Source organism: Rissa tridactyla, chromosome 12, assembly GCF_028500815.1.
Source record: "Rissa tridactyla isolate bRisTri1 chromosome 12, bRisTri1.patW.cur.20221130, whole genome shotgun sequence".
NCBI classification, from domain to species: Eukaryota; Metazoa; Chordata; class Aves; order Charadriiformes; family Laridae; genus Rissa; species Rissa tridactyla.
The window spans coordinates 18795769-18865329 of record NC_071477.1 but is presented as its reverse complement, the minus strand read 5'-3'; the positions used below and the strand labels follow the sequence as shown (position 1 = coordinate 18865329).

The 69561-nt window shown below is 49.0% G+C and overlaps 3 protein-coding genes across 3 annotated transcripts; 2 read left to right on the top strand and 1 right to left on the bottom strand.

Moving 5' to 3' along the window:
• The first annotated feature begins 10423 nt into the window (after window positions 1-10423).
• On the top strand, window positions 10424-18384 carry LOC128916564 (centrosome-associated protein CEP250-like). Its single transcript, XM_054218457.1, has 8 exons — window positions 10424-10527; window positions 11491-11547; window positions 12206-12285; window positions 12861-13026; window positions 13923-14029; window positions 15363-15507; window positions 15768-15998; window positions 16232-18384. The coding sequence occupies exons 1-8, from the start codon at window positions 10429-10431 to the stop codon at window positions 16427-16429; spliced, it is 1083 nt and encodes a 360-aa protein (XP_054074432.1). The 5' UTR covers window positions 10424-10428; the 3' UTR covers window positions 16430-18384.
• A 474-nt stretch (window positions 18385-18858) lies between these two features.
• Window positions 18859-53000, bottom strand: CEP250 (centrosomal protein 250). The gene is made up of 31 exons (XM_054218464.1): window positions 52870-53000; window positions 51836-51892; window positions 51098-51177; window positions 50357-50522; window positions 49353-49459; window positions 47509-47736; window positions 46840-46936; window positions 46251-46349; window positions 45530-45691; window positions 45046-45224; window positions 44414-44596; window positions 43349-43493; window positions 42950-43096; window positions 42554-42784; window positions 40410-40603; window positions 39235-39362; window positions 38868-39037; window positions 37449-37628; window positions 32243-32377; window positions 31774-31917; window positions 31022-31323; window positions 29685-29760; window positions 29018-29330; window positions 28457-28584; window positions 28091-28211; window positions 26265-26419; window positions 21888-24710; window positions 21032-21187; window positions 20495-20608; window positions 20283-20333; window positions 18859-19536 (listed from the first exon to the last, which is right to left on the bottom strand). The coding sequence occupies exons 1-31, from the start codon at window positions 52981-52983 to the stop codon at window positions 19249-19251; spliced, it is 7473 nt and encodes a 2490-aa protein (XP_054074439.1). The 5' UTR covers window positions 52984-53000; the 3' UTR covers window positions 18859-19248.
• Window positions 53001-59727: 6727 nt separating this feature from the next.
• Window positions 59728-62853, top strand: GDF5 (growth differentiation factor 5). Its single transcript, XM_054218455.1, has 2 exons — window positions 59728-60361; window positions 61985-62853. Exons 1-2 carry the CDS (start codon window positions 59728-59730, stop codon window positions 62851-62853), a joined length of 1503 nt encoding a protein of 500 aa, XP_054074430.1.
• The last annotated feature ends 6708 nt before the right edge of the window (window positions 62854-69561 follow it).

Sequence of the window (69561 nt, the reverse complement as noted above, 5' to 3'; positions counted from 1 at the left end):
ACAGCACCGGAATTAGATAGACCTCCGGCTGCATGTACGAGAAGTAGAACTGCCACATCTGGGGGAGCTTCTCTATATCCCTTACGAGAAGTACCCCTCGGAGGCAATCAGGGAGGCATCAGGTTTGTGGCAGTTCCATTAAATACCACAGATGTAAGGAATTTCAAGAAAGAAATGGGGACCCTATTAGATGATCCCCTTGGAGTAGCAGAAAAACTAGACCAATTTTTAGGACCTAATACTTATACCTAGGAAGAAATACAATCCATGTTGGGGATCTTATTTACTGCTGAGGAAAAGGGACAAAAATTTTTGTAGCAGCAGTAAAAGAAAGTCAGAAAAATCAGAATCCGTTTAGAGAGAAAAGGGAAAAAAGAATAGAGCAGACACCCAGAGGACAGCCTCATAGGGAGAGATTCACAATTCCTGTCTGTTACTACTGTAACAAGAGGGGACATGTTCAGAGGAACTGTTGTAAGCGAGAACAAGATGAGAAAATGTTCAAAGAAGAATAGGGGTGTCAGGGGCTATATCTTTTGGGGACTTCAACATCAACAGAGCCCTTGATAAAATTATTAATAGGTCCCCATAAGGAGGAGGTTTTATTTTTAGTGGATATAGAAGCTGAAAAATCAACCATTCAGAAACTTACAAAAGGAGTAGAGATAGGGAAGAATTATATATCAGTAGTCGGGGCAAAAGGAGAACCTTTTAAAGTCCCTATCTTGAAAGACGTAGAAGTAGAAACAGAAAAGAAAATTTGTCTTAATGATTTACTTTTGCTCCCTGAAGCGGAATACAATTTACTAGGAAGAGATCTGATTTTGAAGTTAAACTTGAGCATTCAGAGTCAGGGGAACAAACTGCAGATCAAATTATATACTTTAACACAGGAGGATCAAGAAGCTATTAACCCCTCGGTGTGGTATAAAGAAGGGGAAACTGGAAAAATAAAAATGGACCCCATAAGCATTCAAATAATAGATCCACATCGTTCGATTAGAATCAAGCAATACCCTATACCCATGGAGGGTCAAAAAGGATTAAAACCTGTAGTTGACAGACTTTTGGAAAAAGGAACCTTAGAACCATGTATGTCACCTCATAATACACCCATCCTCCCTGTAAAGAAACTGGACGGGTCATACAGAATGGTACAGGATTTAAGAGCTGTAAATCAGCGAACGATTACTGAATTCCCTGTAGTGGCAAATCCCTATACTTTATTAAGTCATATTTCTCCCAGACATACTTGGTATAGTGTGATAGATTTGAAAGATGCTTTTTGGGCCTGTCCTCTGGACGAGGGATCTAGAGATTATTTTGCTTTCGAGTGGGAGGACCCCAAAACGGGACGGAAACAGCAATTAAGATGGACGGTATTACCACAGGGGTTTATGGAGTCACCACATTTATTTGGGCAAACTTTAGAGAAAATCTTACAGGATTTTACATTACCCCAGGAGATAAAATTATTGCAATATGTAGATGATTTATTAGTAGCAGGAGAAACTGAAGAGGGGACCCGAGAAGCTACTATTAAATTGGTAAATTTTCTAGGGGAGAAGGGATTGAAAGTGTCCCGATCAAAACTACAGTTTGTAGAACAGGAAGTAAAATACTTAGGACATTGGCTAAGTAAGGGAAAGAAGAAACCAGATTCTGATAGGATATCTGGGATTCTATCTTTAAGACCCCCACAAACTAAAAAGGAGGCTTGGCAAATATTGGGATTATTAGGATATTGTAGATCATGGCTTGAAAATTATAGTGACAAGGTAAAATCTCTATATGAAAAATTAACTAGTAACCAACTTAAGTGGTTTACAGAAGATGACCAGAAATTCGAGGAAATAAAAAAAGCATTAATACAAGCACCTGTATTGAGCCTCCCAGATTTAGAAAAACCTTTCCATCTTTTTGTGAATACATCAAATCAGACAGCATATGGAGTTCTTACTCAAGACTGGGCAGGAATAAAAAAACCTGTGGGGTACTGTTCTAAATTACTTGATCCAGTAAGTAGAGGATGGCCTGCTTGTCTCCAAGCTTTGGTAGCTACCGCATTATTAATAGAGGAAGTTCGGAAAATTACCTTTAGTGGTCCTTTAAAAGTGTATACCCCACACAATGTCAGCAGTGTTTTACAACAAAAGGCAGAAAAATGGTTAACGGACAGCCGGATCTTGAAATATGAAGCAATATTAATAGACTCCCCCGATTTAGAACTAAGGGTGACTTCTGCTCAGAGTCCAGCACAGTTTTTGTTTGGAGAGCCATCAAAGGAAGTACAACATAATTGTTTAGAGGTAATTGAGACCCAGACTAAGGTGAGGCCAGACTTAAGAGATACTGAGTTAGAAAATGCAGAAGTGTAACTTGTAGATGGCTCCTCCCGTGTGGTGGAAGGGAGGAGAAAATCAGGATATGCCATAATTAATAAAAATTTAGAACTTATAGAATCAGGACTTCTGAGTCCATCATGGTCAGCTCAAGCTTGTGAGCTGTATGCCCTTTGTAGACCCCTGGAATTATTACAAGGAAAAAGCGGGACCACATTTACGGATTCTAAATATGCGTATGGAGTAGTCCACACTTTTGGAAAAATTTGGGAGGAAAGAGGTTTAATTAATACCCAAGGAAGGAATCTAATACATCAAGAACTAATAGTGAAAATTTTAAAGGCGTTAAGAAAACCAAAGGAGGTAGCAGTGGTACATGTGAGAGGACACCAAAAGGGATTAGATTATCGAACCAGAGGGAATAACCTAGCCGATAGAGAGGCCCAGGAAGCAGCCCTGAGGACTCAGGTCGCTAAAATTAACGTAGTACAAGTACAAGGAGACATTAGTGAAAAAGAACTAGAGGAGAAAGAAAAGAAATTTACCCCTGAGGAACAGGCAAAATTAGAGAAAATAGGAGCTAAGTTAGAACAGGGAAAATGGATGCTGCCCGACGGGCGAGAGATGTTGCCAAAAGCTTATGCCAGGCAAATATTAGAACGATTACACACACAAACACATTGGGGTACAAAGGCGATAAGTGATCATTTCCTTAAACAATTTGGCTGTATTGGGATTTTTGAAATAGCAGAGCAAATCACGCGAGGATGTTTAACTTGTCAAAAAGTAAACAAGAAAGTGTTTCGACAAGCAGCCACGGGAGGAAGGAAAACAGCTTATAGACCTTTTGAAAGAATACAAGTCGATTTTACTGAATTGCCTAAGGTAGGGAGAATAAAATATTTACTAGTAATAGTAGATCATTTAACACAATGGGTAGAAGCTTACCCTGTAGCACGAGCTACGGCACAGATGGTAGTAAAAATCTTATTAGAACACTTAATACCTAGATATGGGATAATCCAGTATATTGATTCTGATCAGGGCACACATTTTACTTCTAAAATAATAAAATTATTATGTCAATCATTAGGTATTCAATGGGAATACCACACTCCGTGGCACCCACAAAGCTCAGGGAAAGTAGAAAGAATGAATCAAACAATAAAACAGCAATTGGCTAAATTAATGATTGAGACACAGATGTCCCGGACGAAATGCCTACCATTGGCACTATTAAACATAAGAACTAAGCCACACAGTGAGACTGGATTATCGCCATATGAAATGTTATATGGAATGCCTTACTCCCAAGGGATGCCCCTGGGGAATAATGTAGTTGAAGATTATAGTATCCAAAAATATATAATATCCATTGGAAAAAGGTTAAAAGAACTACGAGAGATTGGGATGATGGCTCAAACACCACCATTAGGATTTGACACATGTGTCGCGAGTGAAAGGTCCAGTGAAGGAGTGGAGAGTCACATCTGAGCCCGGAGAAGCCAAGCTAACCATCAGACGAACTTAAAGAGACCTTCATCAAGAAGCATAAGCTAAGTTGCTGTGGGAATTTCATTGTAACTACTCCTGTAGAATTAGTGGACAGGGATAAATACCTATTAGGAAAGGTAATTTAGTCCATTGTGTAAACGGTGTTGTTTATTTTTAAGGGCGAAGTGTTCTACATGTTTTAAAATATATCATTTTCCAAAAAAGAAGTCAAGGATCTAGGAAACAGTTTAGAATTTTTGTGCATTCGCTGTGGGGCCACCACTCCCCTATATAACCTACCATAGGTTAGGCTTTATTGTTGTCAATTTAATCAAAGAGCGTTTCTTGATTGAAGGTTACCCCTTAAAAGATTAAGGAAGAGGGCAAGACCGGAGGGGAACGAGTGGTGTGGCTTGAAAGGTCTGCCAAGGGCTGCAACCCCTTCGGGCTGTGACCGCCGATCACTATGGCCCTGACCGGACCTCTTCTGGTCCTATTTGGGGTAAGCTCCTTGACTCTGGTTATGGCAAACAACTGCAGCCAGTGCGTAGTAACTACTAGGAGGGGACGGGTAAGTTCCCAGACTTTGGTTTATAATATCGAAATAAAAGAAAGAATAAGGGAATCGGTACAGCACAGACTACTATTTAACTCATTTTATCATGAAATAGAAACAGGAGTGGAATATGAAATTCCCACAGTTGCTAAAAATCTATTTGTAAATCTTGCTGAAAACATTGCTAAGTCATTAAATGTAACTAATTGTTATGTTTGTGGTGGAACAAACCAAGGTGAACGATGGCCATGGGAGACTATGGAGAGCAACATTAGTAATCCTCAAATATGGAAAACAATGGGAAAGGGTAACAGGAAACAACAGTGGGTACTTCAAACGAGTATAATTGGAAGGAGTTGTTGGCAAAATTTAAAAGAGAATGGAAAACAAGTAGGTAATCTAGAGTGTGAAGGAGGTTACCTATGGAACGAAACTCAGAATAAATGGGATAAGTGGGGGAGTCCATGGGAAATGAGTGATCAATTTAAAAATTGGACCAATGGAACAAACATACCAAATGGATGGCCCACTCCTGAAGGACATTATTGGATTTGTGGTAAACTAGCTTATGCGTTTTTGCCACAAAATTGGATGGGATCCTGTGTATTGGGAATTATAAGGCCCAGTTTTTTCCTGTTACCTATAAATCGAGGAGAGCGATTGGGAGTCCAAGTGTATGCTGAAGCTGGTGAATTAAGAAAAAGGCACTATAAACGGAGTCTACAAATTGGACATTGGAAAGATAAAGATTGGCCTCCCGAAAGAGTCATTGCCTACTATGGTCCAGCCACATGGGCAGAAGATGGATCCTGGGGCTATAGAACTCCAATATATATGCTAAATAGAATAATTAGATTACAAGCTGTATTAGAAATAATTGTAAATACAACTGGAGATGCCCTTGGATGAATTGCGAGACAAAATACCAAGATGAGAACTGCTTTGTATCAAAATCGCTTAGCCTTGGATTATTTGCTGGCACAAGAGGGAGGTGTTTGTGGGAAGTTTAACCTTAGTAATTGTTGTTTAGAAATTGATGATGAAGGGGAAGCTGTAAATGAACTTGTAAAAGAAATGAAGAAAATTGCACATGTCCCAGTTCAGACTTGGACTGGAGTCGACCTAGAAGGATTCTGGGAAAACTTTACGGGAGGTGATTGGCTTACTAAAATCGGGATTGTTATATTGGGGGCATTTGCAGGATTGTTAATAATTCCATGTTTTATACCTTGTTTTATTAGACTAATACACTCAGTTATACAAGGAATGCAGATAGCTACAGTACCTGTTGATTCAGAACCAGGGAAAGAGAAAACTCTTTCCCTGATGATACTAAAGACAAAAGAAGATTCAAAACTAATACCAATTCGGCAAGTATTAACTCGGTTGGAAAAAAAACACGAACCAATGCCATAGAAAAAGAAAATGGGGGATTGTGAAATGTGCTTAACTGATTCGTGTCAGTGTGGAACAGTGTTAGGGCCACAGGGTGAAGTGTGACCTTTGATTGTTTTGTCTGTATGGCTGCAGACGAGACGGTGTGTCTGTCATGTCTGTGTTTTGCAGGAGCCACCTGGCGAACATTCTAGAATACCAACTTAAACCGGTCCTGTTCTAAGAGGGGGGATACACCCATTTTTGGCAAGGGCCAACCATTTTAGAGGCAGTTATGAATATGTATTAGTATAGGAGATATAAACCAAAAATGGGGTCTGTAAGGTGTGTGTCTTGGTTGGGCAGAGACTCCCGGCACACCCAGTGCTGTTTGCTTGCCTTTATTCCTTTAATAAATTATAAATTCTAATTGGAATCCTGTTTGTGATTAAATCATTTATCACACTACCCTTTCACACTTGGTGTCGCGCCAGCCTCCAAAATTTCCATATGTCTGGAGATTGCTCCAACGCCCAAAGAGCCAGGAGGGAAAACTGTGGCTTGTTCTAAAGCTCTTTGCGAACCACTTGGGTGGCCCCAGAGACCTTGGGGCTGCCGGCTTTCCTGCTGCCTTCACCCTCAAAACCACACTTTCCCACTTGGCCCCGCGCCAGCCTCCAAAATTTCCATATGTCTGGAGATTGCTCCCACGCCCAAAGAGCCAGGAGGGAAAACTGTGGCTTGTTCTAAAGCTGTTTGGGAACTGCTTGCGTGGCCCCAAAGACCTTGGGGCTGAGGGCTTTCCTGCTACCTTCAGCCTCAAAACCACCCTTTCCCACTTGGCGCTACCCCAGACTCCAAAATTTCCATATCATTGCAGATTGCTCCCACGCCCAAAGAGCCAGGATGGCAAATTGTGCCTTGTTCTAAAGCTGTTTGGGAACCGCTTGCGTGGCCCCACAGAGCTTGGGGCTGTGGGCTTTCTTGTTGCCTTCAGCCTCAAAAACACCCTTTCCCACGCCACGCGGCACCAGCCTCCAAAATTTCCATATGTCTGGAGGTTGGTCCCACGCCCAAAGAACCAGGAGGGAAAACTGTGGCTTCTTCTGAAGCTCTTTCGGAACCGCTTGCGTGGCCCCACAGACCTTGGGGCTGCGGGCCTTCCTGCTGCCTTCAGCCTCAAAACCACCCTTTCCCACTTGGCCCCGCGCCAGCCTCCAAAATTTCCTTATCTCTGGAGACTGCTCCCATGCTCAGAGAGCCAGGAAGGAAAACTGTGGCTTGTTCTAAAGCTCTCTGGCAACCGCTTGCGTGGCCCAACAGATCGTGGGGCTGCGGTCTTTCCTGCTGCCTTCAGCGTCAAAACCACGCTTTCCCAACCCACGCCGCACCACCCTCCAAAATGTCCATATGTCTGGAGATTGCTCCCATGCCCAAAGAGCCAGGAGGGAAAACTGTGCCTTGTTCTAAAGCTCTTTGGGAACCGATTCCGTGGCCCCACAGACATTGGGCCTGTGGGCTTTGTAGTTGCCTTCAGCCTCAAAACCACCCTTTCCCACTTGGTACCGCGCCAGCCTCCAAAATTTCCATATGTCTGGAGATTGCTCCAACGCACAAAGAGCCAGGAGGGAAAACTGTGCCTTGTTCTAAAGCTCTTTGGGAACCGCTTGCGTAGCCCCACAGACCTGGGGGCTGCAGGCTTTCTTGCTGCCTTCAGCCTCAAAACCACCCTTTCCCACTTGGCCCCGCGCAGCCTCCAAAATTTCCATATGTCTGGAGATTGCTCTAATGCCCAAAGAGCCAGGAGGGAAAACTGTGACTTCTTCTAAAGCTCTAACCCTAACCATAACCCTAGCCCTTACCCTAACCCTAAAACCCTAACCCGAACCCGAACCCTAACACTAACCCGAACCCTACCCCTAAACCCTAACCCTAATCCTAACCATAACCCCTAGCCTTAACCCTAACCCTAACCCAAACCAAAACCCTAACCCTAACCCCAACCCTAACCCTAAAACCCTAACCCTAAATCCTAACCCTAACCCTAACCCTGTGTGCCCGCGGCTCCATGGGGCAGGGAGCAGGGCCGCTCACCCCTGCCCTCCCTTCTCCTCCAGATCCACAAGACCATGAGAAACATCACAGTGAAGATTCAGCAGTACCGGAGCCTCCAGCTGCAGGCGCTGGGGCGTCAGTGCTGGTGGGTGCTGATGTCCAAGGAGCTACCCAGGTGCTACCCGAAGCAGCTGCTGCCGCTGAGCCGGCTCGGGAAGCCCCAGCTCTGCTCGGCGAGGCGCTGCTCGTTAGCCAAACGGCCGTGCCGCTGGCTTTTCTTCCAGGGGCAGCAGACCAGTGGGAGTTCCAGACAACGTTCCGGAGCTACGAAGAGGAAGAGATGTATATAGTTATTATATTTCTACAGTTGTGTTTCTATAGTGTTGATATAGTTGTATGTATATAGTTGTATTTATAGTTGCGTTTTGAAGTTACTGGTGGTTTTGTCAGTAGTTGTAGGTAGTTGTGTTGTTGTTAATAAAGAGTTGTGTTCCTGTTTTTCACACCCAAGCTCTGTGTGCATTTCTTGGGAGCCGCGGCGTTTGCAGAGTTGTGGTTCCAGTGTGTCGGGGATGGCGGGGCTGGGGGCGGCTGGGGGTGGTGGCACGGCCGCCCCGGGGGCAGGGGGTCCCTGTGCACAGCCGGGGCCCCAGGTGGAGGGGGCAGCGCAGGCTGCGGGGGGGAGGCTGCGGGGGGCTTTGGGGAGAGGGAGCTGGTGCAGGGGTGCGGTGGGGCCCGTGGGCGCAGGGTGTCGGGGTGCGGGGAGCCGTGGGTGCCGGCAGAGTGGCGAGGGGGGGCGATGCCGTGCGGGCCGGGGGTGCGGGATGCGGGGAGCCGCGGGGGGCCGGGGCTGCGGGCACGGGGCTGCCGCCGGGCGCTCGGGAGCCGCGGCCCCGCCCGCTCCTTCATTAGCCGCGGCTCATTAGCGCCTCATTAGCGGCGGCCGGGGAGCGCTGCCGGCCGTGGGGGTGCGGGCAGCGGCAGCGGCAGCGCTGGAGTCTGATCCCGATCCCGATGGTGTCGGGCTGGGTCGGCGTCGGGACAGGGCCGTGCTGCTGCTGGCCCTGGGGGAGGCTGCCCGTGCGGGGGTCGGGCTGTGGGGTGCCGGGCTGGGGAGGGGCCGCTGCCTGGGGTGCGGAGGCGGGGGGCGATGCGGGGTCCCCTCTCTCTGGGGCTGGGTCGGGGCTGTGCGTGGGTGTCTGAGTTCGTTGCCTGAGTATAATTCTTGTTTATCTTATATTAATAAAGGCACGAATGCTGTTTCTTTAGGGTTATTCTCAATTATTTGGTCATATCCTATTAAATCTCTATTTCAACCCTTGTGTTTCCGTGCTTTCCCCAGTTCCCCTTCCCGGGTGGGGAGGGTCATCGGATTAAAGAATAATTGTCTAAACAACACTGAGTTGTTATGGGTTTTCTCAAACCATAGTAAGATTGTAAAGGGGACTCCTGACCTTTCCTTTCCAAAACGTGATCTCCGGACTGCCTTTTCTGGGAGAGAGCGTAGTTCTGTGTGTCAGCATAAACGGAATTTGTTGGTTTGTATCACTTGGATTCAACTTTTCTGGTGTGGAAGCTGAAAGGCTAAACAAAGGCAAGAGCTGAACGATGGGGAGGTACGAGGATTTCTCCCGTTGTCGCGGGAGTGTGGTGATAGTGCTCTCGCTGCGGTGTCCCTTGGCAGCCTTTCTCTATTCGCAGGTGGTGGCATTGAGATGCAACGTCTGGGGACAAGAAGTATTTAAAATGTTGTGTCCTGAATCACTCACAACCTACTGACTGGGTCTGCCTTAGACCCAGGACGCAGCAGCAGCCGGACCACTCAGGCTTTCGTGCTTCCCGGGGTGACCCAGGGGCCGCCCGCGCCGTGAGTGAAGGGGAAGGACGAGCACTCTCACTAGGGAGCCGCTTCTTTTTTGCGTGCTCGCAAGTGCACGAGTGAAGGGCTGTAAGTGACGAAAGCTCCTGACTTCTGAGCGGCGGAAAAGCGAATTCCCGGGACAGACGAGGCCGGGGGGCAAAGGGGAGCGAGCCCCGTTCGTCGCGTTCCCTCCCGAGCTCCTGAAATAGCGCTTTATTCCCGGAGCCCGCTGCCCTGGAACTCGGAAGCTTTCCCTCCCGCCCCGGCTTCCCCGTTCCCTGCTGGCGGCCCGGGCCCTTCGCGCCGCCCGTCGGGGAAGGCAAGGTCCGGGAGCTCCCCCCGGGCACGTCGGTGTTTCGCCCCGGGCCGGGCCCCCCGCTCCCGCGGCAGCCCGGGCCGAAGCCGCAGCCTCCGGCAGAGGCTCCGGCGCTGCCGCCGCCTTCCCCGGGCGACGGCCCGTCCCCGCGGCCCCGGCTCTCGCCCGCCGTCGCGGGCCCCCCCCGACACGCGGCTCGCGGGGACCGTTTCCCCCCGCTCCCGCCCCCAGCGTCGGCCGGGGCCGGTAACGGTCTCCGAGCGGAGCCGGCCGGAGCGAACCGCGGCCGGAGCGGCCTCTTCCCCCGCGGCAGCCCCGCAGCCCGCAGGAAAGCGCCGCCGCAGAGCGGCCCCGAGCGAGCCCGTCCCTCCCGCCCCGCGGCTCCCGGCGGCGCCCGTCAGGCGGCGGAGCCCGGCCGACGAGCGGGGGCATGGCGGCGCCGGGCCCGGCCTCCCTGCAGCGCCGGCTGCAGAGCTCGCAGGAGGCGCGGCACCGGCAAGCGGTGCTGGTGCGGAAGCTGCAGGCGAAGGTGAGGAGCGGGGGCGCCTGCCCGGGGCCGGGCCGCGCTGGCGGGGCCGCAGTGCCCGGGCCGCCCGCACCGCCCGCAGAGGGGACTCGGCGGCGGAGCCCTCGGGGGGCGAAGGCGCGTCCCCGGCGGGACCCTGCCCGGCGCTGCCGCGGGCGGGACGTTGCCGAGCCCGGAGCTCGGGGGAGGGAGGCCCCGGGAGCCGGGCCGGCCCGGCCGGGCCGCGGTCACCGCCGAGCCGCTCGCTGGGGTTTGGCCGGGCTCGGAGGAAGATGCCGGGCTCCACACGCCTCTGCTCGGCGCCGCAAGCAGGGGCTGTCCCCAGGCAGCAGTCGGGCCGGCGCGGGGCGGCCCCGGGCAGAGGCGGCAGCTCCGGGCTGGTCGGCCTCGGAGCACAGGAGTGCTGGCAGCGAGGAGGGTGCCCGAGCTGGGCGAGGGTCGTCAGGGCAGGCCGTGCCCAGCCCGGCCCAGTGCCCAGCGGCAGTCATGGCACTGCTGTACCGTCACCCTGCTTGTCTTGGCCCTGCAGACCAGAAATCCCCATTCTGCAGTGGCCGAGCAGGACTGCGGTCAGAACTAACTGTACTCGCGGAATATCAGCAAGCAGTGCTGAAAGCCCATTTCTCTAACTTCGGGGACCCGCTGGACTTTTAGCCTGTTGGAAATACTGATTTGGGGTACCTGGCGGCCATAGGCCGGGCCTGGCTGTCTAAGCTTGTCTCATCATTCTGCTTGCCATCCTAGGATGAGCAAAGAGCACTATGTGTAAAAGAAACCCTGTCTCGCTTTCCTTAGTATTAGATAAAGTGAAGCTTTCCTAAATCATAGTGACTTCTTGTTGCCTGTATCGGCAGCACTCTGACATGGACTGCGTTTGGTCTGTAAGACTGAGCAAAAAGCCAATGCAGGAGAAGCCAGGTCTGCCCCGACACCATTCGCTCATCTTCATCCCATGTCTCCACCCAGGTCCTGCAGTACCGGACTCGCTGTCAAGAGCTGGAGCAGCAGCTGGAAGCAGGAGGGGTGAGTGTGCACGGCACTAACTAAAAATAGTGTTCACAGCATTCGTTAGTGCTGTCAGGAAAAAGCTCCCCAAAGCAATGATAGAGGAAAACCAGATTTTGCTACCTGAGGGTTTAAAGCAGTGCTGCAAGTTTGCCCACCTGTGTTTTGCCCAGTTGCTGTTCTTAGAGCAGCCAGCAGTCCCAGAAATGCAGGATTGGAGTTTGGGGCAGGAGTGCTTTCTTGCCGGGGAACGTTTTGTCCCGGCTCTCGGGAGAGGGCTTTGCTGCCTGTTCCATTCTAGGGCTGTCTGTGAAATAGAATGGGGTGAAACACAGCGTTTTGGAAGGCAAGAATGCTGGCTCTGTGCTTTTTGTTCTGCTTCGCGGCTAAAGCAGAGCTAGGAAACAAAGGGTAGGAGCGTAGGAGAGCATTGCCGGGCTTCAGGTGGAAGCGAGCACTTGTGGTCATGAGCTGAGGATACAGGGGGAGACTGAGGAGAGCTGCTGGAATTGAGTAACACCCTTCCCCTCCCTTCCTCTCTGTACTCACAACGCTATTATGCCTGGAAGAAGCCACCAGCTCCTGAGATAACCAACCACTGGAGGGGAAAGCTATGGATGATATCAGCAGTGAAAGAAACACAAGAATTGGACTAAACATTTCCTTTTTTCTTCAGGGCTGCCTCCCAGGCAGGTGGGAAGAAGCCACAGAAGCCCTGGAGAAAGGCCTGCTTCAGGTGGAAGAGGAGCAGCAAAGGTACAAGGGAGAAGCGTTCCCCCCTACTCGGTGTCCTGGATGCTCACGGAAGGGAGGGAAAACTTGTCAGTGGTACCCAGTGTCCCCGAGGGAAGTGTCGGGGCAAGCCCTTTTGAAAGGAGAAAGGCCCACAACCTGTTCTGTGGGGCAGTAATAGCGGTGTGTGCTGAATGGCTCTGGTTTGAGCAGGGGGTTCCTCCGCGTGACCTCCAAGGGTCCCTTTCCAGCCTAAACGCTGCCCTGGTGCAGTAGGTGAGGGACTGGGGACAACGCTAGAGAAAGGTGATGCGTCCAGTGATGAGGCAGCACGAAGGGGAGGCAGCCGTCAACTGTGGGCATCGTCCGAGTTGCAGAGGAAGGGGAAACCCAAACCGTAGATGGAAACTGAAGGCTTAAAGCAAGGAGAAGCAAATGAGTTTGCCATCACCGAGAGATCTCAGTTCCTCCTAGAAAGCGCTTTTCCTGCCTCTCAGTTTGAGAACAAAGTCAGTGTCGGGGGAGCCAGGAAATCCCGGGGATGCTGCTTGTGGATCGGGGTTGTTCAGTGACCTCATGGCTGTTCCTCCCTTTCCAAGGTGTGAGGATCTGGCCGAAGTGAACAGTCTGCTGCGGGAGCACCTGGAGAAAGCGAATGAGGTGAATTCAGCCCTCAAAGAAGATGTTGGAAAGCTGACGGTGGATTGGATGAGGGCGCGGGAGGAGCTGGAAGCGAAGGAGCGAGAATGGCGCCAGGAACGTGAGGTGAGGCTCGGCTGCGGGAATATCCGGGGTGATGCCAGCGTGGCACGAGAAGGCATTTTGTTTCTGGCCCAGAGAACTTGCTGTGAGAAGGTTGTGGCTCTGTTGAGGATGTGTTGGTGTTGACGAGCAGGAGACAAGGGTTGTCGCGGTTGTCACCCGTAAGAGAGAAGCAGCAATATATTTATTGATAGAAAAGGATGATTTAAGCAAGTCGACAGTAGGTGTGACAGTTTTAAGTTGATTCAATGGCAAGGTACGCTTGGGCAGGGTTACGGGAGAGAAAGATCAAGTTGGTGCGTGGGAGGGGGAGCTCAGCGTGGCAGGGGTGGGAGATGGAGGAGTGTCAATAAAGGTGGTGATGGAAGAGGCCCACCTGCTGTGGCCGTGCTGCTGGGTCCTAAAGGCAAATGCTTGCTGCTGCTGGACGCTGTAGGGCAGCGACACGGGAGCGCTCGTCCTTTTGATAGTTCTTAAATCTCTGTCTAGAGCTGTGAGAGCAGAGAGGTCTGTGTGTTTGCAGATTGAGAGTAGCCAATGGAAGAACAAGACAGGCCTCCCTCACCGATAGCAAATGGGACGGTGGTCTTAGAAGGGCTTGTCTTTGTCTTCCTCCACCAAGACTGTGAGACGCCTCTGCAAGGCGAGGTGCTGACTCGGGGTCAGCTTGCTTTGCTGATGTCCCCTCCCGCAGGAAAAGGGTGGATGTTGCCTTCTTTGAAGGCAGGTGGCAGGTCTGCTGGGGCTGCTTCTGCGGTGCCTCTTCAGTCCTTGGTGCCCTGTCGGAATAGTTCTTAAAGGAGAGCTGGCGATGGTGGTTGTGCTCTCTGCCAGCTGAAAGACTCGTACAGTGATGGCGGAGGCTGAACTGGCATTTCTTTTTGTCTTTGCACCTTTAGCTCTATGACAACTACTTCAGGGGTGAACGTGACCGTCTGCTCGGGCTGTGGCGTCAGGTGGTCACCTTCCGCCGTCATTTCCTGGAAATGAAGACGGCCACGGACCGGTGAGTAGAAGTTGAGGCCAGATCTCTTGCAGAAAAAATGGAGCTTCCCTTCTACATCTGCTTTTTTGAGTCTCGATGTTAAGTTAGTTGCAGCTAAAGATATGATTTCTCCTTTGACAGTCTGACGCAATACCGTGAAGCATGCTTTGGGCTATTTTCAGAATCCTTTTATTTGATGCTCATTTTCAGATAAAACCGTGGGGCTCAGGCTATCAGCAGTGCAGAGGCCCTGAACAGATGACTTGACTATGGTGATATTTGGGCACATTAACACAGACACAGGCATATGTGGACACATTGGAAGAGACTCACCAAAGCTATGTATGTGGCATGTACGGCAGTCCCTTTTCTAAAATAATGAAAACCTGCCTTAAATCTCATTGAGTTTCTTTTCCCCATGCTCCTGTTGGAAAGATCATCCGTGAATATATTTTTTTTCCTTCTCATTTCCAGTTTACGTTTGTATCCACTTATTCCTGTACCAACATTGTTGAAAGAAGAGCTTCTCTACCCTGTTATTTATCCAATTTGTTTTGCTTAGTTTGATACCTCTTTTTATGATAGCTTTCTTGTTCTTGGGCTCTCTGAGGTTCCTTTCTCACAGTTGCCTCCTACACAAACAAAAATAGCACAGCCATGATAAGTAGCTGCTTCTGGTGTCAGCAAGCAATTTCAAACTGGGTTACTGTCAGCCATTTATCTTACTGGATTATAAACCTTCCTTAGTGTGTAGAGTGTGCCTGGCCTTCTATTTAATTCCTGTGTTTTTGTGCTTTTTTGTTAAAACATTTTAGGCTTAGTCTTACACCACCTTCCTGAAATGTTTACTATGTAGGTAGTGTCATGAGCCTCTGAGCAGTCCAAGCGTTGATGATAATAGGCTCCTTAAGGCTGATCCCCAGGTATAAAAGCTGGTGACCTTGGTAAAATGTCTTACATTTATTAAAAATAATTAAGAGTATGTTAATAGGGTAGAGCAGGAGCAACAATTAATAATAGTAATTAGAGGTCCTTGAAGCCTTCTGGCTGTGCCATACACTTCTTATCTCTGAGGGGAAAACAGACTCGGTCCTCAGCTACCCAGTGGGCTCTTTGCTCACTTGCCAAGGTGTGTCCCGATCCCAGAGTGTCGGAGGAATGATTCATCCCCAACAAAGATGTCATCTTTCATGCTTAAGTATGTGCTTCAGAAATGCTGGCATTCTCTAGGTGTAGGTCCAAAGCCGTTGGAAATCATTCCAGCTGCCATATCTGGGACACAATATGTACTCCTGGTTTTGGAAACGGGAACGTTTTTCCATTGCAAACTTGTTTGTCTTTCCCCTTCTCCTAGATTGAAGGACTTGGTGGCACTTGAAGAAAACCATTCCTTGTTACAGCATGAGTTGGCAGTTGCGAGAGAGACGCTGGAGGAATCGCACCTTGAGATGGATCTGCTGAAGCAAGAGAAACAGGAGCTTAAAGTGGCCCTGGAGAAGGTCTGGTCACCTTGTGATAGCAAGACCAGCAGAGATGCTTTTTTTCTGGCAGTAGACGCCAGGGAACGTGCTGCTCTCCTTCTTGGAAAACGGTGATGAGACCCCGCAGGCTCCTTGGGGTAGTTTGTCAGCACATGCTTCTTGGGAGCACTGAACTGGGAGGATGCCAGCGAGACGCAGGGGATGTGGAGGTGCTGCTCTCCTCTTCTTCAGAGTAAGTCTTGCTGTATTTAATTTCCTCTGTGCTTCTGTGATTGCAGCTGGAGCAAGAGAATGAAGCTCTGCTGGGTAAAGTGGAGGAGATGGAGAGAGCAAAGGTCTCTGCCCAGGAGAAGCTGAGCTTGTGTAGAAGAGCAAAGAGTGAGCTCTGTGCAGAGAAAGCCCACCTGGAGCAGCTGCTGAAGAAAGCAGAGGAGCAACAAGAGGAGCTGCGGGTAGAGCTGGGGGTCCTGGCAGAGGAGAAGGAAGAAGCCCAAGAGAAACTCCTTCAGGTGAGACCAAAGACCTGGTGCTTCTGGGTGGGCATGTGGCTGCTTGGCTGGGTGAAGCTGTCCGTGTTGGCCTCCTCTTTGGCTTCTGGTAAGTTGCAGAGAGAGGACTGCATCGGCGAATCTCCTCTTCTCGCCTGTGGCAAAAGAAGCAAACTGTAGCTCTGGATCCTTTGTCTGAGGCAAAGCCCAGGGCTGCACACAAGGACTTTCACTGCATTTTGTCCCGCTTCCAGGTTTCCCGCCAGCAAGAGTCGTCTCGCAGTGGCCTGGAGCAGTTGCGCCAGGAGTCCTCTCGCCAAGGGCACGCGCTGGCCGAGGTGTGCGCAGAGAAGGAGTTGCTGGTGCGGGAGAAGGCTGCCCTGGAGGTGCGACTGGCAGCCCTGGAGCGGGAGAGACAAGGCCTTTCGGAGCAGCTGGCAGAGGCCAGGTAAGGGCAGGGAGGAGACCCTGGGCAGGACATTCTTTAATGTCTGTAATGGTAAAGGTGACAGTGGTTACACGGGCATCAATGGCATCCTGCATGCTTTTCACATGTTTTCTCTTCCATGGACAGAAAATGGAAGAATTTCAAGGAAAAAAAAACTCTACCTTGATTTGAAGGTTATTTTTCTGACAGCTGAAGCTGGCAAAGCTCTCCTGAGCCTTGGGCTCATGTTTATGCCCCCTTACACGGTCCTCTGTGACGTCCACAGCAAGCCGAGTGGGCTCTGAATGGAGCCGTAATGAAACCACGCAGACGTTTCCCAGAACGTGAAGTTTCTCTCTGGTCTGGGATTCTTGTTCTGTGCATTTGAACATCGATCTTTCCTTGTCACGTAGTTTGAGATGGGATCTTCAGAATTCACGGCTATTGCTTATGGAGGTTGTGAGCAGGACGCTGCCCTTCAGGAGAAGCCAGAGGCTCCTGCAGAAAATGCGGAGGGCCTTCTGTTTGTAAGCTCACTCGTGTTAGTGTGGTGCAGGACCTGGAGTTGGTTACACCAGCAGCAGGGAAACCTCTCTTGAATTCTCGCCAGCCTTCAGGGGTTCCTGCCCATCGCTGATGTCTGTTACTATGGACATATTTACTTTGGACTGCCAGAGAGTGGCGTGATCAGAACTGTGTGCTTGTTCTCCTTCTTGAAGATACATCCTCCATTGTCTATCCAAGTTTTGCTTGCTGGCACGGACTCTGTGGGCGCAGCTGCCCGTGTGTCACGGATCAGACCCCAGCAAGTGAAGATTTGGCTATTGCAGTCCAATTCGGCTGGGCTTTCCGTGTGCTGCCAGGTGACAAGGGAAGCCTGGCCATTCCCTCGGAGGGGCCCGCATTGCTATTTTCAAGGGCAGGAATAGGCTTTCTGTGTACGACTTTCCATGCGAGCCTTTTTCCGTAGGCAGGGGTAGGGATCTTGCACCACTTCTTCCTGGAACAACTCCCTGTGGGCGTCAGGAGCAAGCAGCTCCTTTCTCTCTGTATTCACGCTTTGCAGGTCAGCAAAGGAGACCCTGGAATCCAGCTTGTTTGAGGCTCAGCAGCACTTATCTGCACTGGAGATCGCCAGGAGTCATCCTGAAATCCAGGGCCAGGCAGCAGAGCCAGTGGCTTGTCCTGGAAGGAGCGTGGAGACCCCCAGGACTCTGGTGGGACAGTAAATGCAGCCACAGGTTGCGTGTGGGCGTAAGAGGAGTTCAGCAGAAGGTTGGGTGGTCCCCACCCAAAGCATGGCAGCAAAGGGCTGGGATCTTCCCAGACTCCCGCCCGCCATGGAGTAGACTCCTAACGCTGCTGCCAGCTGCAGGCGGGGGAACTTTGTTCCTTCCTTTCTGTCCTTTGGCGGCTGACAGAGGTGTTGGAGCAGACGGAACAGGCCCCTTGTTCCTGGTACTTGAGTTCGTGGCCTGTCCTGTGAGGAGGGCATGAGGGTCTGGTCCTTTTCTGACCCTGCAGTCCATCTGCACCTTTTCCTTGACGAAAAGGGAGCCGAGCTTTGAAAATAGAGACTGTGAGCCTACACTGTTTTGAGGAGCTTGGCTGAGACTTCATCAAATGACTGAATGGTTTGGGTTGGAAGAGACCTTAAAAGATCCTCTAGTTCCAACCTCCATGCCAGTGGGACACCTCCCACCAGACCAGGTTGCTCCAAGCCCCGGTCCAACCTGGCCTTGAACACCTCCAGGGATGGGGCATCCCCAGCTTCTCTGGGCAACCTGGGCCAGTGTCTCAGCAACCTCACAGCAAAGAATTTCTTCCTAATATCACCTCTAAATCTCCCTTCTTTCAGTTTAAAACTGGTCCCCCTTGAGTCCCTTTAGGGATTGGAAGGGGCTCTAAGGTCTCCCTGGGGCCTTCTCTTCTCCAGACTGAACCCCCCCAATTCCCTCAGCCTGTCCTCACAGCAGAGGTGCTCCATCCCTCGTAGCATCTTCGTGGCCTCCTCTGGCCCCTCTCCAACAGGTCCGTGTCCTTCTGCTGTTGGTGCCCCAGAGCTGGAGGCAGCACTGCAGGGGTTCTCCCCAGAGCGGAGCAGAGGGGCAGAATCCCATCTCTCTCTGCTGGCCACGCTGCTGGGGATGCAGCCCAGGCTGCGGGGGGCTTTCTTAGCTGGAGTGCATATTGCCGGCTTGCCAAAGCTGGATGGGACCTTTCTGAGGCCACGTTCCCTACCTTGGGTCACTGAGCCAACACTGCATCTGCCCTTCGATAGTGACGGGGAGGGAGACCACGAGTAGCCCCCCTGGAGGTGCTGCTGAAGAAAGCAGAGAAGCAACAGGACATCACTGCAAGGAGTGCATGCCTGCCCCATGCTTTGGAGACATAAGTGTATTGGAAAAATAAAAGCAGACGAAAGGTCATGTCCCATGACATGCCTGTCCCATGTTTTGGAGAAATAAGTGTATTGGAAAAATAAAAGCAGACAGAAGGTCTTTGTACACAGTAGAGAAAACTGAGAGGAACCATCTCCTGTGGAGGGCTCTGTGGAGGCTGAGGAGCCATGCTGTGGTGGAGTGCTTTGGAAAAGGAGACATTTTACCTGCTCATCAGGTTCATCCTGCTTTTCCAGGCCTACACCTGACCCCATCCACACCAGCCAGCACCAGTGTTGTCCCACCACTGCTTCTGCTGGGGAACCTGCAGCAAACACTGTGCTCGGAGCTTTTATCTTACTTCAGGACTAAGGCCTTGAACCAAGCCCCTGCCACAGTTCACCTGCTACAGCAGGTCCCTGACTTGGCTCCTACTGAGGTCTTTTGCTGTGCACTGGTCCTGTTACCTCAGGTCATCACTCCTGGTGCATCTGTTTCTTGAATGCAACATCTGTCTCTCAGGAGACTGATGGTCCAGAGATATCGGTGCCAAGTTAAGGTTCAGAGACCGATCAAGCTTCTGGGTCTCTGCCTCCAGAACAGCAGCTTTGGGATCCCTGACCACAGCTGCTAAGGAGTCAGACAGCTCTTGGTGAAGGTCTTGAAGTTCCTGGCCAGTCTTTGCACAGCACTCAATATAGTCCTGCTTGTATTTTCGTTCTTGCACCAGCTGCGTCTGCAGAAGGGACACCTGAAAGAGGCCAAAGGCTGAGCTCAGACAAGCCCACGCTGGTAGGACCAGCCCTAGCTCCACAGTACCGGTTCTCGGGGAAGACGCACCCTCTAACGCCAGCCCCGACAAACACTTGCTCTTCGGGGAATGGAAGTCACAGGTTCCCAGAGTCACCCCGGCCTCAGCTCAGATTATCAACAAGTTGACTTTCTCTCTGGCATACCATTCACACGTACAACCCCGAGACACGACACGGATATGAGAGAGAGAGGTTCCTACAGGATTAAGTAACCCAACTCTCCTTTCCAAGAGAGAGACTGGGGCTACTGCCACCTTACTGCCACAGGCTTTTTCCTCAGCAGGAGGGCTACTGGTTACACAAGGCACTCAAGAACTGACCTGTTCTCATCTAACTTAAAAACTTGACAGCTAGCGCGTGAAAAGGGAAAATGGGAAGGGTCAAGGAGATGACTGGGGCCCAAGGGGAACGTCCTTAGACTATTCCCTATTTTCCATCCATTTCCTTTTCTGAGTTTCCTCCAATCCCTCTCCCACCCTGCCTGACCTGATGGCACCACAGAGACCAGACCTCGGGGAACGATGCTGTCTGGCCATGGCCAAGGGACACGTATGACTGGGTATTCCCACTGCCTGCTGGTCTCCCTTCCTGATGGCCAAACAAAACTCGGGCCATAGCATCGTGCAGAGCTGTGCCCATCAGCACAGCCACAGCGGCTTTTGATGAGAGCTTTCCTGCTCCTCACCCGGTTCTGCAACTCAGCCAGTCGACGACTGCAGCACGTGTGAGACTCCTCCTGGGAAGAAAAGGCAAGGATTTCCCTTTGGTCTCCAGTTTGGTCAGGGTCTATGTTTATGGTCTATACTCAACTTCTATAAGGTCTATGCTGGGGGGCTGCTGCCATCGTTCCTCCATCTGGCCAGAGCCTCCTCCCACCAAGTAAGATCCTGTTCTCACCTGCTGAGACGCCGGCATCTTGTTCTGGTCAGACGCGGAGAGAGAAAATCCGCCTGCATCTGGCAGCGCCCGAGCTCTGCAACATCTCCTCAGTCTCCTCCGTTCACGTTCCACCTGCACGTTGGGTAGGAGAAAGGGTCACAGAAACCTGACACCAAACAAGGAGCAAAAGGACCTCTGGGCATCATGGCAAGATGGCTGCTCACAGACTGTGAACTGCACCACAGAACGCTGGGGCCCAAAAGCACTCCAAGTAGCCCACGGAAGAGAGCGAGCAGGAGGAAAGACTTCCTGACGCCAGAGTGCCCGATGGGTGTGGATGGGGACACGGGGGCAAGAAGGCTGGTACCGCAGTGAATGTGCATTTGCGAAGGCAACGGGGTGCCAGAAGAGAGAGAAAAGACAAAAGTGTGTGGCCACAGGGGACAGTGGGAGAGGGAAGGAAACAAGCCGAGGACTCCACAGTGCTGCCTCTGGAAATGCGGTGTCTTCCAGAGGACCACAATGCTGTGCAGAGGCAGCGAAAACCTGGTCTACCTCCTCCAGAGTCCTCCTGAGCTCGGCATTGTATTGCTTCAGCTCCGTCTTCTCCTGGTCCAGCCTTGCAACTGCTCGCTGCAGACGTTCCAGCCGCTGCGACAGGAGTCTCTTCTCTGAGAGCCAGGACAGCCGCTGCCCTTCTGCAGTCGCCTGCTGGGCATTCAGAGCGGAGATGGTGGGAGTGGTGCCACATCAAGGAGAGAAGGGCCAGAATGGACACGGCGCGGAGAGTGACCATGGAGGAATGGACAGTGCTACGTCCCTTCTCCTCCTCCTCCCGGTCCACAGCCCAAAACAACACTCTCCCTTCCCAGGGGCCCTCCTCCACATCACCTTGGAAAAATCCACACAGGTTTGCCTGCATGCTTTTCGCCCTGTGGCACAAGAACATGCTGAAGGCGCAATGAAGCCTTCAACCTCACCAGCCAACGGTACCAATTCCATTCTCTCTAATACCCTGGAAAAGCTGGACCTCAGAAGTCTCCGCCTCTGAAAGCCTCCTCTAAGCACCGTCAGTGTCATTGCTGTTCAGCCATCCTTACAAAATTCTACTACGTTTAGTACACGCGTTTGGTCAACTGTGCCCTCTCCTTTCCATGCCAAATCCCAACCACGACACGTTGCTCAAGCTTGCCAGAAAACATTCTAGCAGGTAGACAGAAAACATTCTAGCAGGTAGATGGTCTCTGTCCAGAGCTATAGAGGCAGGCAAGCCTGGCTCGCTGCAACATGGTTTCTTTGGCCAAGTAGGACATGTATTTAAGGGAATATATATTCCCATATCTTTATGGGAAATATCTTTAGAATCCTCTATAGACATTTTAGTTGACAGATAATCGGTCACAGTGCCTACCTGAAGATGGAACCGGTCCTTGTCCCTCTCTGAAACCATACTCTGCAGGATGGCAATTTCTTCCCTTAGAGTCCCATTGGCCATTTCGCTCTTGCTGAGGGCAAGAGTCAGTGCTTGTACCTTCTCTTTCCATTCGTTTTCTCTGCTTTCAGTCTGCTTCAAAATAGCAATCACACGCTCCACTTCTTCCCCCTTTGCTTTCCGCTCATCTTCCAGTTGTTGGGTTAGCTCCTTGTGCCTTTGCAAGAGATGGTCTCTCTGATGGAGAACTTTCCTCTTCTCCTCCTCCTCTTCCTCCCATTTTTGGAGTTTCTGGATTTGTTTCTTGAGGGTCTCCGTGTCATCTTTCCATCGCAAAGCTGATGTTAATTGTTTGAGGAGTTCACTCTGCCTCCTGAGCTCTTGTTCTCTCCCTGTCAGAATCTTCTCTAAAGAGCTGACTCTGTCTCTCTGGAACTTGATCTCTTCATCCTTCTTTGTCAGAGTCTGCTGAACATGCTGGAGATCTTCCCGAAGGCCTCTTATTTCCTCTTCTATCTCTTTTTGCTCACCTTGAACCTCGGTCTCTTGTTCCCTATCAGTCAAGGCTTCTTCCAGTAGCTTCTCTTGCTCTCTGTGGTGGCTAACCTCTTCATTCTTCTCAGTTAGCCTAAGCTGGAGATTCTGCAAGGTCTTCAGTTCTTCTTCTTGGTGCTGGAGTTTTTGCAGAAGAGTTTCATTGTCTTCATCTCTCTTCCTCAGTGTTTCCTCAAGCAGATTCACTTGTTTCTGGCATGATGTTAGTTCTACTTTCATATCTTCGCCACGAAGCCAGAACATGTTCATTTGCTCTGTCTGCCTGAGGAACTCCAAACGGTTCTCCTTCACTATTTGGCTCATTTTGTCTAGATCCTGCTGTAGACTCTTGGCCTGCTTGCCTTCTAACTCCTTCTGCTCTCGAAGGTCCTGGACATGCTCTTGCAAAGACACTATCTCTTGATCTCTCGCTTCTAGAGAAGACTCAGCGTATTCTAGTTTTTGCAGTATGACTTTAGTCTGCATCTCCACCTCCTCCTTTTGCTGTTGAAGCCTAGAGATAGCCTCCTCCAGAACACCTATCTTTTCTTCTCTTTCTTTCAGAGTCAGTTTTGTTGCTTGAAGATTTGTCTGCTCAGCTTCATGCTTTTCCTCCTTTTCCTTGCATGCCTCACATTGCTTTCTAAGGGATACAATTTCTTGCTCTCGTTCCTTTAGTGCCACTTGAAGATGGTGCAGAATTTCCTTCTGCTGTTCAGAGTCTTGTTCTTGTTTTTGGAAGGTCTCAATCATTTCCTTCTGTGATTCAATCGTGAATTCCATTTCCTTCAGTATTGCCTTAGTGTATTCTAAGTCTCTATGTAAGACATTAATCCGTTCTGATTTTTCCTCATAGTTCCATGTTTGTTGCTTTTGGATGTCTATGAGCCTGTCCTTTTCTTTTAAGGTTTCTAAGGCCTGCTTCAATTGGTCACGGACAGTCTTTAACTGCATTTCCATGACTTCTTCAGCTTCCTGGATTTGCTGTTGTTGTGACTGAAGTTCTTGATCTTTTTTTGATAAAGAAAGTGTCATCTTTTCTACTTTACCACGAAGCTCTTGCAGGTGCCCCTCTTGCTGTTCCTTGGACTGTTGCAAGAGTCTTAACTGCGCCCTTTGAGAATCACACTCACTCTCTCTGTCCTTAAGAACTTCCCTCAGGTGTTCAAGGCTTGCCTGCAGAGATTTCACCTCTTCTCTTTCTTTTTCCAGTTCTTGGATCTGATGAGTCAGAGACATAAGCTCTAAGTGTTTCTCCTTCAAGTTTCCTTTCATATGATCAAGATCCATGAGCAGATTTCTGACTTGTGATGTACCGTGTTGTTCTAGAATCATTATTTTCCCCTCCTGGCATCTGATCTTCTGGTCTCTCTCCTCCAGCTCTTTGTTCATCTTGTTCACCGCAGTCCTCTGCAATTCTCGCTGCTTCTCCAGCTCCCGTATCAGTTCTTGCTGGGATCTGATCTCCTGGTCTCTCTCCTCCAGCTCTTTGCTTATCTTGTTGACAGCAGTCCTCTGTTTTTCTTGCTGCTTCTCCAGCTCCCGTATCTGTTCTTGCTGGGATCTGATCTCCTGGTCTCTCTCTTCTAGCTCTTTGCTCATCGCAGTCCTCTGCAATTCTTGCTGCTTCTCCATCTCCTGTATGTGTTCCTGATGGGATCTGATCTCCTGGTCTCTCTCCTCCAGCTCTTTGCTCATGTTGCTGACAGCAGTCCTCTGCAATTCTCGCTGCTTCTCCAGCTCCCGTATCAGTTCTTGCTGGGATCTGATCTCCTGGTCTCTCTCTTCCAGCTCTTCGTTCATTTTGCTTACAGCAGTCCTCTGTTTTTCTTGCTGCTTCTCCAGCTCCTGTATGTGTTCTTGCTGGGATTCTGTCTTCTCTTTTTTCTCTGTGATTTCCTTCATAACCTGATCAAGAGTAGTTTTATGTGTTTCTTTCTGCTTTTCCAGCATTCTCATCTTTTCCTGGTATAACTTCATTTCTCCCTCCCTCTCTGACAGGATGGCAGTCGTATGAGTGAGATTCTCCTGCAAAGCTTTCACCTCTGCTGCCTCTTTCTGGAGCATCTGAATTTTCTCCCACTGGGTTTCCATTTCCTCATTTTTCATTTTTAAGATGGACAGCGTAGTTTGGAGTTCTTGTGCAAGGGAGTGATTCATATCTGTTGCTGTATTTGCTCTGATTTCAGAGGCTGTGACTGATTCCTGAAGAAGTTTTATCTCCCATACCATTTTTTCTTCAACTGCTTGCAGTCTGTCCCGTTCGTGCTGCAAAACAGGGAGGAAAAGATTCAATAATTCCATATATATATATATATATGTTTGGGTTTCATACTAAATTTGAACTCTTGCTCTCTTGCTCCAGTGGCAGTCAAGGGCTGAAGTTTGAGCTTTTAGGAGAAAATTCAAGTTATTCGGTTGGTTTCCCTGTTCGATGTTGTCATGTTTTGGACCAGACTGGCCACTGAAATGAACCACAGATGCTCTCTTTTACTTCTCCAAAAAATGTGAATTTCCTCCTGTCACTGAATAAAGATTTGTGAACTGTACTGTATTTATCAAACTCTGTCTGTAACTGATTTTTGGAGTCAGTGTAAATGGAGAAGTGGGCAAATATGGATCATGAAAAACAGCTGCACTGGCTCAAATGTCTAGGCTGGTGTCCTGTATGTCACAGTGCCTATAAGTGTATACTCAGGGAAGAAAGGCGAAGAGTCGGGTAGACTTATCCAAAGCCCAGCACTATTCCAGCTTGTGAGAACTTTCGGTCTCCTCCTGAGCCCACACAGACCTACTGTATTTACAACACCCTTTCTCAGGGAGTTCACCAGGTCTGCTCTGCTGTAAGTGTACCACCTCCTGGCATCTGCTTGCAGCATGACACTCGCTGCCTTCATCAGATGGCTCTGGTTCCTCTCTTGGAAACGAGAGGGAACAACCACAGCCCCCTCTCTCCCTGCCTCTTGGGATGTTGTAGACCTTTCCTGCACCACCTTTTAGGTTACATCTTTCCCAGCTTACTCAGCCAGTCCCATCTTCCTTTTTGTCCTTCTCTGAACCTCTTCTAGCTCTAGTGTGTTGTTTGGGAGAGGAGCTGCCAGAACTGCAGCGAGGATTTGAAGACCAGACTAAGCATGATTAAGGCAGTGGCATGATAATGTTCTCTCTGTTAGGGAGGAAGGGAAGAGAAAGAACACTTTGGTTACCTTTTTATAAGGTAAATAAAAAGGCTATGCCATTTTATATATATATATACATATAAGGTTATACCACTGGTATAAGCAATATTCTTTTGCTCTTGTAGCACTCTGTGGTGTCTCCACATAGTCTGTGTTATTGGTCACGATCTCTCCTTTCTGGGCTGTCTTCTCTTATGGTTGTGACCCTGCTAATTCAGCTACAAGGCCTGGCAGGAAAGCAAAAGTCTGCGAATCAAGGAACGATGAGGGGAAGGAAGGGAAGACAGTGAGGGTGACAGAGCACTGGAAAAGGCTGCCCAGGGAGGTTGTGGAGTCCCCTTCTCTGGAGACTTTCAAGACCCGCCTGGATGCAGTCCTGAGTAATGTGCTCCAGGCAATCCTGCTTTGGCAGGGGAGTTGGACTAGATGATCTCTAGATGTCCCTTCCAACTCTGAAATTCCGTGAAAATGAGAGATGCTTAGCCAGCATTTGCATACACTGTATCTTCTCAGATTTGGACTGAACCTATACAAGACCACCCCAAATCAGCTCTCCGCTGGAAAAAAATTGCTCCTTAGAATTATTAACAGAAGGCCAAAAAATACGTAAGAAACGGCCCTTCCTGTAATCTGCCAGCCTCACCAGGACTTCCTTCCTTTGCTTCTCAGTGCTCTCAAGTTTCCTTTCCAAAGACGCCACCTCTTGATGTAGAGCCACAACCTCCTCCATTAGAGCAGCAGCCTCTTCCTGCAGGGCAGCTTGTCGAGAGTTCCTCTTGCACTCTGCCACCTGCATCTCTGCAGCAGAAAAGGTGAAGGAGAAGGTGAAAATCAAAGCAAAACCAAAGTGATTTGCATCCTACAGAGAAAATATCATTTTCTTATCTGATTGTGTTTCCCAGGCCCTAAGCCCGCAAGGACTGTCAAAGCAGACATAAATAAAGGAAACTTCCTGGCAGAGTAAAAAAGAAGAAAGAAAGTGGCAAGGTTCAGAAGAATATGAAAATGTGTTTGCTCTTCTGCTTGTTGAAAGGCCAGGGCTGAGGGCATGGCAGCACATCACCCACAGTGTTAGAAGCAGGGAGAACTGACATCAATGAACCAAAGACAGCGACAGCAGGTGAGAGTCAAATCTAGTGTCCTAAAGTAAACGGAAGAAATAGCAAAAGTGAAGACTGACTATGACACAGTTCATTGACCAGAAAGACTTAAGAGATGTTAGAGAGAAGAACAGGTGTCAAAGTTGTGCTTGAAGATGCACTTTGGCATTTGTCCAAAGGAATGCTAGGTGAATACATTGCGCACTAGCAGAAGAAGAAAGGAAATAATGATACCAGGACAACAACAAGGCAAGAACAATTGAGCATCACACCAGTACCAAGACCTGAAGCAAGAAGGACTACGGATAGCCAGGAACTAAAACTAAACCAATAGACTAGAATTGTAGACACGAACTAAAAGACAGAAAGAACTGACTAGTGGGAAAAGCAGGATCCATCCAGTGGCAGAATGTGAAGTATATAAGCTGTTATCGTGTGACATACGTAGTAAAAACTATGGATGTTCCAGAAAAAGCAATGATCTAAGGCCTGGAAAACTCTTCTGTAAAAAGTCTGAAAAACGATCAGCAGTTCCATCTCAGAGAGGGAACATGAAGAAATACCAAACCGGTAAAGGCACTGCATGAGTGCCAACAGCCTGTGGGGGAGGCAATGAGCAGCGCCCACACTTTGATCTTCCTGTAGTCCAAGACAAGGAAAATGAGACAATGAGATGAAAAAGCAATTCTGATGAAGAGAGTGGGAAAACAATGACAGAGAAAGGAGCAGAGATGCCAGAGAGACTAATAGCCCTGCAGGCTCTGGGATGGCCTGGAGCTTCGAGGAAGAGGTGACCAGTTACATGTGAAAAGCAGTTTATAGATAAACCCAATGTGAACACGTTACCAAGGGCCTAAGTAAGAACTGGCTAGGGAAGTTAGAAATTGTGTTTGCTAAGGCTGCGAGCTCAGACACCAGATCAGTATCAATAAGAAAGCTGGTATGAAGAATGCAGAAGGCACCAGAGAAGTAGGAAAAGCAGCAGAAGAAAGGATGCAGTAACACAGGAGCTTAACACTGAACTAATGCTCTGGGAATCTGCCATGTAAGAATAAAAGGAAGTCAATAAAGACTTTTGCAGATTGGTGCTTTTAAAGAGCATATGGAAAAGTATACTGTGAGACATCAAGCTACTCAGCAGTGACATATGACCTGAAAGGCACCACCAGCAGCACAGTCAGATGCACTGCCAGCCACTGGATTTTTCTCTTATCAAAGGCTTTCCCTGGTAGTTCTATAGCTAAATCTCATGCTTGTTGTTTTTCTCCTGTTCCCGCCTCCGGGCACTACGCTTTTCCTCTGCATGGTATCAGAGATTCCTGCTGGTGAGACAGTACGGAATCAGTGGGTTGGAAAGGAGAAGCTGTACCTTCCTGGCTTTGAGCCCACTGTTTCTGCAGTTCTTGATTGTGGGCACTGAAATGGTCCCTCTCAGCTTGCCTCTTGCTCAGCTCCAGCTCCAAGTCCTGTATCTTCTTCCTCGCATCATTCTGGAAGAGGTAAGAAGAGAAGTACCACCTCACAGAGCCACGGCTGGCAGGAGACAAAGAGGTACAAACACTAAGGCAGGAGGGGGCAGCTGGACAGTAGTGGTAGATGCGATCATGATTCTCCTTGCTCCCCATGGCAGGAAGCCAACCTGGTCTACAAGAATTTACACACATGCTGGCTTTGGCACTCTGCCTGTCAGTTCAGTCTAGCAGCACAGGACTTGTGCGTGCACTAGACACGTTACCTGATCTTGCTGAGTCTGCTTCAGGTGCTGACGCAGGTCTTGTAGGGCTGTTGTCACTCTGTCCACTGTGAACTCCACGGGGAGGTCCCCAGCCTCGGAAACAGTCAGGCCCCAGACATGACCTTGTTCTGAAGGGAGAAGCCATTCTGTTTCAAGCTTTAACTGAAGGGTCTCCAACAAACAAGGCCTCCTTATACACAGGAGAAAGTGGCAGTGCCTTTGATGTAATCCTAGAGCCCACAGGACAGCAAGACGGGTGTCACAGGCTAAGTTATTTTGATGACCACTAATGTCAGCGCCGCCCCAGGGAAGAACGCACATGCCCTATTGACTTGGCGTAACGTGGGCCCTGTTTCATTTTGATGCTGGTCATTTCTCCACGTACAGACATGGACTTGTCTCTCTACAGGGATGTCAGGCTTTCAAGACTTCCCAAGACTTGAGTCAGGCTAAACTAAAAGGATGAGTCTATCATATCGGGATTATAAAGAACCACACCTCCCTCCACCTGCTCTCCTGTATGTGCTCTGTAGCCTTGTTAACCCAGCCTCCCACACTTGCCTGAACTCCAAGGGACTAAGTCTCTGCTGTCACAGATCAGGTGATGGAGAACCAAGCGCAGTTTGTCCAGCTGGGATTGGGCTTCACAGTGGGCACTGTTAGCCTGCTGACACTCTGTGGCCAATGCCTTTGCTCTGTTCTCTGTGCTACAAAGCCTCAAACGCAGTTCAGACGTCTCAACCTCCAGCATGCGCAAAGAGTCCCTCAAGCACTGTTCCGCTGCTCGGGACTCCTCCAGATCCTGTAGCAGCTGTTTCTCTCGCGTTGCCAGGCCAGCCTCCTTCTCCAGCAAGGCCTCCTGCAGTGACTGTATCTAGAACACAGATACACACAGCCTCAGGGATGCTGCTGCTGCTGCGGCAGCGGAGCAGGAAGTAGAGGAAGGAATGAAGGAGGAGTTATTTCAAGCAAAAAACACACTGGAAACAGAAGGCACAAAGCCAAGGGTTCAAACTGAGCAAAATAAGCTAGAAACAGTTATCTGGAGGCTAAGGGGCCAAAAGGATGTTTCCCCATCCCCAAAGGAGAGGTCGAACTGTCAGGCTTTCATGCTTTCCAACCTCAGAAGTGAAGCTGTGTATGTGTGTGAGAGGGTGAGAGGTATTTCTCTTCTGCGCTCTCTATGGAGCTGCTGGGCCTGGTGAAGAGCAGAAAGAAGCTGAGACACCTCGTTGTGCTGGACAAGGTTGTCTTCTTCCAGGGTTCTGAGGCTCAGTTCCTTCTCTTCCAGAGACAGAGTCAGCCTGAAAGAGAGCATTGCAACTCATGGTATAACATTTAATAAACTCTCAGGACTTCCACCACCAAGGGGAAAATGGCTTTGTCTGCTGACGTTTGTCTAAACAACTAGGCTGCTTGTCCAGTCCTAAGCCAGGCTGGCCCATCACACCCAAGCATGTGCCCACTACACTTGTTTCCATAGAAGAAAGGTGAATTACTGGCTAAATACCCTATCTTTCTTGAGATGGGAATGTGAATTATAAACGTAACAAAGTCTTGAAATTAAGATATTGGGTAAGAGGAAAATTTTTCTTTTGACTAATGAGACTTCAAGGGACAACTTTTGTCAGTAACAAAGAGACATTGTCTTCCCCTAGGTTGTACATCCTGGTAGGAACAGCAGCAACAGACAGCAAGGTGATCTTTGGGCAGTTTTGTAAGACTTGCCAGCACCCCTATTTCAGCTAGAGAAGCAAAGGCTGATATCAAAAGTGGTAATGGAGGCTTGAAGGAAATACTCTGATCCTTATATAAGATGCAGGATCCCTCACAGGGGAAGCAAGAGTGCGCTGCCTTTTATATCTCCTCTTCAATTAAGATATGTGTTGAAGATTGGCAGGACTTTACCAGCTGAAGTAGCCTACCTGCCCTTCCTCTTCTCTCTTGCATTCCTCGGACAGTCAGTTACACCCGTAACCGTTGAGGCTGGCAGGTACGCTGCTCAAGCCTCTCTAGACACCTACTGGGATTTTTGAAGGAACAAAGCAACAGACGGCAATAAGAAACATTCTTGTTTCTTGGGTGCCTCAGAGGGGAATCTAGCTTAGTTCAAAATCATGGTTTTAAGATGGCTTCTGCCAACCAAAGGGATCAGCATGAAGGACTGAAACGGATCCCAAATGTTTAAAATTTATTGGACCCAAAGCAGAGCTGATGGATCTACCTAGCTCATTATACTGCAGCTCAACCTGCCTTCTTTAGTGTGTTTCAGGTTTGAAACTCCTGAAAGTTTCATTGAACAGTATTAATATGCCGACCTAACGAAATAACACCTCCTTTTAAAGAAAGGACTACTCTCCAAAAGCCATTAAAAAACCTGTAAGGAAAAAATCGAAGGATTGAGGAAATAAAATGAAACACAACATCAAGAGAATGAAACATAACTGCATGGATAGTTCAGAACTCTACTTTTCAGGAAACACTGCCAGAGCCGCTCATATATGCAAAGATCTGAAAGAGGGAACTCATTAAACAGGATGGAGAGTCTCACAGGCCTTCATTTACCTCGCTTTTTCACTCTCTAGGACCTTCAAAGCAGCCTGAAATTCTGTGTTGTGACACTCCACTTCTTCCCATCGACTTCTTTCCTCCTCCAAAGACTGCAGACACACTTGCAGCTCCTTGTTCTGATGTTCTGCCTTCTCCCATTGACTCCTCTTCTCCTCCAGGATGTTCTGGAGGTGCACCACCTCCAGCACCTTCTGCCTTGACAGTTCCTGTGCCTCACACAGATCTTTCTGAGCTCTGCGGCCAATCACTTGCTGGGACTCCTCGGAGGCTGCTAGCTGAGATGTCAACTCTTCCACCTCAAGTAAAACATAACAAAGCAGTCAAAGACTACAGCTGCTCACTGTCAGACATATCATACGCTGTGAGGACAGGGAAAGAATAACTTTAAATTTCACCCTATCATGAGAGTACCAGATTCACAATGAACGCAGCTGACTTAGATTTTTAAACAAGTAGTTCCCCACGTTCACCAGAAAAAAGCACCTTAAAAAACAAGACTAGCAGTAACAGGCCGTCAGAAATCCACTCTGACGATTTTGGGCAAACAAGCAAAAGGACTAGCCCATCTGTCCAGGGCAGCAGGTGAGATTCTGCTGCCCAGTAATCTCCTTCAGACCAGCTGCGATGGAGAGCACAGCAGGATGGCAGTCAGGGGATTACCCCCTCAGCCTGCTCTGCAGTGGAAAAGCAAGAAGGGGAGAGTGCACCTATTTGATGACTGGAGTAGCTACTGCTCTTTTAGTCACCTGTTTTTGTAGACCATCCCTCTGCTGAAGAAGGATATTCATTTCATCTTTGATGGTTTTGATTTCTTCCTTGTGCCTCTTCTCCACTGCCTTGATCTTACTCCGAGTTTCCTGCAGCTCTGCTTGCAGCTTTTCTGTGATGTTCTGTAAACACAAATGGAGAGCATGCGACAAGGACCTGCCATCAGGTTCAGCTTTTTCCTCCCTCTGTCTTAAAATCCCATTCCTTCAGCCACTTCTTTACTACCCAGCTCTGCTTCCACTTTAACCTTTCCTTCCTGTTGCTGATCTTTGGAGCTTACCAGGCTCTGTGGTTTCCACGCCTGCAGTAGTCCTCGCCTCCCAGGACTTACGTTTTATTGCCTTGTTACTGCCCTTCACACTGTTCCCTGGCTCTCCCAGCCTCTCTCAACTTACATCCAATGGCCAACTGCCTGTTCTTTCAACTTACCCTACTAGTCAGACTTACCTGCCCATTCTCTTGCTGCTCTTTCAGCTCCTGCCTGAGCTGCTCTAGCTGCTGGTAGGTGTCTCTTAGCTCTCCCTGAGTCTGGAGCAGCGTCTCTAATAAAGCATTCTTCTCACGCTCCTTTTCTAGCAGGATCTGCACAGAAATATAGAGAAGATGAGTTTAAACTTCCCATACAAAATTTGTGTGGCATGACTCATAGACGGATGGGCTCACACGTCCTCAAAGCACTACGCTGCTCGTCTCCTCGGTCATTATCTGCCCACTCAGACACACAGCTTCCTAAGTGAAACTGGCAGTATAAACACGGCCCATCTGTGACTGAATCTCCAACAAACTCAGTCATCTAACAGGAAAATGCATGGCATTTCTCAAGTGTATCGCCTTGCTGGTGAGGGTATCCCTCCTCTTCTGCTGTTTGTCTCTCAATAGCAACTTTTGCACCTCGTTAGCAGTAGAGAAAATGCGAGGCTGACAGAGGGCTGAAGCTAGCAGCTCCTTCAGAAAAGGCTGAAGAAGAAATAGACTGGTGGAGCCAGGCTCTGCCCTCCTTGCTACAGAAACAGAAGCACCTAGCAGAAAGCAACCAGGATCAAGAGGCCCCTGTACCCTGCTCCTATCAGGCAGAAGCCTAAATGAAGGGAGTGAATGGAGGCGAGTTCATGGTCAGGGCAGTGGGCGAACCCTCTCCTTGCCCCACCTGCCCCCTCCCAGCATGTCTGAACAACAGATATGAGGTACTGGACGAGGAAGGCCAGTCAAATGAGGGTGTGGATGATGGGCAATCTACACTAGAGACATCTCCACAGTCAGAAAGGCGTACTGCCCGTATCATCACCACACCCACAAGGAAGAAAAGAAGGGTTGTAGTCACTGGTGACTCCATCCTGAGGGGAACTGAGGGTCCAATACGCCGGGCAGACCCTCCTCACAGGGAAGTCTGCTGTCTCCCTGGAGCCCAGGTTAAGAACATAACTAGGAAACTCCCTAGTTTGATACAGTCCTTGGACTATTGCCCGTTACTGATTCTCCATGTAGGTGGAGATGAAGTTGCAACTTGCAGACCAAGAACAATCAAAGGGGACTTCAGGGCCTTGGGAAGGCTGGTAAAGGAGTCTGGGGCACAAGTTATTTTCTCCTCACTCCTTCCAGTTGCAGGCAGTGACATTGGAAGGAACAGACGCATCCAATCCATTAATCCATGGCTCCGTGGCTGGTGTCACCGCCACAATTTCGGGTTTTTTGACAACAGGATGGCCTACACGGCACCGGGCTTATAGGCATCTAATGGGAAACACCTTTCTCAAAGGGGAAAGAGGGTCTTTGCCCAAGAGGTTGCGGGGCTGATTGACAGGGCTTTAAACTAGATGCGAAGGGGGAGGGAGATGATAATATTAGGCTTCTCTGTGACAGGGTTAGAGGGATGGGGCGCTAGGAAGGGCCTTCAACCTGTTGCCCCGAGGCATGCTGGGGATGTTACATCACAAAGTCTTACGGAGATGAGCCAGGGACTCCTGACGTAGTCCAAGTCAGCAGGGAAACACCTGAGAAACACCCCAAGGGGTGCTCCTCTAAGAAGGCGTCACAGCCAACAGCCTGGCTGAAGTGCCTCTACACAAACGCATGCAGCATGGCCAACAAACGGGAGAAGTTGGAAGCTACCGTGCTGCTGGAAAGCTACAATAATATAGTGGCCATTACTGAAACCTGGTGGGATGAATCCTATGACTGGAATGTGGCTATCGATGGCTACAGGCTGTTCAGAAGGAACAGGCAAGGAGGGAGCAGCAGAGGTGTCGCCCTCTATGTTAAGCAAGAGATAGAGCGTGAAGAGACGTCCCTAAAGAACAGCCAAGAGAAGTTGAAAGCTTATGGGTAGGAATTAGAGACCGAGACAACATGGGGAACCTTGTGGTTGGTGTCTACTACAGGCCGCCTGATCAAGAGGAACCTACTGATGAAGCCTTCTTCCTCCAGCTACAGGAGGCATCGCGCTCGAAGGCTCTCATCCTGCCGGGGGATTTCAACAACCCCGACATCTGCTGGAAAAGTAACACGGTGAGCCGGAGACGATCCAGGAGGTTCTTGGAGTGCCTTGATGACAACTTCCTAAGACAGGAAATAGACAGCCCTACCCGAGGGGATGCCATACTGCACCTCATAGTCACCAACGCCAGTGAGCTCATCGGGGATGTCCAGATTGGAAGCAGCCTGGGCTGCAGTGACCACGCAGTGGCGGAGTTCACGGTCCTGAGGGATATGTGCCAGATGAGGAGCATAGTCAGGACCCTGAATTTCAGGAAAGCAAACCTCCGGCTCTTCAAGGAGTTAGTCAACAGGACCCCCTGGGAAACGGTCCTCAGGGACAAGGGGGCAGAACAGAGCTGGCAGATCTTCAAGGGTGCTTTCCATAGAGCACAAGAGCTCTCGATCCCCAGGTGTAAGAAATCAAGCAAGAAAGGGAAGAGACCAGCATGGCTGAGCTGGGACCTGCTGGTCAAACTAAAAGGCAAGAAGGAACTGCACAGGCAGTTCAAGCAGCATCAGGTGTCCTGGGGAGAGTATAGGGATGCTGCCTGGGTATGTAGGGATGAGGTCAGGAAGGCCAAGGCACAGCTGGAGCTGAACTTGGCCAGGGATGCTAAGAATAACAAGAAGGGCTTCTAAAGGTACGTCAACCAGAAAAGGAAGGTCAAGGGAAGCGCGTCCTCCCTGATGACTGAGAACGGCAAACTGGTAACGACAGATGAGGAGAAGGCTGAGGTTCTCAACAATTTTTTTTCCTCGGTCTTCACTGCCAGCCTCTCTCCTCACGCCTCCCGAGTTGAAGGACTGCAAGACGGGGACCTGCGGGACAAAGTCCCTCCTACTATAAGCGAAGACAAGGTTTGTGACCACCTGAGGAACCTGAATATACACAAGTCTATGGGACCTGATGAGATGCACCCCAGAGTCCTGAGGGAACTGGCTGATGTAGTTGCCAAGCCACTCTCCATGATATTTGAAAAGTCATGGCAGTCAGGGGAAGTCCCTGGCGACTGGAAAAAGGGAAACATCGCACCCATTTTTAAAAAGGGTAGAAAGGAGGACCCTGGGAACTGCCGCCCTGTCAGCCTCACCTCTCTGCCTGGGAAGATCATGGAACAGATCCTCCTAGAAGCTATGCTAAGGCACATGGAAGACCGGGAGGTGATTCGAGACAGACAGCATGGCTTCATCAGGGGCAAGTCCTGCCTGAGCAACCAAGTGGCTTTCTACAACGGAGTGACTGCATCAGTGGACAAAGGGAGAGCTATGGATATCATCTATCTGGACTTCTGCAAGGCCTTTGACACGGTCCCCCACAACAACCTTCTCTCTAAGTTGGAGAGATACGGATTTGATGGGTGGGCTGTTCGGTGGATAAGGAACTGGCTGGATGGTCACATCCACAGGGTGGTGCTCAATGGCTCGATGTCCAGATGGAGAGGGGTGACAAGTGGTGTCCCTCAGGGATCCATACTGGGACCAGTGCTGTTCAACATCTTCATCAATGACAAGGACAGTGGGATCAAGTGCACTCTCAGCAAGTTTGCCGACAACACTAAGCTGAGTGGTGCGGTCGATGTGCCAGAGGGACGGGATGTCATCCAGAGGGACCTGGACGAGCTAGAGAGGTGGCCCAAGCAAACCTCATGAAGTTCAACAAGGCCGAGTACAAGGTCCTACACTTGGGTCGGGACAACCCTCGTTATCAATACAGGGATGGTGTGATAGAGAGCAGCCCTGCGGAAAAGGACTTGGGGACACTGGTGGATGAAAAGCTGGACATGAGCCAACAATGTGCACTTGCAGCCCAGAAAGCCAACCGCATCCCGGGCTGCATCAAAAGAACCATGGCCGGCAGGTCCAGAGAGGGGATTCTGCCCCTCTCCTCTGCTCTCGTGAGACCCCACCTGCAGTACTGTGTCCAGCTCTGGAGCCCTCAGCACAAGGAGGACATGGACCTGTTGGAAGGGGTCCAGCAGAAGGCCACGAAGATGATCCAAGGGCTGGAGCGCCTCTGCTATGACGACAGGCTAAGAGAGTTTGGGTTGTTCAGCCTGGAGAAGAGAAGGCTCTGGGGAGACCTTAGAGCCCCTTCCAGTCCCTGAAGGGGCCTACAGGAAAGCTGGGGAGGGACTGTTGGCAAGGGCATGTAGCGACAGGACGAGGGACAATGGTTTAAACTCGAGCAGGGCAGGGTTAGATTAGACATTAGGATGAAGTTCTTCACACTGAGGGTGGTGAGACACTGGCCCAGATCGCCCAGAGAGGTGGCAGAGGCCCCATCCCTGGAGACATTCAAGGCCGGGCCTGATGAGGCCCTGAGCAACTTGATCGAGTTGAAAATGTCCCTGCTCACTGCAGGGGGGTTGGACTAGATGGCCTTTAAAGGTCCCTTCCATCCCAACACATTCTGTGATTCTATGAAAACTCTTGTATTCTAAGTGGGGTTTGGTGAAAATTACTTCCGTTTTAAGGTATTCAGTAGACTTGGGTAAAGTACCGACGTTACAGGGACACAGTGTCATCTCTGAGCGCTGTCCTGTCATTTCAATACCTGTAGACACAGTTGGGGGTGCTGCTGTCCCTCAGCAGTCTACATTAAGAGGACTTTGGCTAGGACACAAAGAGGACTTTCAGTGTATGACAGGGTTGCTTTGGCACAGGCGATATGGGCACAAAATAGCTTACCAGCAAGTGACTTAAAACACAGCCCACAAGACACCTCTGGCTAACTGCTCAGAAATATTTCAGAGGAGTCTTGATAAAATTTTTTCTCTTCTCAACAATCCTGCTGCACCCTTCCACCCCCCTCAAATAAAAATCCCATCCTTTTGGGGATTCAGCCCTACAAACTCATTTTGGTCTTCAAAGTAGTTAAGGCTTTCAAGTAAATATCAGTATTTCAAGTAATTATCAGTAAATATCAAGAGGGCCACTAAGAGAACTTTGAAAATACTCTGAGGTAAGTCTTAAAAAAAAAAAAAAAAAAAACGGAACACCATAGCAGCACAAAACTCTCAACTGAAAAGTGACGTTTCTGCCTGGCTTCCTATGAGAGGTCTCATTCCTAGTCCCTAGTAGAAAACACGTAGGGCATGCCCCACACAGCCCTATATCCAGCCATCTCCCTCAGCTCCAGCCTTGAAAAAAACCACACAAATTCTTTCATAGTCTTTACCTCTTGCTTGGCATTTTCAATTCTGGTTCGTTCCTCTTCTTGTTGAGCTTGCATGGTAGCAACTTTCTGCTTCATATCAAACAGTTGCTTCTCGTGCTCATCTTCTATCTCTGCCTTCTCTTTTTCCCATTGCTCCAGCATCTCCTGCAGCTCTGAATGATGCCCATCCTGCTCACTTGCCTGATGAGTGGAGGAAAAGACTTCAAGATGAAGTTTGCAGTCCAGAGAGCCAACAGCATTCTGGCTGGCATCAAAAGAAGCATGGCTAGCAGATCAAGGGAGGTGATTCTGCCTCTCTGCTCCGCTCTGGGGAAACACCCCCCCCACCCTCGCAGGGCTGCCTCCAGCTCTGGGGGCACCAACATCAGAAGCACATGGACCTCGTAGAGCAGGGCCAGAGGAGGCCACAGAGATGATCAGAGGGCTGGAGCCTCTCTGCTGTGAGGACAGGCTGAGAGAATTGGAGGGGGTTCAGCCTAGAGAAGAGAAGGCCCCAGGGAGACCTTAGAGCCCCTTCCAGTCCCTAAAGGGGCTCCAGGAGAGATGGGCAGGGACTCTGGATCAGGGAGGGGAGCCATAGGATGAGGGGGAACAGTTTTAAACTGGAAGAGGGAAAATTTAGAGGAGATATTAGGAAGAAATTTTTTGCTGTGAGAGTGGTGAGACACTGGCCCAGGTTGCCCAGAGAAGCTGGGGATGCCCCATCCCTGGAGGTGTTCAAGGCCAGGTTGGACAGGGCTTGGAGCAACCTGGTCTGGTGGGAGGTGTCCCACTGGCATGGGGGTAGGAACTAGAAGATCTTTTAAGGTCTCTTCCAACCCAAACCATTCAGTCATTTGATGAAGTCTCAGCCAAGCTCCTCAAAACAGCATAGGCTCACAGTCTCTATTTTCAAAGCTCGGCTCCCTTTTCATCAAGGAAAAGGTGCAGACGGACTGCAGGGCCAGAAAGGGACCAGACCCTCGTGCCCTCCTCACAAGACAGGCCACGAACTCAAGTACCAGGAACAAGGGGCCTGTTCCGTCTGCTCCGATACCTCTGTCAGCTGCCAAAGGACAGAAAGGAAGGAACAAAGTTCCCCCGCCTGCAGCTGGCAGCAGCGTTAGGAGTCTATTCCATGGCGGGCGGGAGTCTGGGAAGATCCCAGCCCTTTGCTGCCATGCTTTGGGTGGGGACCACCCAACCTTCTGCTGAACTCCTCTTACGCCCACACGCAACCCGTGGCTGCATTTACTGTCCCACCAGAGTCCTGGGGGTCTCCACGTGCCTTCAAGGACGAGCCACTGGCTCTGCTGCCTGGCCCGGCACCATGTCGCCCGTGACAGACGACTGCTGCCATTTCACACGCTCAGGCTGTTCTTCTCCTCAAGCCAGCCCACAAAGCTTGCTTGAAGGATTCAGAAGCATATTGTTTCCTACCACGTCTTGCAGGAGCTTGTTTATCTCCCCTTGGTGGTCGGCCTCCCGAAGTTTGAGGGTGTCCTTATGCTGCTGTTCTTTCTGCAGGAGCTCTTGCACCATGTCTTCCCGCTCCTGCTTCAGGAGAGACCTCTCTGCTTCCAGCTCCCACTGAAGGCACTTCACTTCCCCTGCAAACACGACAAATGGCAAGAGTCAGAGTCTGCACAAACCACGGTTCTGCCTTTACTGACCTTACGCCCTTTGAGTTTCCGTGGAGGAGGGGTCTGTCTCCAGCTCCTTCACTCCTCAGAAGCACTGCGGACAGAGAGCTGGTTTCATACCACCTTGCCTAGGCAGGGGATCACCAGAAACATGAGTCGCTCACCTTGGATCACCTCCTTGGCCTGCACCACTGTGTGAAGCTGGGTTTCAAGATGACTCCTGGCGATCTCCAGTGCAGATAAGTGCTGCTGAGCCTCAAACAAGCTGGATTCCAGGGTCTCCTTTGCTGACCTGCAAAGCGTGAATACAGAGAGAAAGGAGCTGCTTGCTCCTGACGCCCACAGGGAGTTGTTCCAGGAAGAAGCGGTGCAAGATCCCTACCCCTGCCTACGGAAAAAGGCTCGCATGGAAACTCGTACATAGAAAGGCTATTCCTGCCCTTGAAAATAGCAATGCGGGCCCCTCCGAGGGAATGGCCAGGCTTCCCTTGTCACCTGGCAGCACACGGAAAGCCCAGCCAAATTGGACTGCAACAGCCAAATCTTCACTTGCTGGGGTCTGATCCGTGACACACGGGCAGCTGTGCCCACAGAGTCCGTGCCAGCAAGCAAAACTTGGATAGACAATGGAGGATGTATCTTCAAGAAGGAGAACAAGCACACAGTTCTGATCACGCCACTCTCTGGCAGTCCAAAGTAAATATGTCCATAGTAACAGACATCAGTGATGGGCAGGAACCCCTGAAGGCTGGCGAGAATTCAAGAGAGGTTTCCCTGCTGCTGGTGTAACCAACTCCAGGTCCTGCACCACACTAACACGAGTGAGCTTACAAACAGAAGGCCCTCCGCATTTTCTGCAGGAGCCTCTGGCTTCTCCTGAAGGGCAGCGTCCTGCTCACAACCTCCATAAGCAATAGCCGTGAATTCTGAAGATCCCACCTCAAACTACGTGACAAGGAAAGATCGATGTTCAAATGCACAGAACAAGAATCCCAGACCAGAGAGAAACTTCACGTTCTGGGAAACGTCTGCGTGGTTTCATTACGGCTCCATTCAGAGCCCACACGGCTTGCTGTGGACGTCACAGAGGACCGTGTAAGGGGGCATAAACATGAGCCCAAGGCTCAGGAGAGCTTTGCCAGCTTCAGCTGTCAGAAAAATAACCTTCAAATCAAGGCAGACTTCTTTTTTTTCCTTGAAATTCTTCCATTTTCTGTCCATGGAAGTGAAAACATGTGAAAAGCACGCAGGATGCCATTGATGCCCGTGTAACCATTGTCACCTGTATTATTACAGACATTAAAGAACGTCCTGCCCAGGGTCTCCTCCCTGCCCTTACCTGGCCTCTGCCAGCTGCTCCAAAAGGCCTTGTCTCTCCCGCTCCAGGGCTGCCAGTCGCACCTCCAGGGCAGCCTTCTCCCGCACCAGCAACTCCTTCTCTGCGCACACCTCGGCCAGTGCGTGCCCTTGGCGAGAGGACTCCTGGCGCAACTGCTCCAGGCCACTGCGAGACGACTCTTGCTGGCGGGAAACCTGAAAGCGGGACAAAATGCAGTGAGAGTCTCTTCTCTGGAGCTCTGTCCATAGCCAGCCAGTGCCACTTCTCAATCATCTGGAGGAGAAAGAGCCCCTGTGCTGTGGGCGGAAAGCTTCAGAGCATCTGCTGTACGTGTTTTCATGCAAAAATATTGCATTTCCCAGAACTGCCACCTTGCAAACTAAAATTCCATCAGAATCTATTCCAGTGCTGGAAATATTCAGGAAAGGTTGAGCAAATGCAGCTTTCCTTGCTGAAGAAAGGGAAAATACATATGGTTTCTCCTTCTAGGAAAAAAAAAAAAAAAGATCAAAGTGTCACCTACTTCAGTGTGTAAAGCAGTTGGATGCAACAAGGTGACGCCTGGCAAGGAAACAGCCCTTGTGCTGAGCGGTGTCATTTGGCAATATGTGAAAGTCTGGCTGATGTGGCCAAAGAGATGTTAGACTGTTTGTACAGTAGTTCATGGCAACAATACTGTTTCTTCGTCTTACACAAAGAAGTTGTCCAATATACCTTGCTGGTGTTCAAGCTTGAAGCATGATCTTTTAGTTTTTTCTTCAGTATAACACCTCTGCTGTGTGTGTGCCAGACATGCCACCAACTCCAAAACTAAGACTATCTAACAGAGAACAGACCAAACAAATTTCTCAAAGTTATCCCATAACACCCCAGAGTGTACAATATGGAACTGACATTTAAATAATGACAAACTCCCTAGTGTCCTCCAGTGACATGACTCTCCCAAGCTCTTTTTCCAGGGAACCAAAATCTGTCAGTCCAGAGCGAAGAGTCTTGTGTGATCACCTATTTCTCATCTTCTTCCTCACAGCCTAAAGAGACTCTAACAATTCACAGAATACTACAATCATAGAATCATTTAAGTTGGAAAAGACACATAAGATCATTGAGTCCAACTGTAAACCTAATACTGTCAAGTCCAGCACTAAAGCATGTCCCCAGGTGCTACATATACACGTCTTTTAAATACCTCCAGGGATGGTGACTCCACCACTTCCCTGGGCAGCCTGCTACAATGCTTGATAAGCTTTTCGGTGAAATATTTCTGAATATCCAATCTGAACCTCCCCTGGTGCAACTTGAGGCTGTTTCCTCTCAGCCTATTGCCTGTTGCTTGTGAGAAGAGATCAACCCCCAACTCGCTGCACCCTCCTTTCAGGTAGTTGTAGAGAGCGAGAAGGTCTCCCCTCAGCCTCCTTTTCTCCAGGCTGAACGCCCCCAGCTCCCTCAGCTGCTCCTCACAAGACTTGCACTCCAGACCCTTCACCAGCTTCATTGCCCTTCTCTGGACATGCTCCAGCCCCTCAATGTCTTTCCTGTAGTGAGGGGCCCAAAACTGGACACGGCACTTGAGATGGGGCCTCACAGTGACAAGTACAGGGGGACGATCACTTCCCTGGTCCTGCTGGCCATACTATTGCTAATACAGGCCAGGATGTTGTTGGCCTTCTTGGCCACCTGGGCACACTGCTGGCTTATAGTCAGGCAGCTCATAATCAGCTGGCTGTCAACCAACACTCCCAGGTCCTCTTCTGCCAGGCAGCTCTCCAGCCAAAGTTGCATGTATGTCTTAAAATACAATTTTAAATAATTTCAAAATGTCACTCCCATTCTTAGCCATACAAGACAGCAAACATTGACCTGCAGCTTTGTCCCACTCTCTAGGCTCAAACAAATGGAGTTTTGAAAGTTGCAGACTCCACAACAAAAATCAGAAATAGAAACATGCAGGCTTTTGCCTCAAAGGATTCAGAGCTACACAGTTTGTTTCTTTTGCCACATGTGAGAGTAGTAGCCCCACTCAGATTCATGGACAATACATCCTCTGTCTGGCTATCAAAAGCCAAAAAGGAGGCCAACACAGACAGCTTCACCCAGCCAAGCAGCCAAACGCCCACCCAGAAGCACCAGGTCTTTGGTCTCACCTGAAGGAGTTTCTCTTGGGTTTCTTCCTTCTCCTCTGCCAGCATCCCCAGCTCTACTCGCAGCTCCTCTTGTTGCTCCTCTGCTTTCTTCAGCAGCTGCTCCAGGTGGGCTTTCTCTGCACAGAGCTCACTCTTTGCTCTTCTACACAAGCTCAGCTTCTCCTGGGCAGAGATCTTTGCTCTCTCCATCTCATCCACTTTACACAACAGAGCCTCATTCTCTTGCTCCAGCTGCAATCACAGAAGCACAGAGGAAGGTTTGGCTTGGACAGAAAAAGGAACAATTCCATATTCAGTCAGTCACACTCTCAGAAGGCAAGAAGTCTGAGAAGCAGCAGCAGCTGGAGACAAACACCTGCCAAGATGTTGGCAACTGATGTTGCTAACTCTGCTCACCTGCAGCACAAGTTTGTTCAGTTGCACTTTGTCCAACGCAAGAGCTTCATTGATACAGCTCATGTTTGCTGTTGCAACACGTAGATCAGCAAGTTCAGCACTCAGCTTATTCTGAGCCCCTGTCAGCTCTGCCACCGACTGCTCGGCCTGAAGACACAAAAGAACAACATGACAACAAAGGGGGGAAATCCCTGCCTTGAGCAGCACCTCCACATCCCCTGCGTCTCGCTGACATCCTCCCAGTTCAGTGCTCCCAAGAAGCACGTGCCAACAAACTACCCCAAGGAGCCTGCGGGGTCTCATCACCGTTTTCCAAGAAGGAGAACAGCACATTCCCTGGCATCTACTGCCAGAAAAAAAAGCATCTCTGCTGGTCTTGCTATCACAAGGTGACCAGACCTTCTCCAGGGCCACTCTAAGCTCCTGTTTCTCTTGCTTCAGCAGATCCATCTCAAGGTGCGATTCCTCCAGCGTCTCTCTCGCAACTGCCAACTCATGCTGTAACAAGGAATGGTTTTCTTCAAGTGCCACCAAGTCCTTCAGTCTAGGAGAAGGGGAAAGACAAACAAGTTGTCAATGTAAAAACGTTCCCGTTTCCAAAATCAGGAGTACATATTGTGTCCCAGATATGGCAGCTGGAATGATTTCCAATGGCTTTGTATCTACACCTAAAGAACGCCGGCATTTCCTGACTAGAGCTGCATCACTCTCTGTCGTTGATGAAACATCCCTCATTGAGAAAGTAAAACAAGCTCCCAGAAATCACAGAACGTTTCCAAACAGTTCAGGTACTCGCAACAGCTTCCTGCCTCTTAGTTCTCTCTCTCTCCCCTTTTTGATACATTGGATACAAGACTTTCCAAAGTCTTTTTGGGGTAAGACAGGCTTTTTAAATCCAGATTAATATTCCCATAGTTACTCTTGCTTTCAGCAGTGAATGGATCAAAGAGCCTGCAATCTATTTGGGGAGGAGATGTGTAGGAATTTCCAATCCAATAATCACAGGATCACAGGATGATTCAGGCAGGCAGGGACCCCAGGAGGCTTCTAGCCCAATCTTCAGCTCAAAGCAGCTCGGGTCAGCTATGGGATCAGACCAGGTTGCTCGAGGCTCTATCCAGTTGAGTCTTCCAAATTTACAGGGATGGAATCTGTACAACCTCTCTGAGCAACCTGTTCTGCTGCATGAATTTTTGTTCTCCTTAAATCCAGGCTGAACGTCTCCTGTTTCAGCTTATGCCTGTCAACTTCTCTGGTCAGGTTTGGAATGATCTTTTTAAAGGGTGTTAAAGAAAGTACAAGGAGGCAACTATGCTGTATGCCAGTAGATAGCCAGACCTGCCCATGTGCTCCCTTCATCATTCTATGCTATAAATGATGAGCATGTAAAATTCATTCTTTAATGATGTGCCTCCTAAGGTCCAGCAACACCCATCCCTGCCCAGAGAAAGCTTTAACGCTCACAGGAGCTCCTGGTCACGACGTGCTCTCTCCATCATCTGTTGCTGCTCCACCTTTTCCCCCTGGGCTGAATCTTCCTTCAGCTGCAGTTCAGTGTTACTTTGACGCAGACACGAAGCTTCTTGCTCCGTTGCTTTAAGCTGTTGCTGTAGATCTTCCCTGGTTTTCTCAAGGTTTGCACAGTCACTGCAGAGACAAAGCTCAGTCAGAAGAATAGAGGCCTGAAGAGCCGCAGATCCCATTTTCATCACTCCAGGATGGAGTTGTGGGGAGCATGGTAAGGAAGAACATGCTCTTCCCTTCACAAGGTAACTGAAGAGGGAAAGAGAAAGGAAGGCAGGCTTTTGCCTTCATTCAGTGAAAAGCAGTGGCTAGGAAAGGGCACCCAAAGAACAGAACTCAGAGAGGCAGCATGTCAACAGGGAGGCGTCTTGTATTCCAACATTGCTCTGAATCTCCAAGACAGTCTTAGGATTCACAGTAGAGCAGGAAAAGCAGTGACAGGAGGACACTAAAGCACCAAAAAGAGGCATACGTATGGTGGGGCATGCGAGTTCTTTGCCCATAACACCTCTGAACTCCCAGAACCGTAAGCAGATTGCCTCTAGAATGCAGGAGGAGGAGGAAACACTCACCTTCTGAGTACTTCTACCAGAGACTGGAGGTGCTGCTGGTGGCTGCTGGATGTCTTGCATTCCTCCTCCAGTTGCTCAAGCCTTTGCTGCAGCTTCCTGCACTTCTCTTCCTGCTGCCTGTGCTGGTGCTGCAGGAAATTGATAGACTCCTGCCTGGCAGAAAGCTCTTCTTTTAGGGCCTGGAAAGAATGGCAGAGAAAAAGCACAGACAAGCAATAAGTAGCAGGAAAGATGGCTCCAGATAGCCGTGAGAAGAAGCAAGCAGACAGACAGCTCACCTGAAGGCAAAAGCTGTGATGAGGGGGTGGAGATCAAGGAGAGAAAAGCAGTAGAACACAGAGCTGGTGAGATTGGCAAGGCAATACGGTACCAAGGGTGGGATGGCTAGAAAGAAATTGGCTAAATAAATGGAAAAGTTTTAATCTAAGTGAGGCATTAGCATCTGAGCCTGTTGACAGTGGTGAAGACAAACAGAAATTCTCACCTGTGCTGCTCTTCTCCTCCTTGCCAGTGCTTGCTGAACCAATACAAAGGCATCTTCTGCACCAACGGAGCTCAAAAGGGAGAGGACGTTGCTAGTCTCTGCATGCTGTGAACCGTCAGTGCAGATAATGCTGACTGTGCTGTCACTGTCATCTAACACCATCTGAAAGCCCACATCAAGCTGTTACTCTTTGCTCATGCTACTTGGTATTCTTTATCTATTTCTCCTTTTTCCCCCCACTTCACCCTAAAGTCATGAAAAACTCAATTATCTCATTTCTTCAGTCAACAAAGAAGTTTTGTCCCTGTGGCCACAAGTATTCCAGGGATTTCTTAATACAGACACTATAAACAAGATGAAAAAAGTGTGAAGTGGCTGGAGGCTGCCTGAACGCTCAAGTTTCTTGAAGCTCTCAGGAATTATTTTGGAATACAAATGTCAAGTAGCCAACTCAGAAAGCACAGTCCAAGAGAGACCTTAGTGGGACGGCGAAGGCAAACGTACTGACACTTCTAGCGACGCAGATGAAGTGTCACAGGTCAGGCAACTCGGAAGATATAAGAGGCTTTATGTCAGAAGAGTGGTATAAAAATTAAACAGCCAGTAGCAGTTACCATAGACAGTATATAACATGTATATCTATTCCCTGGGTCAGTCTGTTGCCTTCCTCAAGTACTTTTAGACCAAATTTATAGGGATCTGGTCCCAACTCCATACTTACCTCCGTTATATCTTTTATCAGCTTTTGGAGGGAAAGATTCTCTTCTTTGGCACTTTTACTCAATGAAGCTTCATATTCTCTCTCTAACTGACTTGCTTCCTGAGAACAGAATAAGGAAAGGGTGGGCAGGGAAGAGCTGCTCCCCTCTGTAGCATTCCCATCCTCAGTAGCATTGTCATGCCGATAAGCCTCAGCCCTGGTGATTCCAGTACACTCCTTCCCATATCTATTCAACTTCTTCTTTGCTAAAACTAAGAAGAGAAAGACCAACAGCTAGGTTTTATAAACTGCTCATGAAGCTGTAAGTTCCATGGAACTTTGATCCCTAGAGACTTCAAGTCACAGGCAGAATTGCATTGGTGCAACCATGCTGAAGAAGACACCTGACCTATCTGCAGCTCCCTGCCACTGCCTGCACCTGGACTGACTCCACAAGTGCCAAACACACAAGGAATATTTTCACAATCTGCCTGATGTTCCCATACAATTATCATCTCTACCACTCTTTCTCTTGAGGAAGCCACACCTCCCTGTGCTAAGGCTGGAGAGCGAACACCAGGGCTATCTCCAAGATAAAAGTAAAACATACTAGAATCTCCACAGCGTCATTAAGTGTTTTCATGGTCTTCTCCTTCTCCTCGTTCTGCTTCTGAGACTGTACAAGCAAGGCTGAGAGCTCCATCACCCTGAGAAGAGAAGGTCCATGTGCCATTCCAAAAGCATTGCACACCATCACCTGTTAAAAAGCTAAGCAGCTCCCAGAAGCATAGCAGAGAAAGTTCAACCAAAAAAATACAGCAAAGGCAGCGTTCATCTTTACAGGTTAACATGCGTGATGTTACCCCAAAGGCCTTCTGCGCTCAGTCCTGCGAGGAACTGTCAGCACAGAGGTGCTACAGTGCTTATGACGGTGCTGGGCAAATTCCTGCTAACTCCTCTAGCACCGCCCTGGGGAGCAAAAGGGCTGTACCAGAGACAGAGCTCTCTTTAGGCTGCTCTCGCTTGCTCACCAAGAACCAGTTCACAGCAAAAGCACTGGAATACGCCACCTCTTTGCCAGTCTTGTCTTACCCAGAGGAGCTCCCGGCAGTCAGACAGTTCTTTCCACCCTTTCTGTTGAAGGCAACCGTTTGACTCGGGACAGAAACAAGGCTGTGCAGAACGGGTCTGTTTGACATGTGAACACGGCCCACCCATGAGTGCAAGAGGCAGCCCCAGAAGAGAATGTCGGTAACAGCAAAGTTTAAAACACCTTTACCTGTCCCGAAGCTCCTTCTTCTCCAGCTCCCCCTGGGCTTGTAAGGACATCACTTCCTGAGTCTTCTGGTTCATTTCCTGTCCAGCTTGCTGCTGTGCCTCATCCTTCAGGACAGGTCTACGCAGAGTGACGGACTCCCAGAGCTGTATGCCAGAGTTTAGACGGGAGCAGTTTACAATTACAGATCCAGAAAGCCTCATTTGCTCTGCCTTCAGCTCTGACAAATCTCTGAAGAAGAAAGAATAAAGGAAGAGCCAATGTTCACACCACCATCCTTATCAGTGTCCTGGTTCCGGCGGGGATGGGGTTAATTCTCCCCAGGCTCGGGCAGGGACACAGGTATTCCATCCCATGGGAGCCGTGCCCAGGCTGAGCTGCCGGGGGAGGGGGTGGGAAGTCATGGTTTGGAGCGGGCTGGGGCGTCCCGGGTTCGGTCAGTGAGCAGTGGTTCCATAATCGTGTTCGTACGTTTCCCTCTCTGTGTTACTCTTGTTTTCTTGTTCCCTTTGCTGTTCTGTTAAACTGCCTTTGTCTCAAGCCACGAGTTTTGCCTTTTTCTTCCGATTCTTCCCTGTATTGGGGAAGCCTGAGAGAGTGGCACGTGGTTCTCTGTTGCCATCTGAGGCCAAACCATGACAATCAGCTAACTCACTTCTGAAGCACATACTTAAGCATGAAAGATGACATCTTTGTTGGGGATGAATCATTCCTCCGACACTCTGGGATCGGGACACACCTTGGCAAGTGAGCAAAGAGCCCACTGGGTAGCTGAGGACCGAGTCTGTTTTCCCCTCAGAGATAAGAAGTGTATGGCACAGCCAGAAGGCTTCAAGGACCTCTAATTACTATTATTAATTGTTGCTCCTGCTCTACCCTATTAACATACTCTTAATTATTTTTAATAAATGTAAGACATTTTACCAAGGTCACCAGCTTTTATACCTGGGGATCAGCCTTAAGGAGCCTATTATCATCAACGCTTGGACTGCTCAGAGGCTCATGACACTACCTACATAGTAAACATTTCAGGAAGGTGGTGTAAGACTAAGCCTAAAATGTTTTAACAAAAAAGCACAAAAACACAGGAATTAAATAGAAGGCCAGGCACACTCTACACACTAAGGAAGGTTTATAATCCAGTAAGATAAATGGCTGACAGTAACCCAGTTTGAAATTGCTTGCTGACACCAGAAGCAGCTACTTATCATGGCTGTGCTATTTTTGTTTGTGTAGGAGGCAACTGTGAGAAAGGAACCTCAGAGAGCCCAAGAACAAGAAAGCTATCATAAAAAGAGGTATCAAACTAAGCAAAACAAATTGGATAAATAACAGGGTAGAGAAGCTCTTCTTTCAACAATGTTGGTACAGGAATAAGTGGATACAAACGTAAACTGGAAATGAGAAGGAAAAAAAATATATTCACGGATGATCTTTCCAACAGGAGCATGGGGAAAAGAAACTCAATGAGATTTAAGGCAGGTTTTCATTATTTTAGAAAAGGGACTGCCGTACATGCCACATACATAGCTTTGGTGAGTCTCTTCCAATGTGTCCACATATGCCTGTGTCTGTGTTAATGTGCCCAAATATCACCATAGTCAAGTCATCTGTTCAGGGCCTCTGCACTGCTGATAGCCTGAGCCCCACGGTTTTATCTGAAAATGAGCATCAAATAAAAGGATTCTGAAAATAGCCCAAAGCATGCTTCACGGTATTGCGTCAGACTGTCAAAGGAGAAATCATATCTTTAGCTGCAACTAACTTAACATCGAGACTCAAAAAAGCAGATGTAGAAGGGAAGCTCCATTTTTTCTGCAAGAGATCTGGCCTCAACTTCTACTCACCGGTCCGTGGCCGTCTTCATTTCCAGGAAATGACGGCGGAAGGTGACCACCTGACGCCACAGCCCGAGCAGACGGTCACGTTCACCCCTGAAGTAGTTGTCATAGAGCTAAAGGTGCAAAGACAAAAAGAAATGCCAGTTCAGCCTCCGCCATCACTGTACGAGTCTTTCAGCTGGCAGAGAGCACAACCACCATCGCCAGCTCTCCTTTAAGAACTATTCCGACAGGGCACCAAGGACTGAAGAGGCACCGCAGAAGCAGCCCCAGCAGACCTGCCACCTGCCTTCAAAGAAGGCAACATCCACCCTTCTCCTGCGGGAGGGGACATCAGCAAAGCAAGCTGACCCCGAGTCAGCACCTCGCCTTGCAGAGCTGTCTCACACTCTTGGTGGAGGAAGACAAAGACAAGCCCCTCCAAGACCACCGTCCCATTTGCTATCGGTGAGGGAGGCCTGTCTTGTTCTTCCATTGGCTACTCTCAATCTGCAAACACACAGACCTCTCTGCTCTCACAGCTCTAGACAGAGATTTAAGAACTATCAAAAGGACGAGCGCTCCCGTGTCGCTGCCCTACAGCGTCCAGCAGCAGCAAGCATTTGCCTTTAGGACCCAGCAGCACGGCCACAGCAGGTGGGCCTCTTCCATCACCACCTTTTGCTGACACTCCTCCATCTCCCACCCCTGCCACGCTGAGCTCCCCCTCCCACGCACCAACTTGATCTTTCTCTCCCGTAACCCTGCCCAAGCGTACCTTGCCATTGAATCAACTTAAAACTGTCACACCTACTGTCGACTTGCTTAAATCATCCTTTTCTATCAATAAATATATTGCTGCTTCTCTCTTACGGGTGACAACCGCGACAACCCTTGTCTCCTGCTCGTCAACACCAACACATCCTCAACAGAGCCACAACCTTCTCACAGCAAGTTCTCTGGGCCAGAAACAAAATGCCTTCTCGTGCCACGCTGGCATCACCCCGGATATTCCCGCAGCTGAGCCTCACCTCACGTTCCTGGCGCCATTCTCGCTCCTTCGCTTCCAGCTCCTCCCGCGCCCTCATCCAATCCACCGTCAGCTTTCCAACATCTTCTTTGAGGGCTGAATTCACCTCATTTGCTTTCTCCAGGTGCTCCCGCAGCAGACTGTTCACTTCGGCCAGATCCTCACACCTTGCAAAGGGAGGAACAGCCATGAGGTCTCTGAACAACCCCGATCCACAAGCAGCATCCCCGGGATTTCCTGGCTCCCCCGACACTGACTTTGTTCTCAAACTGAGAGGCAGGAAAAGCGCTTTCTAGGAGGAACTGAGATCTCTCGCTGATGGCAAACTCATTTGCTTCTCCTTGCTTTAAGCCTTCAGTTTCCATCTACGGTTTGGGTTTCCCCTTCCTCTGCAACTCGGACGATGCCCACAGTTGACGGCTGCCTCCCCTTCGTGCTGCCTCATCACTGGACACATCACCTTTCTCTAGCGTTGTCCCCAGTCCCTCACCTACTGCACCAGGGCAGCGTTTAGGCTGGAAAGGGACCCTTGGAGGTCACGCGGAGGAACCCCCTGCTCAAACCAGAGCCATTCAGCACACACCGCTATTACTGCCCCACAGAACAGGTTGTGGGCCTTTCTCCTTTCAAAAGGGCTTGCCCCGACACTTCCCTCGGGGACACTGGGTACCACTGACAAGTTTTCCCTCCCTTCCGTGAGCATCCAGGACACCGAGTAGGGGGGAACGCTTCTCCCTTGTACCTTTGCTGCTCCTCTTCCACCTGAAGCAGGCCTTTCTCCAGGGCTTCTGTGGCTTCTTCCCACCTGCCTGGGAGGCAGCCCTGAAGAAAAAAGGAAATGTTTAGTCCAATTCTTGTGTTTCTTTCACTGCTGATATCATCCATAGCTTTCCCCTCCAGTGGTTGGTTATCTCAGGAGCTGGTGGCTTCTTCCAGGCATAATAGCGTTGTGAGTACAGAGAGGAAGGGAGGGGAAGGGTGTTACTCAATTCCAGCAGCTCTCCTCAGTCTCCCCCTGTATCCTCAGCTCATGACCACAAGTGCTCGCTTCCACCTGAAGCCCGGCAATGCTCTCCTACGCTCCTACCCTTTGTTTCCTAGCTCTGCTTTAGCCGCGAAGCAGAACAAAAAGCACAGAGCCAGCATTCTTGCCTTCCAAAACGCTGTGTTTCACCCCATTCTATTTCACAGACAGCCCTAGAATGGAACAGGCAGCAAAGCCCTCTCCCGAGAGCCGGGACAAAACGTTCCCCGGCAAGAAAGCACTCCTGCCCCAAACTCCAATCCTGCATTTCTGGGACTGCTGGCTGCTCTAAGAACAGCAACTGGGCAAAACACAGGTGGGCAAACTTGCAGCACTGCTTTAAACCCTCAGGTAGCAAAATCTGGTTTTCCTCTATCATTGCTTTGGGGAGCTTTTTCCTGACAGCACTAACGAATGCTGTGAACACTATTTTTAGTTAGTGCCGTGCACACTCACCCCTCCTGCTTCCAGCTGCTGCTCCAGCTCTTGACAGCGAGTCCGGTACTGCAGGACCTGGGTGGAGACATGGGATGAAGATGAGCGAATGGTGTCGGGGCAGACCTGGCTTCTCCTGCATTGGCTTTTTGCTCAGTCTTACAGACCAAACGCAGTCCATGTCAGAGTGCTGCCGATACAGGCAACAAGAAGTCACTATGATTTAGGAAAGCTTCACTTTATCTAATACTAAGGAAAGCGAGACAGGGTTTCTTTTACACATAGTGCTCTTTGCTCATCCTAGGATGGCAAGCAGAATGATGAGACAAGCTTAGACAGCCAGGCCCGGCCTATGGCCGCCAGGTACCCCAAATCAGTATTTCCAACAGGCTAAAAGTCCAGCGGGTCCCCGAAGTTAGAGAAATGGGCTTTCAGCACTGCTTGCTGATATTCCGCGAGTACAGTTAGTTCTGACCGCAGTCCTGCTCGGCCACTGCAGAATGGGGATTTCTGGTCTGCAGGGCCAAGACAAGCAGGGTGACGGTACAGCAGTGCCATGACTGCCGCTGGGCACTGGGCCGGGCTGGGCACGGCCTGCCCTGACGACCCTCGCCCAGCTCGGGCACCCTCCTCGCTGCCAGCACTCCTGTGCTCCGAGGCCGACCAGCCCGGAGCTGCCGCCTCTGCCCGGGGCCGCCCCGCGCCGGCCCGACTGCTGCCTGGGGACAGCCCCTGCTTGCGGCGCCGAGCAGAGGCGTGTGGAGCCCGGCATCTTCCTCCGAGCCCGGCCAAACCCCAGCGAGCGGCTCGGCGGTGACCGCGGCCCGGCCGGGCCGGCCCGGCTCCCGGGGCCTCCCTCCCCCGAGCTCCGGGCTCGGCAACGTCCCGCCCGCGGCAGCGCCGGGCAGGGTCCCGCCGGGGACGCGCCTTCGCCCCCCGAGGGCTCCGCCGCCGAGTCCCCTCTGCGGGCGGCGCGGGCGGCCCGGGCACTGCGGCCCCGCCAGCGCGGCCCGGCCCCGGGCAGCTCCCCCCGGGCAGGCGCCCCCGCTCCTCACCTTCGCCTGCAGCTTCCGCACCAGCACCGCTTGCCGGTGCCGCGCCTCCTGCGAGCTCTGCAGCCGGCGCTGCAAAGAAGCCGGGCCCGGCGCCGCCATTCTCCCGCTCGCCATGGCCGGTCCCACCACCCGCCCGGCTCCGCCCCGCCCCCACCCGCCGCCTGACGGGACCCGCGACGGGGGCCGTCCCCGTCCCGCCCCGGCGGGCGGTGCTTCCCTCAGGGCTGCGGGCTGGGGGTGCCGGGCTGCAGTGGTGCCGCGGGGAGAGGCCGAGAGCTGCCCCCGAGCGGTTCCGGTGCCCGCCTGCCGCCATGGGCCGTGCCGGGCACGCGGGGGCACCGGAGGGCGGGCGGCCCTGGCAGCGCCGGCTTCTGCTGGGCATGAGGAGAAACCCCTGAACGGTGTGTGATCCCGGGAGGTTCTCTGGGCGCTGGGGTCCCCGCACAGCCACCTCTCCCCGGGAGCAGGACGAGTGCCCATTGCCATTCCTGTGAGAAGGACGTTGAGGGATGTTAGTTGTTCATAAGTATGTTTTAAGTAGAATAAATTATTTAGGATTATAATTTGGCGTGATTTGTGATTTTTGATGCTTGTTTAGCTGTACTTAGCATGAGTGGCTGGATTTGCTGAAACCTTTAGGCCATGAGAATTCTGTTCTTCTCATTCTTCCTAGCAGGTGATTCAGTATCACTTTAGCATGAGAAAGTACTGGATATCAGTAGTGTTTCTCTCAAGTCCAGGTCTTTTCGGTTCCCCGTGTTCTGCCAGCGAGTGCAGCTGCACAAGGAGTACGGACCAGAAGACACAGAGGCTGCAGCCCTTGCCGTAAACTGCAGATCAACCTGTGTCTTTTCCTGGACACAGGAAAAGGATCCAATTAGGTGTTAGAAGAGCCCAGACAAAAAATCCCCATTGGACCAGAAGACGTGTGGCCAGCGCGTGAAGGGCGCGTGTGGCACGGCCGTGTGGGTCACAAGGACACCAGTGCACAGGGATTCCTTTGTTCGGGGTCCCTCTTTTTGGAGGCACCCAGCCTGGGCTTTTCTTGCTGCCGTACCTTCCAATTAAATTAATTATTTTATGAAATCCGACGCCTGAGACTCTGCTGTGGGAAACCGAGGGTTGAGCCTGAAGGAGGAAGGAGGTTGAGCCTGAAGGAGGAAGTGCCTGGGAGCGAGTGAATGAGTGTGTGTGTGTGTGCGCGTGTGTGTGCGGGACACCATGGCTGTTGTGCAAGTGCTCAGGCAGCAGCTCCTCCTTTAGCAGAGGACAAGGGCTACAAAGATGATGAGGGGACTGGAACGCCTCTTATGAAGAAAGGCTGAAGGATTTGGGTCTCTTCAGTCTGGAAAAAAGATGGCTGAGCGGGGATCTCATCAATGCTTATAAATACTGAAAGGGGGGGTGTCAGGAGGATGGCGCCAGGCTCTTCTCAGTGGTGCCCGGGGACAGGACAAGAGGTAACGGGCACAAACTTGAACATGGGAAGTTCCACCTAAACATGAGGAGGAACTTCTCTGCTGTGAGGGTGGCAGAGCCCTGGCACAGGCTGCCCAGAGAGGTGGGGGAGTCTCTGTCTCTGGAGACATTCCAAAGCCGCCTGGACGCGTTCCTGTGCCACCTGCTCTGGGTGACCCTGCTCTGGCAGGGGGTTGGACTAGATGATCTCCAGAGGTCCCTGCCAACCCCTATCATTCTGTGATTCTGTGAAAAGTATTCCAGAAGGCATCACTAAGCTGAGATTTCTAGCAAAAGCCAGTCCAGTAAACACCAGCAAAGGGAGCCACAACTGCCACAGCCCTCAGGGTGGTCTGTGTGGAAGGCATCCCCCCTCCCAGGTAGCAGCCACTTGGGAGTGTGACTGTGTGGAAATGAGGAGAGATGGCAAAGCAATTCACAGATCGTTACTGCTAAGCGTGACTTAGTTCTAGTTTGTATCTTATTTTCCCCTCTTGACTATTAAGGCTGTCGATATAATAATCTCCAGTGCAATTAAGGCTGTCAATATAATAATTTCCAATGCAGTGGAAGCCAAAATATAACGGAGATGGATTCAGTTCTATGTGTTTTAACATAGCTGAAGCATCATTAGAAAACTAGGCAAAACCAAAAATATTCAGAACTGACAGTAGCATCTTGTGAAGTAGTGATTGCAAAAAAGGGTTTAGAGAATGAGCTCCGAAAACCTGGTCTATATGAAGCGGCTCTAGCGTATTGATCGGAAGAAGAAGAGAGAGGTTAATTTAAAGCTATAAATTCCTGTGAAATGAGACAAAGATAGAATCAAATTTGTGAAACTGCAGCTAGACAAGTTCAGTCTCTAAGTACGATGCCCTCCCATATGCAGCACTGCAGCACATTTTACACTGTCTCAACTTTTCATACCTTCCTGAACCAAAGTGCTGCTCTGTAAGAGCTCGGAGCCTCTGCTTGTGTCTAAGCACCGTGTCAGACTCCGTCTCCAAAGGGAGTCACTGTCGGAGTCCCAGCAAGGAACTGGATGGCTCCAGCCACTGCTGGCCTGCTCTGCCTCGGCACGCAACGTGGTGGGGGCAGTTCTGAGCACGCTAAGGCTCCCGTGGCCTTGGATCTATGGTGGAAAGAAGAGTTCTCCAGACTTGCTAGCAAAATGCTGCAGCCTCAGCTGGGCTGTCATGGTAGGGCTTGATTCCCAGCGGCTCCGCTTCATTCTTGCCTGCAGCATTTCAGGTGAACTCCTTACGTAAGGTCTCCTGAGATTCTTTCTTGTCCCGGATCTTCACTGTTTTGAGACTGCTCAGATCCCAACACAACTCCTTCCATGGGTTCCAAGTGACATCCAAAAATGCTGTTTCCTTTTTCATGCTGTGTCTGGCTTTCTGCACCTACCACACACGCATTGTTGTAGCAAACAGGTACTTTTTAGTACGAGCGCTCTGGAGACCAGACACGTAATGGATAGTCCCCCTGTGCTTTTCTCGAGGCTTGTCCCAGCTGTGGCTCACTGCTGTTCAGAGGCATAGCCAAGTCTCTTGATAACAAATGACACAATTCTTTCTTTGGACTTCCAATTTTTTATTTATTGTCACGACATTGTACCACAGGCTTTTAAAATTATGCCATGTCAGTAGGAACTTCATTATCTTTGTTTTGCTCTCACCCAAGACAAGAGCAGTTTTAAATTATAGCATCTCTGAGTTTTCTGTAATTCTTTCCTTTCAAAAAGCACAGAGCTGTTAAGTTCCTTCCTAAAATTATCTTTTCATACTTTTAAAAATCAGTCCCCCAAAAGCTATGGTGCAGAGGTCTAAATTCTCACAGAAATAGAATGTTGATAAGGTTCAATAAGCAGAAGAAATGTGACAGCAAATGGCTTAATACATGGAGTTTACTCAACTCAATCCTGTAAGTCCTTTCTGGAAATTAGTTCAGCTGGGAAAGGACAATGAAATTCCTGATAGACCACTAGAATAAAGATTTACATCTGCAGCCCAAACTGCAAGTTTGCAGCAGTGAACAAATTCTGATTCTTGGCATCACGTATCCAACTCCTCCTTGGAGCCATGGTGGGGAGACCAACTCTAGGTGGTATATTTTAGCGTGCACCCATGCAGCTCTGGGCTCTGTGGGCAAACCCGGCATTTTCTGCTTGGCTCAACCTTTATTCTGCAGCGTCCTCTGACAGATCAAGTGGCTGATCTGAGCTTTCCCTGAGGAGGACCCTGCTGCTGCCTGCTGCAACACTAGGTGGAACTTCAGTTGACTGGAGCTCAGCAGCAGCGCTGCGTCCAAATCACAAACATCTACAGGTGGCAATATGATCACAAGGTGTGTGCTTCAGGGAGCACATCAGGTGTTAGTGTGTGCCTGTGCCCAAGCATTAAAGAAGGTTATAGACACAAGCCCGTATCCTGGAAGGGGCCTGTGCACTGTGGCTCCAGGGTCTACCTCATTGTCGTGTGGAACATGCAAATATGTTGACCTGGGTAGGACTTTTGTCCTCAGGGAATGGCAACTTTTCCAACACTGTGAAATGTTCCTTTGGCTCCCCAGAATGATCCCTTCCCCTAGCCCACTCTGGGTGTCCAGAGGGACTCACTGAAACTGCCTGTCGGAGAAGGTGGCACAGCTCACGTAGACATAATCTTAGGACCTGGAGAACAGGAGGCAACGCACTTCCAAGGAGCAGGCACCCCAGGCAGTCCTCCCTTTTCAAGTCCCCACGTGTGCTGTGTGAGGAGCTGCCTTTGCAGAATGGGCCCAGAGGGACAAGTGGGCTGTATGAACCAAACCACTCCAGTGGAACATGTTCAACTTGGCCAGTGGTGAGAAGTAATAGGCCTTAAACATCTCTTCCACTGTGTCCTACATATGATCTAAAGCCAGCACCAAAGGGTTTCCATCTACATATTGCGGATACCAGTTGAGTTTGAGTTTAGGCAGGTGAAACAACTCCACATTAGTGTAGGGCCATAATAGTCTCATCTGTGGGTCTTATTCAAGGCCAGCGTTCCACTCTGGAGGCCATGGGGCTCAGTGCACTCCCTACAGCAACCATGCTTCCAAGCGCCTGGGTAGAGAGTACATCAAAAGAGCCTCTGTTAAAGAGCAAGACTAGTTTGCACAGCTTGCTTTGCTTGCCTTTGCTCTCTTTTTTTCCCTTCTAGGCCTGTCCAGCCCACTAAAATATATTAATCGCAGACATGTAAATATATTGTTTGAACATATGATTGATTGTACTTTTAATATGATTTACTAAGAGACAAGTAAATCACATTGTTTTACCTCCTACTCTTTCGCATCCATCTCTTATACCATTTGTAAATCTGTTTGCAAATCTCAGCCAAGTTTGATAGAGCAATAGAACTCTTAAAGATACTACATTCTTACAAGTGTTGCGGAAACTGGAAACTGGATAGATTAGAAGTGGGAATACAACATTTAGCTGGTTTTGTGGCCTACTAATCAATAATCAATACCCCCATAGTGCAGAACTAGCAGGGCACGCCGCCTCCTGCCCAGCAGGAAGGTGGGCAATATGGGAAGGATAAGGGATGGCACGGGTGGTAGGACCATGGGGACGGCGGGGAGTGACTGCTGGGGAATGGTTTCATCAGAAGTAACTCAGCAAAAAGCTGCTTTATTTTGATGGGGAATATCAAAAACTGACATCGGAGGAAGGGCCATTAAGTCAAAACCAGGAGGGTGGGTTTTGGATCTACCTCATTCGTGACATCTGTGAAATCACTGAACTCTTCTATCCATCAGTTCCTCCATCAAAACAAGGTAAAGCATTCAGAGCTCCTCATGTAGAAAGGGCGGCAGGTTGTTATTTATGAAAGTATTTATGTTTCTGAGACTAGTCAGAGTGGGGAATGCTACAGCACGTACAAATCGAGCTAAAAAGTGTTGTACCTTTTCCCTTTCTTCTTGCCTCAGAAATAAAAACAACCGAGGGAGGAGGACTGGGCTTAGCGTCAGTGGAGAGTGAGAGAAGGGTTTCATTAATCCCTGTTCAGTCCAGCCCAGTGCCTCATTTCCCGAAGGCTCATTTAGAGCAACAACAGTTCATTTTTTGCAGCTTATGAAAGACATGCTTGCCCCATGCTCTCTGTTGTACGTCTGAAAGCAGCAGGACAGCCTTGGCACGTAAGTAGCACTGGCTTCTAACTGCCGGCCTTCTGGTGGCCGTGGGCTAGGCGGCTCTTGAAAATTTTGCATCTGGTTTTAAAACGAAGGCTGGCGTTCAGCAGCCTGCGGAGAGAAGACGGGTTTCGTTCGGGGTGTCTGGAGCTCCCCAATGGCTCCGGCTGGAGGAGGAGGCTGCTGCCTGCAGGGTGCACTGCTGCCTCACTCAGCGCCATCGCCCACCCCGTCGGGCATCCCCACCGCCACCAGCTTCTTCTCCAACTGGGCTGACAAGGATTGGCTTAAAGCATAGCAATAAATTCACCAAAGTACACTGACCGCGGGCACGGCCGTGTTGTGTTTGTGAAAAATTAAACTTTAGCCTTGTTAAGCGCCTGCGTTACCAGCTCAGCCCTTCTGTCACCGGAGGACAAAGTGAAGCCGCTGTTACAGCTCTCTGGAAAAAAAGCGAAACGGATTATACTTAGCTATTTTAATGTATGTGTCCGGCGGGCTGTATGACAGGTCTCAGTTGTTGATCTTGCAGTTTGTCCCGTTTAAAGGTGAAGTTCACCGAAGGCTAAGGTAGAGGTCGTATTGCCACTTGAAAAGGCATCCTCTGGAGCTTTGAGCCTGTGGAGCTGTTTCACATGAGGCAGAGTATGACTCATGCTAATGAAAAGGGTAAAGAAGATTTTTTTAAAGAAATATATGGCAGTTAAATTAGTTTAGACAGCATGACATCAGAGAGTAATTAAATAGGTTTGTTGGAATTCCGTTTCCAATTCCTGAGTTCAGGTTCGTAAAAGATTTCTGAGCACCTGCAGGTCTCTGTGTGTGAAATATTTTCACTGGAAAGGATTCAAAACTTTAAAAAAACCTTTTAACACAGAGGCAGCATTACGCCATTCTTCCTTCTTGGAAAAAAAAAAAACCCTTGGATTTAAACAGGACTCCTTCAAGTTTTCAGTCAGTTTTACAGAAGAAAACGAGGTGGTAAACTTTCTCTTTTCAAGAACAAGTTCTTTATAGCTGCTAACTGAAGTCAGGGGAGATTGCATCTGAGTACATGAGCATTTCCACTATGGGACTGGATACAAGTATTGAACAACGAGATTTGAAATGTTTTAATCTCAAACGAAAACCATTTTTGCTGACTTTGGTTTTTCATTTCTTTCATGTTTTCTTCTGCCAAACTGGAGGAACCTTTTCTGATTTTTTCTTTAGTGGCATTCAGAGGAAGACTAGAGGATGAAAATCCTGCATTTTCTCACTTTACTGCTTTGGCATTTGACTTGGCTGTCTCTGGATCTAGTTCCTGGAGCGCTGAGCAATTCTGAAGCAGGCCAGAGTAATCCAGGATCTAAACTAGGTTTTTTAAAAGCAGAAGGAAAAGAGAGGAATCCCTCAGCACGGGCAGGTACACTGAGGACTGCAAGCCATGGATATAGCGCTGCGACCTCAAAGGCCAGGACTAAAAGCAGTGCTGCGCAGGCTGGAGCTCTGCTGGCCAAGAACGATGAATCAAAGAAGGTTCTCTCAAGAACAGCAGCCACGGAGGGCAAGGTAGGACATCTCCCCAGCAGACCTTCTGGAGTAAGGACAGTGACCCCAAAGGTTCAAAATCTTAGCAGCAAGGTGGCTTTGAAAAAAACTGGCACAAGCAGTACTGACACTGATTCTTTCAAAACCAAAAAGACTAAAGAGCCTGTAACCCAGAGGGAAGCTAAGGAAACTTTCAGACATCCCCCTATAACGCCACATGAATACATGCTCTCTTTGTACAGGACTCTCTCAGATGCAGAAAGAAAAGGTGTTAATGGAAGTGTAAAACTGGAGGCTGGACTTGCCAATACAATAACCAGCTTTATAGACAAAGGACAAGGTAAGAAAGGAGCTCGTGTGTGTGTGTAGACAGAGAGAGATGTCCGAGTGTGTTTCTACATGCAGGGAGTATTGGAAAATAATCATACGTTGTTAAAGTCAAATAGCTCTTTTTAATGTAAATGAAATTGTACAGCTTTGCTGCAGACTTTGTCCTACCTTATCTTGGAAAACTCATTTAGAGGCAGAACTAGATGGTTGTGTGGCAGCCAAACAAAACATTTAGAAAATATTTAGATACATATTGTTGAAAATCAATCAGTCTTTGCATGCTTAGCTGTTTAAAAACCTTTTAAATTTTTGTCTTATTTTCTTTCCGTAACTAGCTCCTGGAAACTGCTAACGTTGGATTTTATTGAAAAGTAAATCTAAAAACACATGACATGCTAAGAACAGGGCTATTCTGTGAAAAAAAAAACCCACAAGTTTCAGTCTTAAAGGGTCAGCCTGATTTGTTCAAGGTACAATTGTGGGGAACTACACCATAGACCCAGGAGCCCTTACAGCGTGTATCTGTATCAGGTGTACCTGGGTTTATCTGCACTAGCTTGAAGCTGGTGCTTTCAGGTACCACCAGCCTTCTACCCACAGAAGCCCAGAGCTGAGCACAGACTAAAAAGAGTAAATAACTTCTGGCACTCCACAACTTGCGGTTCAACATTCTGGTTCCAAACCTTTTTGGAAATTTGGACTAGTGTCTGCTTTCACACAAGGAATAACCAGGTTCCCAAGGAATGGTGTTCACCGTACCGCTCTGGTTGGAGAGCCCCATGGTGCTTCCAGTGACGTTAGTAAGAGTTTTGTCATTTACTTACAGAAGCAACACAGGCTACAGCTGATAAGGTAACAGTGACGGAAAGACTCAGCCAGGACTGGGTTTGTTTGCCATTTAATTATAAACAGCCCGGCTTCTGAGAAGGGATAATATGCTGCTCACAAGTGCTGCGTTCAGGTTCCCAGCTCGCCACTGGAAGGCGTCGTTAATGTAACGTCGCTAAAGCGTCGGCTCAGCCATATTCCTTGTTAGTGCTGCTCCTGAGCTCAACCAGGCAGATGTAACGTCAGGTTAAAGGAGGTACGGCTTTCTGCCCAATTTGAAAAAGTTGTGAATCAAGTCAAGTTAAATTAATAAGGCAATTATCCTTGTGTCTGGCAGTTACTGGGGGATGTTGCTTTTAAAGGACTAATTCACTATTGTATCATCTAAGGGTAAAGTTGCTCATGTTTGGAGCCAGCATGAGGCCTGGGCACCACTGAAGCTCTGTTTCGGTAATTTAAGTAGGATATAAGTGGTGAATAGGCCCTGTGAGTGCTCAGCCCTGAAAAAGGACTTTTTTTTTCAATTGGCTAATTGCTACTTTGAAGCTAGAAAACGCCCGCCTGTGAAAAAAAATGGGATTTCTACAAGGCAAACTCAGAAACTCATTTCCCTGTTGAGTCACTGAGTTCTTCTGGGTCCCTGCACAGAGCTGATCCCTTGGACAAAAATTGCTCTTTCTGTTTGGCGGGCTAATTAAGGAAACTTCTAGGCTTATGAACAAACTTCAGGAAAACCATTAAGAACTGAATAACTGATATTGATCTGTGCTTGATACACGTTTAAAAATGTGTGTGCTTTTTTCAGACGAGCGAGCGCCAACTATAAGAAAACAAAAATATATTTTTGACATCAGTGCATTAGAAAAAGATGGTTTGCTGGGAGCAGAGCTTCGAATATTGAGGAAAAAGCCTTCTGATACCTGGAAGTCTCATTCTTCTGGAAAAACTTCCCAAGTGAAGTTATTTAGTTGCTCTACCAACAGACAAGCAGCAACACTCCTGGACTCTCGTACTGTCAGTATCACAGATACACCAAAGTGGGAAGTGTTTGACATCTGGAAACTTTTCAGGAACTTTAAAAACTTGGTTAACTTGTGTTTCGAACTGGAAACTTTTGACAGGGGGAGAGCTGTTGATCTCAGGAGCGTGGGATTTAATAGAACAGGAAGACAGGTCAATGAAAAGGCTCTCTTCTTGGTATTTGGGCGGACGAAAAAAAGAGACTTATTCTTCAATGAAATCAAAGCTAGATCCGGCCAGGATGACAAAACTGTTTACGAGTACTTATTCAATCAGCGGCGGAAGAGAAGAGCTCCTCTAGCAACACGGCAAGGGAAGAGGCCCGCTAAGAATCTGAAGGCAAGGTGTAGCAGAAAAGCCCTCCATGTGAATTTTAAGGATATGGGCTGGGATGACTGGATAATAGCCCCTCTAGAGTACGAAGCGTATCACTGTGAAGGGCTTTGTGAATTCCCCCTTCGATCCCACCTGGAGCCCACCAATCACGCAGTTATCCAAACGTTAATGAACTCGATGGACCCAGAATCAACACCCCCGACTTGCTGTGTCCCAACCAGGCTGAGTCCTATTAGCATTCTTTTCATTGACTCTGCAAACAATGTGGTCTACAAGCAGTATGAGGACATGGTTGTGGAGTCGTGTGGTTGTAGGTAGCAGAACAGTTGCTCACATGAATATGTTGTGAAAGGTACTATGACACATTGAACATAACCTCTCCCCAAACAAGGGTAACTAGATTTCTTTCCTCTAGGGTAAGTACGTTTACAAGGATGCAGCAATAAATGCAGTGCTTCTATCTGTCTCTCCACCATGGGCATATTTCAGTAGCACTTGGATGCTGTCGTGCAGCCTGATGTAAGGCCTTGCGTCGGCGACACGGGACTGTCTCTAACTGGAGTCCATGATAGAGAAGATAGTCCTCCACACCTCTAGATTGCCTGCTTTTAGCCTCAAGGCAGTGGGTAAAGATGGTATCATTGAGCTGTGGATATGACCTGTTTGATCCTTTGAACAATGTTCTTGAGACTGAATTTATGTCCAAGTGCCATGTGCTTTCTCCACGAAGAAATGTAAGAAAAGAGTCCTGATGTCTAGAAGAGAAGGTTGTGTTCTGGTGTGCTCCCGTCTTGGTGTAAATAGTTACACTGTAACATGATTTTTTTCTGATTAGCTCTTGAAACTATGCATATATATATAAAAGGAGTCATTAAATATAATATGTTGATTTAGTTTTAAGTTTTACGTGGAGATAGGCGATGCAGGAGGTATTTGCTTCCATGCACGTTTTCCTCCCAGCTACATATCTTTCTTAAGTACCCACCTTTCCATTATTATGTAGCAAGATATATTACTCTGTATAAGGTCCAAGTTGTTCTCAAATGCTCATAGTAAAAGTGTTCAATTATGGCATAAGATGTAATAAATTATTGACACAGTGCTACATTGTGTCTAGCTGTCCAACTCTGCATAATTATAATGCTATTAAGAATTGGTTTTTAATGTTTTTGTACAATAAATACAAGTGAAAGGGACTTTTCAGTGCAGCGGAATGCCGATGGTATGCAAAACATGTCCATGGATTTTGCTTGCCTCTAAGAGTTAAACTGTGGAAATGTTGGAAGACCTGAAAGGATGGCATGGCTCAACCTGGTGGGCAATGACACTGTCACTTGATGTATCTGGGGCAAAACCAACTCATGCAGATAATTGCAAAAGAGCGCTGGTATCCTTTTATTCTGCCCTCCAAGGGCAGATCCCCTTTATCTATTCTAGACATGGATTATAAATTCATTGTGGAGTTACTCTCTGTGTGTTTCCACCCACAAAACCGGGTACCAGATGTTCAACTGTGGATGGGTCAGAAAGGCCATGAGAACCATCCGAAATCACTGAAGTAGCTTATCAGTAGTATAAACTGTAAATGCCAAGGTTTGATATTGTTTCATCACTTTAAACCACCAAGTCGCATGATGTCCTGCATCTGAACTCTCCTTGGCACAGTGTCACCATTGTGGGTCATGGCAGGGAGCTGAGCGTGGCCTCTGAGGTCCTCCACACTGGGTGTGCTCTACCTCACACTAGCAGCAAACTATCCTAAATTCCTGCTCAATAGCCACAGCGAAACAGTGACAAAAAGCTCTGCTCATCCTCTTGCACTCTCTAGGTGGCTGAGCCTTTAACCAGGTTAAAATACCCCGTCAAGCACCTTGGCTACCAGACACATGGGGTTCCCCTGTGCAGGCAGACCTGTCGTGTACCGTAACCTACAGCACGGTGACGCAGAAAAAGCACTGCAGGGAGCTTTCACGTGTATGATCTCTTTGTCACAGCTCAGCGACGGCATTTCTGCCTGCGGGAACTGACACCTCTTGGTGCAGGCCATGAGATAACACAGAAGGAGTTGGGTCAGAACGCTGTACTTGACAGGAGGGCAGATCGCTAACTGGCAGGTTAACAGGCATGTAGAATGACGAGCACTTGAAGCTATTTCGTAACATTCTGGCATCTTACGGATCTATTTTGTGGGTCAGGGCTGTCCCCAGGGCTCCTCTGTCTCCCCACTGGTCTCTCAGTGTCTGCGCTTCCCAGGTCCTGCTCTTCTCCATCATGATGGAGGCTGAGGCTGGGACCAATAGTTTCTGTCCCCTGCACTAACTGCTTATCACCAGCCAGTCTCATATGACTTTCAAAACAACAAGGAGTTTTTAATTTCAAGTTTTGTTACAAGCTTAGTTAGATATGATTTACCATTGCTACAGCAGGAGAGAAAATATTCTCCTGCCAAGTCCACAGCACGAGGGCAGCTCAGGCTTTTTTTGCCCATCCTGTGCAAACTGTTCCTGCTCCCGGCTGTTTTCTAGGAGACTGGCCTGCAGCTTCTATGGATCCTTTCTCTAGCACTGACCACAGCTACCATCTGGACAGGTTGGCTTGATCACCATGAGAAAGGGTTGTCTCCTTTCTTCCCTGTGTGAAAGCCCCCATGATTACCCCTGTTTGCGCATTCCCAGCGACCCCTCTGCGCTCACGTAGGACAGACATAGCTGTGCAGTGCCGTTTACTGACCACACGTTCCTCAACGGCTCAGGGTGATCGGTTTAAAATAGCAAATACTGCCTATTTCAATTCACTTGAAGCAAATCTAAGTTGTCCTAACAGACAAGTTAACTCCTGGGATTCCAGCTGCCTGCAAAGGGCAGTTTGCTTCAGTTCCAGCTGGACCCATGAAATGCCGCAGCAGCTTTGGAGGAAGGCAGCATTGGTGTTACAGGCAACGAATCCACCACAGCTGGGCAATCGGAGGAGGAAAATTGCTATTCGCTTCACACGGCAGAGCTGTCGATCAGCCCAAAGATCCTGGTGAGACTGGTCACGATGAAAAGTTTTAAAAACCTACTTGGTATCTCTCTGAAGTTCCTGTTCCCTGTCCTTGTATGAATCTCTCAATACATGAGTAAAGCAAAATCCAGGTAAATTGTAATTAAATTGAGTACGTATTAGCACCTAAACGGAAAAAAAGTGCCAAGATTTGGCAATTACCCCAAAGCAAACAGTATGAACAGAGGAAAAACTAAAAGAAATGCTGACATACTGAAATCTTAAAAAATACACTTTGCTAACGGTCCAAAAACCAAAATTCTGCTAGGTAGTGGTTATACCTTGAAGGGAAAAGGAAAATAAAAGCAACCCACTAGTAGGTCTTTTATATCAGTTCAAACAAATTTGAAACTACAGACACTAAAATGCTAGAATTACTTATTTAATTGCTTATTACTGTATCAAAATTGCCAGATATTGGGTTTGACCTAAAGAGAAGCAATTTCAGCCCAAGCGTTGAGGTTAGGAAGTAACATGACATTGATTTAGTCGGGAGCTCAAGTGTGGTGACACCCAGAAGGGACAGTCCTGGCACTGCTCAAGTTTGGTCCAGCCCAAAGTGAGGAGTTTAAAATGGTGGGCATAATAGATGGCAGGATTAGGGTAGTTTTTTCACTTTTAACTCTTAAATTGAATTTCCTTGGTTTATAACACTCGTTACAAACCAGTGCCGTGATGTCCAGAGTATCCTTTTGCATTTACGTTATGGAAATTGTTTGGTAACTCTGGGAATTCCAGTTCAATGCTATTTTATTTTGGAGTGGTCACTGACTTTGACCGTGGTATAGCTGGATACCGGCCTATCAGTGCTTTACTGGTGTATTGTTTGAGCCATTGGGATCATCTGGGACAGATTTCCGTCTCTGTAATTAATTATAAGATGCTTACTGAGTGGTTATGATCGCTTAAATCTCCAGCGTTGAAGGGAGTGACCTCTTCCACTCCTCTTCTCAAAGCAGTTTCTGTTATTCTTAATTCACCTAAAATTTCAATAGCAACAAAAAGGTGCTGCCACAGCGGGCACATCTCCACTCAATTTCTCCTTGCAAACCACTGCAAATCTTGTCCAGACTTTACATGGAAATGTGCAGTTTCAGTTATCTGGTGTGAGAACAGAAACACGTATCAGAACGGCCCAAGGTTTGCGATGGTGGCCGTGATAAACCTTCATTATCACCGATGAGCACAAAAGCACAACCCAGGTGGACTTGGCTCAACCCTCGTTCCTCTCTGAAAGCAGAGATTTAGGGATAGGGCTGCCCCACAGACAAGAAACTGGAAAGAAAGAGAGGACCTTGAAATTGCAGAAGTTTGGCGCTGCTTTCTTTAGCCTGGTCATTATAGAACGTGCAAAGATAGACACCCTAACGGATTGTTACAGCTTTCTTCCCATGGGTGAGCTGGTGTGAGCAACTGGATGGCAGAAACGTGCAGAAACCTGAGCTGTAAAGCAATCCAGGTTAAAAGTTCAGCTTTCCACCTTTATGATGGCAGGTTTCACTCTCTCACCGAGAATGCCTCATTTGTATTTACTTTTTAGGGTCATTATCTGTCCCACGAGAGTCTTTGTGAAGGTCCAAATTTCAAATAAACAGTACACTATAAGACAGGTATGTGTGGATAATTTTTGTTGTATTTGGCTAAAATATGGGTACTAAGCTCAATAGGTAAACATAAAAGTATGCCATTTAAAACAATGCATTCCCATTAGCGTTTGAATATGTGCCTAAACTCCATGTACACTTTTACATGGTTATGTCATTTCCTGTGTAAAATGGGCTTGTTTATACAGCAGCCGTAGGAAAGATGCAGTAACCCGCTATGTGGGCTATTTGAAGCTTTCTTTAAGAAACGTAAAAACCCCTTGACCCTTGTATAATAAAAGGTGTTAAAAGATAACTGCTTTTATAACATCTTAGCCAAGACCAATAAGAACGTACAAAGCAAACAAATTTTTTTATTTTTTTTTTACTCCGTAGTCCTGGTCAATCACGTGTTGTTTTATTCATTTACTGTTGCTGTTGTGGAGTAAAATGATATTTAAGAATAAAATTGCATGAGATTTCATTGCTTCTCAACAAATTTAATAAACAAGGAAATCTTAATATTTTTTTGAAAAAACCCAGTAAATACAGTGCAGTAAATACACTTTGCTGAGTGCTCAGAATAGCCCATTTATTCTGTCACTCTCAGTTCACTGATGTCCCTATTTTGCTGGGGTTTTTTTCAGAACTGGTTTCAATGTTCTGCAGTGATTTGGCAAGCTGAAGGAATGCAAACGGGTTCCGTTTTCCCCGATGTCATTTTGAAGGGCACAGCTGTCAAGAAAAAATGACTCCGTTAATATAATAGTGATTAATTGGGTGACCCTGTGTTAGGGGACAGAAAATGCTCTTTCCCTTGTTTTTTCTGTAAGACTCTACTTTCTGTAATATCTTGAGACAGGTTTTGCCATCCAGGGATCACAGCTGAGCAGAGTCTGCCCAATGTAGTGCCAGAGAAAGGCCATTAAAATGGGGGTATTTCTGCTGCATGTTCAGTCACCGCCTACCTGGCTTTTGCGAGATGCCATTTATCATGGTACAAAGTCAGAAATAAGCCTTTTCTTGATAAAACCAGATGCCTTTCATTTTGCTCGTGCAAATGGCTTCCAAACATTAATCTTTCTCTAGAAACGTTGAAAGAGAAACACAACTTGGGTCCTCCACGGGCTTAGAGAAGGGGCTGTATATCTTCGCAGGAGCTCTCTTTTCTGCAAAGGTGCAATAAGACTCATAAACTTTAGATGGCAAAGGAGTCATTAACTCACAGCGTTAGCGATCAGGTTACAGGAACCCGTCTGGAGAGGATAAAAGGCTAACGGCAGCACGGGGAGCAGCCCAGTGAAGGAACGTGGGCTGGGAGAAGGACCCAGGGGGCAGCAGGGCTGGGGGAGGCCCACAGGCAGCCCCACGGCAGCGGGGGATGGCAGGGGCTGAGGACGGTGGAGGAAAGATCAAGTCATAAGGTGGACTAAATGCGGGAGTGGCTGCAGAGGGAATGTACCGCCAAATGGGACAAGAGTTGGGCTAGGTGGCGGTGCTGCAGGGGGAGACAATGTGCCTACCTGCCCACCAGGAAGAAAAGCTTTCTGTGAGGGCTGGGTGTGAGTAATTCTTCTTTCTTCCCACTTGCCTGTCCTCGTGCCAGTGGCTTTCTGGGGTTACTCAGACTCTGGCCCAGAAGCTGCTGAAGGCTCAGAGCAGGAACAGGCTGCTGAAGCCCAGCAAAGGCAAACGGCTCCTGCCCATGGCACCTCGCGGCCAGAACCGTCGGCAGCTTTAGCTCCGTTACTCACGGTGGCCACATGTGTTGCTGCGGGAGCTGAGAGCAACAGAGCTGAGAAACCTGAGCCCGGGTGAGGAGGCACTTTCATTTATGAGGTTTTGAGGTGGATCACGAATTTCACTGCGGGGCCACAGGCAGACATGCAGTCAGTCTTCTCCAAGCCATGTTCAGCCTGAGGTTAAAAAGACCAATTGTGCAGTTCCGGACAGATACTTTGAGTGCTTAACTGGGGCATTTCGGTGCTTTTTACAACAGGCCTTAGCTCCAGCAGCCTGATTCAGAGCACTAAAGGCAGCCAGAGGGAAGAGCCAGGCCCTGGAGAGCGGACTGAAGCGTCTGTGTCCTGAGCCGGGGACGGATGGGTGACACCGGGCTCAGTGCCCCGAAGGAGTCTCCTCTCTGGGAACAGGTACCTGCAGATGGGGTCCCTCTGTCCTTTTGGGATTCAGCTGCAGGCACGAGAGGGACTTGCTGTCAAGGAAAAAAAAACCCAACAGTGGAAAGGCTCCTGTTAAATGTAATAGTCCCTGGTTTGGGTTTTTTTTTCCACTTGCCCAGGGTGTGGAGGGCTTGGGCCCAGATCCTTCTCCCTTCTGCACTTCTGCCTGGCTGGAGGCACCAGGAGGGGGAACACTTCATGTCACAGAACCATAGAAT

Coding starts and splice junctions, on each gene's coding strand:
- CEP250 (XM_054218464.1), bottom strand. CDS start 52,983: ATGGCGAGCGGGAGAATGGCGGCGCCGGGCCCGGCTTCTTTGCAGCGC. Junction 31,918..32,242: donor AGCAGCAAGAGAATGGGCAG/GTAAGTCTGACT, acceptor TTGTGTTTACAG/AACATCACAGAAAAGCTGCA. Junction 21,188..21,887: donor AGGACCGGTTCCATCTTCAG/GTAGGCACTGTG, acceptor CTGAATGCCCAG/CAGGCGACTGCAGAAGGGCA.
- LOC128916564 (XM_054218457.1), top strand. CDS start 10,429: ATGGCGGCGCCGGGCCCGGCCTCCCTGCAGCGCCGGCTGCAGAGCTCG. Junction 10,528..11,490: donor TGCGGAAGCTGCAGGCGAAG/GTGAGGAGCGGG, acceptor GTCTCCACCCAG/GTCCTGCAGTACCGGACTCG. Junction 15,508..15,767: donor TTAAAGTGGCCCTGGAGAAG/GTCTGGTCACCT, acceptor CTGTGATTGCAG/CTGGAGCAAGAGAATGAAGC.
- GDF5 (XM_054218455.1), top strand. CDS start 59,728: ATGAAAATCCTGCATTTTCTCACTTTACTGCTTTGGCATTTGACTTGG. Junction 60,362..61,984: donor CTTTATAGACAAAGGACAAG/GTAAGAAAGGAG, acceptor TGCTTTTTTCAG/ACGAGCGAGCGCCAACTATA.